Below are 72,089 nucleotides of genomic sequence, written 5' to 3'. Positions count from 1 at the left end.
GATAAAGAATATTTGAAAAGAAGAGATCATGAGATGATCTAGTGAAAGGTTGAGTTGAGATGTGTTAAGTATCATAGAAATACAATGGGCACTTGATAAGTTATTCCTTGACAAGATAATATGTTGTTCAATCAATATATGAAGTAAAGAAGATAGTTGGATGAAGCTAAGAGTTAAAACAAGTCATAAGGATAAGCTTGCCTGAGTATCAACATTGGCCGGTCAATGAAGGAGATAAAGCAAAAGATTAATAAAATTAAGTAGAAGCCAAGAAAAATAGTTCAAGATGAGGGTTAGTCATTTCCAAGAAAATTTATGAAGAAAAATAGTTGTGACCAAGCGTAGTAATGGTCAAGCGAGCATGTTGATGTCGAGTGAGAAAGTATAGTGTGTGCCAAGCTATACAATAATGACCGACCTAAAGAACATAGTGATTGATGAGTGATAAAAAAAGTTACAATTTAAGAAATATTTAGTTTTGAGGATGACATAATTGGAATTTTGAATTAGTCAATGAACATGGAAGATAAGGATTGAAAAGCTAGCATATTTAATGAACAAGTAGAGTTTGTTAAGATATCAAAGGAAAGGATTTGATTAGAAATTTCTAGAAGAAGAAGGAGAACAAAAATATGGAAGGATTTAATGAATTTGACCTAACCCTAAGATCAACAGTGGTGTTTAAGCATTAAAGATCAAAATGAAATTTTTAAGGAGGCATAAGATATTTTTTATAGGGTTTGTTCGTTATTAATTGGAGATCTTAAGGAGAAGTTTGGAAGGGAATGAACAACAGAGGTGAATTGTGTAGATTTTTGTGAAGAGTGATTACTTGAGAAGATGCCAAGCGTATCAATGATGGAGATGTCAATGGGGACCATTTAATGAACCAACATATGAGCTTATAGAGATCTCAATTTTTAAAGTGATTTGTACTTTATAGATCAAACCTAGTGTTACATTCTAACCATTGTAGTAGTTAAAATCATTTAGTCAAGGATGACCTAACAATAATGTTGTAAATCCTTTAATCAAGATGACATTCTAATGGAATGTTCTAAAGTCCTCTACCCATGCCACTCCTAACAAGGTGATTAAATCCTTTAATATGGTCACATTTAACAATGTGTTGTATAATATTTAACATTGTTGGCTCTTAACCGAGCTCACTTCAGAAGAGTTCAAAAAATTGGTAGCATGTTACTTGGTAGTTTTTCCCAAATTATGTTTCCACATTAAATCCTAGTGTTGAAGTGTTATTTTCATTTGTGGATTTTATTTTTTGCATGCTATATTTTACAATATTTTATATATTGGTTTTTGACACACATAGAGATAGAGAGTTAAGATACTACATAAAATGTTAAATTCTTGATGATATGTTATAAATACCAAGTAGGTATTTTAGATTCATTAATCTATTTGAAGTTGTTAAAAGTTGAGATGGTACATCTAGACATAAGGATAATTGATTCACCCTCCCTCTTAATTCTAACTCATTATAACAATTACATGGTTTACAATGAGTAGCTGGTCTATTATATCAAAGTTATTTTGTGACAATCTTGAGATCTCTTTATCTTTTGCATCTAATCTTGTAGTAATTTGTCTCTTTTCTTCTTCCATAGTTTGTTTGTTATCCTCAACTTTTCTCTTTTGTTCCATCACTTCACACTTAGTGTAAATTTCACTTCTTGTTCCCTTTTCAATAACTTGACCTACTCATTAACGTGTGATTTTTCTCCACTAGATCAACTATAGCAACATTATATTTATGAGACATGTTTCCTTTAGAAAATTCTTCAATAAATTTTTCTTGATAGGTTATGTCATTGGTTTGTTGAGAGATTTCTTTTCTCTTATTCAAGGACTACTTTAGATTATTCTTTAGCTCATTGATTTGATTTATGGTCACCCTCAACTCCATTATCTAATTTTTAATAGTCCTATCTAGCCTATACTTCTCCATGATTTGATAATCTTTTACTTTCGGGTAGTAAAACCTTTAATCAAGAGAACTAGGCTTTGATACCAATTGTTGGAATAGTAAGGATAGTTAGGATGCTAAGATCATCCACCTTTCCTTCCTTTACATATTTATTTTCATTTTTCATTCTACATTGTAATCATCAACAATCAATTCACATTCTTTAATTAAATCTTTTCAACTCTTTACCTCAATTTTTTTATACCATTCTCCTTGCTTGGTAGAATCATGTTGCATTACAATATGTGTCAATTCAAACCCTCATGTCATCTCTATGTCACTCAATAAACACACTAGTCTTCCTTATTGATACTTGATAAACATTTTTTTGGTGTCCACTATGTAGCTTGGTAAACCCTGTGCTTGGTGTACAATGACTTCTCGTTAGCATGGTAAATGTAGAATTACTCAATGAATACTTGATCTCAGGTATACTAAATAATATTCTCATATCTCCTCCTTCATATCTTAGGTTATATGATCCATTAAAATGTTTAATTTTGTTGATCCATTAAATGTTTGATCCCTTCTTATAGATATTTTAATTCACCTCGTGTAATGCAAATATAGTTTTGTTGATGTTCAACTCTAACAAGGCTTTGATGCCATGTCAAAATACTACAAATAGTTCCCATATTTATAGTTTTCATGTTCAATGTTGTTGATCCATTAAATATTTCTGACCCATTAAATGTACTATCTTCTAGATATTTGAATTTACAATGTGAAATGAAATTATAGTTTTGTTAATTTCAACTCTAATAAGGTCTGAATACCATGTTAGAATACTAAAAATAGTTCCCACATTTATAGTTTTGATGTTTAATGTTGTTGATCCAATAAATGTCCTATATTTTATGTTGTTGATCCATAATAATCTTTAGGTAGAGTGAATGGTGATTTGGTGGAAGATGATATATTGAAGAAAAATATGCCCTTTTCTATGTGAAGGGAACCATGGACTAGTATTTCAATGTTAAATGTTGTTGATTTATTAAATGTTGTTGATCCATTAAATGTTTGATCACTTTATAAGACAAAAAACCAAATATTGGTGAATTGAAAATGAAAGTGAGTTGGTGTGTAATGGAGAATGGTAGAGAAGTGATGTTAGATGAAAATCAAACTCCAAAAAAAATCAAAAATTGTTCCAAGAGCTCAAAAGAGTGAATTGAATTATAAAAAGAGTAACCAAGAAAGGAAAAAATAAAGCTAAAAATTAACACAAGGATTCCCAATATTGATGGACTATCTAGGGAAGTGTTACTTCACTAGAAATAGTAGGTCTAATATCCCAATATTTGCCTCTAGTATTCATATTTACATGACTAATGTGTTCCATATAGATATCTTTGAAGTTTGTACATGTCTTGGACCAAATAGGTTTTTTGGTCAGGAAATTGGACAATAGAGATGTCTTGAACCAAAAAGGTTATTTATGATCCTTATAAAGGTATGATATATGCTAATCTTAGGCATCCACTAATCAACATATACTTGAAATAGACTAAATTTAGTATTTCTAGAATTTCTAATAGTTTATCCCATTTTCATCTATTTACTCACTTTGCATGTACACATGTAGCCTCTCTCCAACGTTTATGTACAATTATTCCTAAAAGACCAAGTGATATTGTATATTCAATGTCTAAATTCTACTACTTGTTTCAATGTTGAACATTTTTTTTACTTTTAATTTATTTACACACTACCATAGAAGATTATATGCTACTATCCTCACTCAAATTATATATTATCAATTTCAATCAACTCCTTACATTCATTGGTCATCCATATAATATAATTTGGTAACATAGGGAACATATATCCTTATAAGATATATATTGTTAAATTAGGAGGATTGACAAAGTCTTACAACTCATGTCCATCACAAAAGTTGACTTAGTGAATCACATGCAAACAACTCTAGAACATGTAAGAAATCCATAGATTAAAACCATTCATGTAGCACTAGACACAAATTTCAACAAAGAATTTATCCGACATAAAGGTACTAAACTTTGTAAACTATTGATAACTATTGATCTCTAAACGTACAAACATTCCCATAGGTCTAACACAATATGTATTGTGAAATTTATTAATTTTCCAAAATATTGCATCCTAGAATTGATAATAATCAAATATTAGCATCTAATCAACTAATCCAAGAACAAAAACATCCAATCCAATGTGATAACAAAAACTCAAAGTTGTTGCTACAAGGTAAAAGCTTAACATGAATGAGAACAACATCCAAGGCACGTGCCAATACATCCAACCATTTGTATCTTTAAGGTCTATAATATCAATAAATGCATACCAACAATATCCAAAAATGTCTAATAGTGTCACATTGATATTCTAAAACATCAGCTATATATCTAATAATGTCATGTACATGAAGTATATGTCAAATATGCCATACATCAAATATAATATACAAAAAATAAATCAAATATACATCAAGTTATGTATATCCAATATATGTCAAAAATGACATACATCAAAAATAATATACAAAATGTATGTCTAGTAACATCATATAGGTTTAAAATGTGCATCCCTATATATCTAATCCTTCCTACTAGGGAAATAAAACAAATCCCTAGCTTCCTTATATTTTGGTGTAAAGGGAGATGTTATAGATGAGGGGGTCTTTTTAATATAGTTGCTAGTCTAGTAGTCTAGACTCTTCTATAACTCAACTTGTTACAATCAAAAGTATATGTGAATCAATACCTATTATACATAAAAAATGAAACATAAGTACACATAAAATAAAATATTTTCTTACCGCTAGCTAATAATCCCTCTCTACATCCACCTTAGGGGCATGTGTATGATTGGGAGTAATAAGACCCTATAACAATGATCAAATTTATCACTTGGTCATACTTATGAATATCATATATAATTTCAATACTAACTAAATTAGAAATAAGAAATAAAATTATGCAAACTCTTTCATACCTCAATCAGTGGCTCAAAATTAGTAATTGCACCAACTCCCTAATCAATAAACTAACAAAGATGTGGTATAGTCTCTGATATCAATGGATAAAAATGATATAGTATGAAAATTAGATGTATTTTTGAAGAATACATATTTTCTCAAAACCACATCATTAATTTAAAAATATTGGGTACCTCTATGAACATAGCACATCATCCTTCATTGTATAGTGTCAATGCTAAAGGTGGAACATTTACCTACTACACATGTATGTAAATCAATTAGACATCACATTAATTACATTCATGTAAAAATAAATGTGCTATAGACATAGAAATTAAAATGCATTAGTACATACATATATACCTCTAGGGAAAATGAAGTCATCTAAAAGCCAGGTGACCCCAAATCAACATCACCATGCCCACTCTAACTTTACATATGATCATGTAACTACTCAAATAGTCAATTATTCATTTATTTCTTAAATAAACATATTCAATTGAATCAAATTAACATGCAAAAAAATAAACCTCTATATGAGTGGTATTATGCATGCATTGAGAGTCCAATTTGAAAGTTGATGGTCCACCATAGAACTAATGCCCATGGATAGAATTTTTGAGTCAACCTTTCATATGATTACATTATAAATAAATGTATTAATTCAAATGAATACATTGATACATATTTGTGGAGTCATTAACATGGCATAAAATGAGGTTGGGGGATTAGTACTAGTTGTTAGAGAAAAAGGTTAATTTCATTTCATTTATTAAATTAACTTTTCTCCCTTCTTATGATTTCACTTTATGGGTTTCTTAGCTTTCTCTATTTAATAATTAATTAGTAATAATTAAATAGCTTTTACCTTTAGGTTACCCTTGTAACTTATTAGGTTACCCTTTTCAAGTTTTGATCTCCTTTTATAAGGATTGATCTCTTTTTAATTATTAATCTCTTCTTCATCTGAATATACAATTTATGTGTTTTCAGACAAAACCCTTGCCTCTTCTTATCTTTTTCTTCTCTATGATAAGTTTTTTACATGCAAGTATTTGAGGGCTTCATGGATTTGATTTGCATATTTTCTCAAATCCTACATGGAATCAGAGCTAGATCTACTATAGCTTGTTTGGTATTTGGAGAAAAAAAAAGAACAAGGGTTTGACAGATTAGATCTAGAATTTTTTAGATATTTCCTAAGAAAATAGGGGGTTATTAATTTTCAAAGCTGCATGAGGCCAAACAGACCTCACAGATGGATTCAAAAGGTGTCAAAACCCTCCTTTCCATATAAAGTTTATTCATTTTGGAAAACATTGATCCAAGAGGCAAAAAAAATTTCCTAGTAGGGCCATACAGCCTTTGCATGCACTTCGATGTGATTTTTTTTTTTAAAAATCACAAAGAAATTGTTTTGTGGATTTTTAACCCACCGATGGTTAACTAGCCACTGCAGTTACTGCTATGGTTATCGCTAGCAGTTACTACTTAGTGGCTCGCCCAATGGCTCCATAGCAGTGTTGTAGCAACTCCGTCACAGCTCCACTCTGCGATTGCCCAAACACTGCTCACCCACCACCCAATTGCCGCTCCACTAGTAGTGTGGAAGTCCTGTTTTATTTTTTTTTAATATTAAAATAAAAAAAAAATAATGCATTTCCATGGGCCTTGTTGGTTTTTTCATTGTAACTTGAGCATACGAACATATTTTTTCGAACCAAAAAATTGTGCCAGAAAGTTGGTTCCAAGACAGAGACATTGGTGCAAGTGTTTTTTGGTTTTGATGAAGTTTGGTTGCCTATTTTGGTAGTCAATGCTAAATGTTCAGTTTTTCACTCTAGAGGTCATATCTTGAGTGTCTCATCTCCATTTTTTGAAAGTGTTATATTTTTGGAAAGATGGTTCTATCTACTTTTCAGAAATACTATAATTTCTTCTAGATTTTGCTCCATGCTCTTTCTATCATGTTTTTTTCTTTTTTGCACTATAGTGGATATCTTGGATATTTCAGCTCTAGGGATCATTTTCATGGAATGCAGTCTCTTCTTTTGGGTTGTACTTTCTATTGTATCAGCTCTTTGCCCTTATTGATAATTTTTGATAGCATTTGTAAGCATTTTTAATGAAAACACACTAAGATAAAGTGCCATTCCTTGATTTTTGGGATTTTTTCATGATTGTGATTTATTATACTCGCATTACATTATAAAGTGCCATGGGGGATAGTTGTTTTCCTTTTAGTGCCCTCTTCCTTATCAAGTGAGTGTCCCTTCCACAACATTAGCCCCATGATGTGTTGATGACACATGCCTTTATAGGTATCTGTACCTCTTCCTCACTCTCAATGTTCTTAGTTCTTTCTATTTTGCAAGAGATTTTGGCCCACTTTCTTAGTTGACTTTCACCTACCCTTGTTTGCATTGGGGGTGGGGGTGGGGTGTTCTCCTGATGTTTCTAATGCTTCCTTGGTTTGTTGGAGTGAGCTATGTATTCAATATTTGATCCTATGTACTAGGCGATTGTAGTGGCTAGATACCTATGCATTTCAGTGAGATGGATCATCTACCACATAGGCACTCTTCATTCCTACTTTTTGGTTGCAGTCTTCCTTGGTTTGATTGATTAGCTCTTAAGGCTTTGGTGTTTCATGCCATCTGTATTTTCAAGTTCAGTTATTTTCCTCTGTTTGCCTCCTGATTCGATGGAGATTACAATCTTCTCTACCTAATCAGGTTCTATTTAAGAGGAGGTTCTATAGATTAGCAATTTCTTTTGTATAGAGTTTGCGTCTTCTTCATGCTTCAGTGCTGTTCTTCATGATTTCTCTTTGTTCCTTTTTCTAGAACATTCCTCTAGTTGGAGGCTTCTTCAGTCCTTCATTACGTTTTCAGCTATCTCTTTTTGGAGTAGAGATTTTCCCACTGGGTTTTCTCTATTTCTCCATTTCACAAAGATTTTTTTGTGATTGGGTACATCATTAGGCCTTGTTGTCGGGACCCAAGTTTGCTTTCAGCATTGCATTGTAGTTTTTTCTCTTTTTGCTTGCTTGTAATTGCATTGTCACTCATCTTAAGGGGGGTGTTAGAGAAAAAGGTTAATTTAATTTAATTTATTAAATTACCTTTTCTCCCTTATGATTTTTCTTGATGTTTTTTTAGCTTTCTCTATTTAATAATTAATTAGTAGTTATTAAATAGCTTTCACCATTAGGTTACCCTTTGTAACTTATTAGGTTACCCTTTTTGAGTTTCAATCTCCTTTTATAATGATTGATCTCTTTGTAATTATTATTCTCTTCTTCACCTGAATATACAATTTGTGTATTTTAAAGAAAACCCTTTCCTCTTCTTATGTTTTTCTTCTCCATGATAGGTTTTCTACATGTGGGTATTCAAGGGCTTCATGGATTTGATTTGCATATTTTCTCAAATCCTACACTAGTGTCAACAACACTCTAGCCATAAATTTTGAGCAACATGAAGACATATTAATTTATTAGTCATTCATATACATATGAGATGTGATCAAAATAATTTGAAATATAATTATTAATATTTACCTATGTATCAATGCTAAACATGCTATCGAGGAAGTCATTTGTCACCATCCAATTATCATCATCCTCTCTATTAGAAGTGCCAAATATGGATAGACGTCAATATGACATGCATATGTGACCTCTATTAGACTGATGAGGCTCATCTACAATCAAAGGAGTGACACAATGAATGAGACTCCAAATCAAACCTTTGATAATGCCTAGGTAAAAGTACAAAGTTGTGTCACCTTTCAGGCTGACTTATCAAAATGACTAAATTTGAGTATTTTTATCTAAAAATTAATTTTGTTAAAACATATGATCTAGATAAATTTATTCTAGCTAAGTTATATATGGTCTCACACTTTTTCAATTGGAAATGGCTATTAAATGCATGTTTTATACTAGTTTGTATCCAATTACTAAAGAAATAAAATTATTTCAAAAAAGTGGCATTTCAATAACTCTTACTATTTTTTATGATACCTTTTTAATAACATATAAACAACATGTTATAGAGCTTAGAGTCAAGAATATTCTCATATAGATTTTATAGTGTTCTAATTAGATATAGTATATTGTTATTAAAATATTCTACAAGCACATATTTTAACACTCGAAAAGATGTCAGTTTTGAGAAAGAAAAAAATATTAAATCATATCACAAAAATCTAAAAATTATATGATGTTCTAGAGGAGAGAGTCCTCTTCTAGAATGTATAATTTTTCTCTTGGTTAGAATAGATTTGTTTTGAAAAATGTGGTGGGAGATGAAAACTATCGGTTTCAAGTGAGTTGAAATTTGAATCATTATAAAAGAGGAAATATAGGTCTAAAGCTGAATTTTATTTTTAATTGTTCTAACTATATATGTTATCTATAACATAGTCTGATATCAAAAGGAAATAAATGTATTTCCCTATAGTTTTGTGCTAGGAACTAGACCCCCAATTTTTAGCATTTTTCAGCAGCTGAAAATTTGTCTTTAAAAATTAGGAAAATATATCAATTCTTATTCCAAATGATTATTAAAAATAATAATCCTAAACTTCATCCATTTCTATACATTTCATTAGTTTACTTCATTTTCAAATTCAAAATAATAATACCAATTTTGTGTCATTGAATGTGAACAATTATACTTTTGTTAGCCTTTTCCTTTACAAAAGTGTGACATAGGTTTGTGCTTTCACTCGCCTAGTGTATTGGACTCTACAGGTTCCTTACAACAAAAGGAACAATAACATGCTCCACCTACGGCTTGCCAATAGATGCCCTAACAAAATTAGGGTCACAAAGTACCCTTGTCCTATCAAAGAATGATCCCCCACCTCTACCTTGAGAAGGAAGAATATCAAAATAATTGGGGATCTTCCCAAGGAAAAAACCACAATACGTTTTCATCAATAAATAATTTGGAAACTCAAATGGCATCAAATATTATCTATAGTCTATCCCAAAATTTATTTTTAATATCTTCATTAATGCACTAATGGATGAGGAACCTCTTAGCTATAGTTCTCAAGGTGCATTGTTCTCCTAGCTTTCTAAACGAAGCACATATGTCATTTTGTGTAGTCTTCTTATTTTTAACATTTTCATGGAACATTTTATTGGCATACTATCTTTTTTATTCTTCTCTTTTATTATACCATAGATTCAACTAACCACTAATAAATGCTACCTACTCACAATGGTCTTAAGGCATTGTGCTGATTGTGCCCTACCAAGATTATTTTCAGCTCAATCCTTTAGCCTCATAATAATTGTTTCTAACATGGTTATCCCGATCTCAATTTCATTCAACAATTTTTTTGGGTTCCTGGAGGATCTCTTTCAATTGGTGGAGGTTGTGGAAGTGATTGTTCTTCACTTTGAGGGGTTTTAGGTTGATTCTGTGGAGGGTTTGGTGGTGGATTTTGAGGTGGATTATTCACAACAAGATTATGTGGTGCATTTTATACATTATCTAATAGTTAAACAATAGTATATCTAAAACCTAAAAAAACCCAAATCAAAATTAATAAAAAATATTTAAAATCACAATAGAAAACACAGAAGGTAAGATTCATACCACTTCCACCAATTCGTGATTTTTGATAACATGGAGCCATTTTTTATGCAATTTGGTGTTGAAAGTCACTTGCAATAGTGTGTTCACAGTCTTTAGATAATAAGGAAGATGCCAAAACCACAACAAATGAAACCAAAATAAATGAGAGGAAACCCTCAAGTTTTTATTATTTATAAGTTTTTCCAACAACACAATTGTGTTACCTTTTTAATTTCACAAGACTATGGTGTGTCCCACCCAAACCATAGCTCGATCACACTATGCAGTAGATAAGAAAAAAAATGTGGCATCTCTTTGGTACCACAATTTTGAGCACTTACCCATTTATGATATTCATATATTTTGTTTTATGTGGAGTGAAAAAATGTAAAAGTCCTTTCTTAATTAAGGCTATTCATCACACTTATTAATTTATGAGTTCTATATTATTCATTTGGTTTTTAAATATGATGTATTTTGATCTTGGAGAGCTCTACAAAAAAATTGTAAGAGATAAAAAATAATACTATCCCATTATGTATGATGAGTGGAAGAGTTCTTAGGATGTTTAGAAGGAGCCCTTCGTAGGAGGTCTTGCTTCTTTTATTGAGAAATTTTATGAGAATGATCTTCAAGTTATAAAGGCCTTTATCAATGACCAAAAGAAAGATGTTTAGCATTGAATTGGACATTTCAAAGGATTTAGAAGTTAAATTCTCACAAACCTTGCTTGAAGGAAGGAATTTTCCAAGGATTAAAAAAGAATCAATATAGCCCTTTTGATTTTCTTTATGGGCAAGGAAGGGGAAAATCTAAAGAGAAACCCTCATAATGGTTGTAATAGATTATCAATGCCTCCTCTCTAAACCAAGATAGGTGAAACAATTATGTGGTATGTTACTTTGCATGGATGGTTTACCAATCTTTTCATCTTCCACTTCATCATTATAAACCATATCTTCAATTGTCACTTCATCATTCTACAACATTTTAAACAGGAGAAGTACATTTATGTTCCTTTCTCCTTGTTCTCTTCATTGAGTATAGCACTAAATCCCATAGAAAAATTCCATTGTAGTTTGTTTTTCATGAGGGCTTCATTCTTCTTATAATTTTTTTTTTTTTAAGTCTATTGGAGTGGATAGAAACCCTCATATGGTGAGGGTGAAAAAGAATGAAAATTTAATTTTCAAGGAGTATTTGATGGGTTCTAAGTTCCTTGGAGGACAAGGGTGGAATATATTGAGAAAGATAATAAACCCAAAAGGTAAATCTAAGGCCCACTTTAATTTTATAATTATTGATGATGATAAATCTAATAATTCCCCATATTTTGAGTGTGTCACTGACTCTTTCAACCCTAGTAGAGATATCAATGGAAACAAAAAAGTTAAGGATTCTTGTTTTGTCATGGCTAAAGAAAAAGGAAAGGGCCAATTAACTTTATGTTGAGCTAAGAATTTCAAATGAGAGAATTCTTTGAACAAATAATCTCCAATACCTCCCTTTCCTATGAATTAGGATTATATATATATATATATATGGGAAAGTATCTTCCTTCAGAAAAGGGGTCATCTATGTATGAAATTGCAAATATAGGAGGGAATATTAAAGAAATTATGGGTGTTAATTTCTCTCTCATAATTTGGATTGAGTTTGAGATTAATGCAATCACAAAATAAGGGGTCTTTACCCCCCAACAATGAAAAAATTGATAAGCTCTACTTGTTATGACTCCAAAAAAACTCAAAGGGGGTTAAAGATCTTTAAAATGATTATGAGTGGAGAATTAAGGTACTAGATGAGGAAAATGTTAATATTTATGATAAAATGAGATTTATTGTTGCATTTAACTAAATGACTATGTAAACAAGTTTGTATGGTCTAATGAGGTTGAATGATCAAGGAGAGATTGAACAAGGGTTATCTTAAGGTTTTGTTATTTTTCCTATTAGAAGTTTCAAGTTGAAGAAACAAGTTGTGGAACATTTCCTTGTTTCATATGTGATTCCTCGCCCTACCACAAGACTTAAATGAAAACAAAATGGTCCTACACTAGTAGACATTGTGATTAACAAGGTGTGGAACATTATTGAAGATGTGATCATGACAAATAATAGCTAGTTAAAGATTTTGTTAGGTTTCTACATTTTTCCTAATCTTTTGTTCTAATACTTCTTTGTATAAGCTTCGTTCTGGGATGCTTCTCCTATTTTTGGTTTGTTGGTTAATTGCAAGCTCATGTCTAGTTCTTTTTTGCTTTATTTTATAGACTATTTTTTCTTTAGGATTTAGGCCCCTTCAAAAAAAAATTGTGATGATAGAAACATGTTCCTAGTTTGATTATCAAGAAAATAATAATTAAGAACTTGAAGAAGAAAATCACATTGATCATTAAAATAAATAAGATTATCATGAAAAACTTTATACTATCTTTGAATGTGATATATCTAGATGTTTCTCATTTGTTTTAGCAAAAGTTAGGTAAGTATACTTAGTGTATTTTGCACTGTGTCATTTAGACCATTATTCTATGGTGCAATCTATATTTTAGTGGTAAGAAGAGCTAGTTTAGAAGTTTGAAGAAGTTTTCTTAATAGGTTTTTAAAAGTGTCATTTATATCCCTAATTTATCAATCAAAGGCTCGTAGCTAGTTTCTTGTAATTTTTGATTTGCATTAACATGTATAAGTTACATGACACAATTCTATTAAAGGCCTAATTCTTTTCCTTGGCGATTCATTATCTAACATTAGATTTTCATTAGGACATTTTCAATTTCAATACAAGACGTGAACACATCTTTCTATACATTGGATTTGTTGGAAGTTTTAACATATCCTTTTGTAAGGGAAAAAAAAAAAAGACAATGATTCTTTGTCCAAGATAATCAATTATGTGTTCTTTCTCATTATTCATTATTTTTTTACATTGATTAATTTTATGTCTAATGTGATCAACCAAGAATTTTTTTAATCCTCACAATTGATTTAACTAAGACCATTTACACATCAATTTTCAACGTACTGCATGTGATTTGTTTCTTATCTATAAATTAATATGAAATCAAGTGTATCATCCTAAAATGATGATGTGATTGGTTGATGGATAGAATTAGTTTATATTTCTTGTTCTTGAGCCTTAATAATAAAGTTGATGGAATTATTTCATATATACATTAAACTAAAGCTAGCTTAAAATGGAGGATAAAAAGCAACTAGATTTGTGATGTTCATCAAAGGAAACACTAATCATTAAATTACTATTCATTACATTTGAGGAAAAAATCACTAATTCAAAATCTTTCTACATATTACAGGAAACAAATGAACTAGCAATCTTAAATAAGTATTATACACTAATTAATACGTAAAAATAAATGTAAAACAATAAAAAAATTCCTTAAAAACTTATACACATGCCACTACTATGATAGTATTAAACAACATTACCCTTTTATTTTAAAAAAATATTCATGTTATATAACATTAAACCATTCTATTTATATTTTAAATATAAATTAAAAGATCTACTTTCACAAATCAAATAAGAAACCACCAATCATAATTTTATTAAACAAATTTTAAGAAAGGAACAAACCAATAGTATTTTTTTACCAAAAAAAAAAAAGCTAGTTTACAAGGACTAATACTTAATTACGAATTAACTTGCTATCTAATATAAGCTTGTAGCTTACTTCTCATAAATTTTGGATTTTAAGATTCCTTTTTCTTTGGAAGAATATAAGCAACTACCTAATCATACTTTACTTTTAATATGAACTTGTAATTTAGGCAACAAGCTTTCTTGGTTTTTAATATAGGCCTGCAGCATAGACAACTACCTAATTAAATGCATTTGCTTTTTAGCATGGGCTTGTAGCTTACTCCTCATAAAAGTTACGTTTTAAGATTGAGTCTTCTATGAGATGATCAGATGTCACTATCACTTTCGTACCATTGGATTGAAGAGGAAACACCATCTTTCATATGGTGTCAAAGAAAGTATTCGCTTCAATATCATTCTAAATATAGATAAAATATAGAGAAAGAGAGAGAGAATCACATCTCATTAGTCATGAACGTAGCCTCAGCTGAAGAAAGGTTCCAAATAAATCAGTCCCGGACTTTCAAAATTAATGATGTCCATTGCTATTTTACACGTACGAAAGTTGTCATTATTTCCAACAAATGTCTCTTATTAGTGTTCACGAAATAAAAATGCAGAAATTCCATTGTCTCATGATGTCGGCACATAGTTTTTCTATTCCTCTTTTGATTTTAAAACAGACCATGTTGCTTTCGTACCGCTCGTTCAGCCACATATTCATTTAACACTTATCTGCAGATTCTGATTTCACATCAATATTTAAAGCTCACAGCTGATAAGAAAGCAAAAGCAATTGATTCCATCTGCTTCCGGCAAAAGATAATGCCCACTAAAGAGAATATTGTACAACCATGACGTATACACATATTCTAATCTACAAGATAACATATGTCCATAATCACATAATTGTATGTTGGGCATTACTCTTACCACTTTTGGCTACAATTATTCTTTTGCAAAAGGATAGTTTTCTCAATTGGGTTTTCAGATAACTCATTGACAATCAATTACAGCTAGCACTCACTTAGAATTATAGCTTCATCAGTAGGGCTCTTATTGTTGTTTACTAGAGAACTCAGAAAACACATCTTTTCTGTTTAGGGTTAGGGTTATGGAGGAGAGCGGACATGTGAAGGTTCTATCATCTTGGGCAAGTCCGTTCTGCATGAGAGTTATTCTTGCATTGGAGTACAAAGGAATTGAGTATGATATCTTGGAGGAAGATAAGGTTAATCAGAATGAGTTTCTGCAGCAGTGTAATCCTGCAGTGAATAAGGCGCCTGTGCTAATTCACAATGGAAGAGCCATCCCTGAATCCTTAATTATTCTAGAGTACATAGATGAGACGTGGCCCTCTCATGATGGATTGGATTTTCTGCCTAAGGACTCTTATGATCGTGCTCTGGCTCGATTCTGGGCTGATTTCATTGACAAAAAAGTAATTTTCTCTCCCTTTCATCTTCACGTTTCATTTATTTGGAATTGGGTATCTCTGTTATTTATTTGTGTATCTATATGTATCTGTTATTTATGCATGTTATAGTTGAGGTTTTAACTTGTTTAAGGACTCGATATACAATATGTTACTCAGTGGTGGAACACATCTAATAGTGCATGGTTACATATGATTCAGTTAAATTAAATTTACCTTGATGTTTAAGGTGAAATAATCATTGTCATGAATTTTCTATAGTTGTGTATTATAACATTCTAAGATTTATCATATAATTTTACGTACAGCTCTACAACCTTACCCCAAGTTCAATTTTATTGGTTTCTTCAAAGAAATATCAACAAATATAGTTTCATTTGCTTCTGTTAGCCGATAGTAATTGACATTTTTTAGACTGTCTTGGAAAGGTTATTCCCTTTGATAATGTGATAGATACTTTCAGGCGAATGATTAGTTTTTAGATGCAATATTCTATACACCAATTTTCTTCCGTGATCTCACCTAAAACAGATAAATAATATTACTTTATTTCTATATAGTTACAGTTTAATGGTAAAGAGATTTTTAATATCTTTCAAGATAGCCGTAATTTACAGATTCATTGAACGATAGTCATGTAGATGGTAATTCATTTTAGTTCCTGCGCCTCGTTGACTGTTGTAGACGATACTTAGCCAAGTCAAAAGGTAATCAATTCTTGTATAGAACAGTTTTACTTTGACAAAAGATCCACGAACGTTTTCAACAATTGGCCTGTGCATCAAGGTACTTTAGATACATATCTTTCATTATTAATATATTTAGTTTTGTTGTGTTCTTAATTTAATATAAATATCTTAAGATTGATATTTCTTGGTATGTTTGGATAGTTGTATGTAAGATGTTATTCCATAGAATATATAGAGAGAGAGAGGGGTTTGTGAGGATATGGGTGTGGACTAATATTTGAGTCTAAATATATTATTTTATTTTAACTAGTTTTAAAGTTTTAAAGTTAAGGAGCTAGTGTCATAAGTTTCTATGTTGAATCTATGTAATGATTATGATGGGTACTAGTTTTGTGGAAAAGTCATAGAGAGTTAAAGTTCGACAATTTATATTTATGGTGGAGTTCACTAATGATAAGTGGTGTGAGGTAGGTGTTGCATATGAAATGGTGATCATTATGATTGAGTTATGTTGGAAGTTCCTATGTGCAACATGTCATGGGTTTTGCAAGTTGATACCACATACATTTTTTTAAAATATTTGAAATAGTTTTGGAAACCATGGGCTCTTTCCACTTCTATTGAACTCTATAAATATGAAACTATTTAGTGTGTTTGTTGTGGTGAATTTGGATATCTCTGAAGGAGCTATGTGCTAGATATTCTCAAGAATTCTCTATTGTTATAATATCTCTTGATGAGCATTGGCTAAAGGATTATATTATAAGTTGTTGTTGTTGCAACTTATACAGTTGATTCTAGCTTTTGGAGGGTGGATTTTTTTATCTTGAAGGATCTCCTACACATATTTGGTGTTGTCAATTTATTTTCTTAAATTTGATTAGATATGTGTTTATCTAGTTTGTAATAGCTTAAGGGTTGTAAAAATTTTCAACATCATATCGTGTGTTAGGCATAGCATTTTGAAGTGCTTCCACACTTTAGCTTCCTTTAAGTTGGTATCAAAATCTAGCAATCTTTGTTATTATTGCAGGGTAGATGTGTTTTTTTGTGTCGGTCTAGTTTTAGTGGAAGTTTTGGATAGGAATTTGCATAATCTTATTGTAGGTTTGATATCACAACACATCCTATAGAGTAGACATGGATGAATTTAATGGCAGCAATTTTGTGTTATGGAAATCAAAATAAAAGACATGCTTGTAGATAGATATCTATGGGTTGCACTGGTTTCAATGATATGTCAAGCTACATCTTAAGATGATTGGGTTAAGATGGATAAAAAATCTAAGGGTTTGACAAGACTCTATTTAGTTGATTCACTGCTCCTAAATGTCCTTGAAGAAAATATTGCAATTGATCTTTGGAAGAAGTTTTGGGATATGTATCACGGTAAATCCTTAGTAAATAACTTATGAATAAGTAAAGAGGGATAGAGAATGAACTCTTAAAGAAAACTTATCATTGAGCCTTAAATACATAAAGATATGGTCAAGAACAGTAATGCCTAGAAACCAAAAGTAAACATCAAAAAATTGCTTAAACTAGGAGACAAAAATAAGGAAGAATAAAATGGGTTGGGAGACCAATTTTCTTTTTCTAGAAAATGCCTAGAATGCTAAAAAATGGACCAAGCAACAACCAAAAAGGCTAGCAATACCAAACTAGCCAAACCAATGATGACCAACTAGAAACACCCATGCCAATTGCACTAAACAAGAGAAAATCACCAACACCAAAAATTGAAAATGATCAGACACCAACCACTAAGCACCCAACACACATCACCCTGAGGAAAAATATCAAAAGACCAATGATGCAGGAGCATCTTGCAAGAGAAAATTTATTATTATTATTATTTAAAGTGTGGAGGAGAGAGAAAGTGACGAAAATTAGAGGAGAAATAATTTTTTTTAAAAAGAAAGGAAAAGAGAAATTTCTATTTTTGAGGTGCATAGGTGGCATAATAGAAAAATAAAATACAAATGGTTGTCATTCCATTTATCGAGGTGTGTGGGTAGAATTCTAGAAAGTTATGGATATTGTAGAAAGTTGTGGATATTGTAGAAGGTTGTGGATGTTGTAGAAGGTAGTGGATATTGTGTAGGTGGAATTCTAGAAGGTTGTGGATAAGTCATGCATTGGGTGGTAAGTGCCTATTTAAGCAAGGCATATGAGCATTTCTAATAAAGCTCGGGAGGAGAAGCTCGAGAAGAAGGAGAAGCTCGAGAAGAAGGTGAAAGCTCGAGAAGGAGAAGCTTGGAAAGGTGAAAGCTTTGGAAGGAAAGCTTGGGAAGGAGAAATTTGAGAAGTAGAAGCTGGAAGGTATGAAAGAGAAGGAGGTAGTGAAGAGTGAGTTTTCCTGAGTCTGTAGACACAGTGCCGAATGTGAGGCAGTTTATAGTAGGATTGTGATGGAGTTGTGAGTGTAGACAGTGCACTGAATGTGAGGCAGTTTACACTTGGATCTTGGATAAGGTTGGAGAAGAGCTAGTGGCTGGGATTTAGAAATAAGGAGGTTGCTTGATGGCTTGCGAGAAAAGTTGAGATCTTGAGGTTTCTACCAGAGTGTGGATTTGGACTAGCTTAGGTTTGGATTGGATCTTGAGAGATCTTGCAAAAATGTTAATGTAATTGCTATTAGATTTTCAAGTATAATAAAAATGTTCTTTGGGAAGCATTTTATCTCTCTTTGTCTTCATATTGTTGCTTTCTTGGTTGTGAGTTGGTAAGGGTGGTGTGGCCCTTTGTTAGTGGTATCAAAGCGGTCCTTCATCAAGTGGTATCAAAGTAGGAGTTCTTGAGTGTACAAGCATATCGTCGAAGTGTGAGGCAGTTTGTACCAGGACCTTGGTTGGGTGAAGTTTATTAGAGCAAGAGTTCTTGAGTGTACAAGTAGATTGCCGAAGTGTAAGGTAGTTTGTACCAGGACTTTGGTTGGGTGAATTTTATTAGAGTGGGAGTTCCTGAGCATGTAAATAGATCGCCAAAGCTAAAGCAGTTTGCACCAGGACCTTGGGAAGACATGCAGATTGATCAATGGATACAGAGATGGAAGATTGAACTTGTTGAGGCATGACCGTAGAGAGCTTGTGCATTGTAGATCCATTGTCCTAGACTTGTGATGTGGTTCCTAATTGTTCGTGCAAGGTGGCAGGTTGCAATCTGACTTCCAAATAATTCAAGGTTTTCACAAGGAGTGTGGGAAGGATTTTTTGTAGAGGGTTTACGAAGATCTTGGGAGATTGCCCTGAGAGGATTGGACCCTAAGATGATTGCAAAAATCCATGATATAGTAGAGAGGAATTTTTCTAAGATGTTTGCTCGGTTTGATGCTAGATTGGCTGATCAAGCTAAGAAGGTCAAGGTGGAAGAGGTTGGTTTTGCTTATCAATTTGTGGAGCCTGATATAGAACCTACAAAGAAAATAGAGGTTGTTGTTGAAGATATTCCTAACCTTGTTGATGTTAGTGGTGACTTGTATGTTGCAGAGCACTTGGTCATGGATGATCTACTTGTTGTTGGAGGTGAGTTATGTATTGCAGAGCATCTTGTTGTGAGCAATGAGGCTACTAGTGTTGAGAGTTTGGCATGTGTTGATGGAGATATACATGTGGTTGCTAATGTCGAGTTTGTTATTGTTGGTATGGACTCACTAGTTGTTGATGTGAATGGGAGTTTGGTAATGAAGCATTATGTTTAGTTTGTTTGTGGGAGTGAGCATGCTAATTGGATGGTTGATATTTTGGCATTTGATAGAGTGATGCATATGTGGAGGATTTGCATGGTGGTTTTCTTGTCCCCGTTGAGGTGGAAACCTTTTGTGAAGATGAAGATGGTTGTAGATCTTTCCTTTTGGCGTCAAAGTGTGGGACACACTTTTCTATCTACCGGGGGAGTCTGATGCAGGAGCATCTTGCAAGAGAAATTTTTTTTTTCTTTTTAAAGTGTGGAGGAGAGAGAAAGTGACAAAAATTAGAGGAGAAATAATAAAAAAAAAAAAATTAAAAAGAGAAAAGAAAGGAAAAGAGAAATTTCTATTTTCGAGGTGCATAGGTGGCATAATAGAAAAATAAAATAAAAATGGTTGTCATTCCATTTATCAATGTGTGTGGGTAGAATTCTAGAAAGTTATGGATATTGTAGAAAGTTGTGGATATTGTAGAAGGTTGTGGATGTTGTAGAAGGTAGTGGATATTGTGTAGGTGGAATTCTAGAAGGTTGTGGCTAAGTCATGCATTGGGTGGTAAGTGCCTATTTAAGCAAGGAATATGAGCATTTCTAATAAAGCTCAAGAGGAGAAGCTTGAGAAGAAGGAGAAACTCGAGAAGAAGGTGAAAGCTCGAGAAGGAGAAGCTTGGAAAGGTGAAAGCTTTGGAAGGAAAGCTTGGGAAGGAGAAATTTGAGAAGTAGAAGCTAGAAGGTGTGAAAGAGAAGGAGGTAGTGAAGAGTGAGTTTTCCTGAGTTTGTGGACAGAGCGCCGAATGTGAGGCAGTTTACAACAGGATTGTGATGGAGTTGTGAGTGTAGACAAAGCACCGAATGTGAGGCAGTTTACACTTGGATCTTGGATAAGGTTGGAGAAGAGCTAGTGGCTGTGGTTTAGAAACAAGGAGGTTTCTCGGTGGCTTGTGAGCACAAGTTGAGATCTTGGAGGTTTCTACCAGAGTGTGGATTTGGACTAGCTTAGGTTTGGATTGGATCTTGAGAGATCTTGTAGAAATGTTAATGTAATTGCTATTGGATTTTTAAGTATAATAATAGTGTTCTTTGGGAAACATTTTATCTCTCTTTGTCTTCATATTGTTTCTTTCTTGGTTGTGAGTTGGTAAGGGTGGTGTGGCCCTTCATTAGTGGTATCAGAGCGGTCCTTCATCAAGTGGTATTAGAGCATACTTTATCAGTGGTATCAAAGCAAGAGTTCCTGAGTGTACAGGTAGATTGCCGAAGTGTGAGGCAGTTTGTACCAGGACCTTGGTTGGGTGAAGTTTATCAGAGTAGGAGTTCCTGAGTGTACAAGCAGATCACTAAAGTGTGAGGCATTTTGTACCAAGACCTTGGTTGGGTGAATTTTATTAGAGTGGGAGTTCCTGAGCATGTAAACAGATCACCGAAGCTAAAGCAGTTTGCACCAGGACCTTGGGAGGACATGTAGATTGATCAATGGATGCAGAGATGGAAGATTGAACTTGTTGAGGCATGACCGTAGAGAGCTTGTGGATTGCAGATCCGTTGTCCTAGACTTGTGATGTGGTTCCTGATTGTTTGTGCAATGTGGCAGGTTGCAATCTGACTTGCAAACAATTCAAGGTTGTCACAAGGAGCATGGGAAGGATTTGTTGCAGAGGGTTTACAAAGATCTTGGGAGATGGCCCTAAGAGGATTGGACCCTAAGATGATTGCGAAAATCCATGATATAGTAGAGAGGAATTTTTCTAAGATGTTTACTCAGTTTGATGCTAGATTGGCTGATCAAGCTAAGAAGGTTAAGGTGGAAGAGGTTGGTTTTGCTTATTAGTTTGTGCAGCCTAATATAGAACCTGCAGAGCAACTAGAGGTTGTTGTTGAAGATATTCCTAACCTTGTTGATGTTGGTGGTGACTTGTATGTTACAGAGCACTTAGTCATGGATGATCCAGTTGTTGTTGGAGGTGAGTTATGTATTGCAGAGCATCTTGTTGTGAGCAATGAGGCTGCTAGTGTTGAGAGTTTGGAATGTGTTGATGGAGATCTACATGTGGTTGCTGATGTGGAGTTTGTTATTGCTGGTATGGACTCACTAGTTGTTGATGTGAATGGGAGTTTGGTAATGAAGCATTATGTTCAGTTTGTTCATGGGAGTGAGCATGCTAATTGGATGGTTGAGATTCTAGCATTTGATAGAGTGATGCATATGTGGAGGATTTGCATGGTGGTTTTCTTGTCCCCGTTGAGGTGGAAACCTTTGGTGAAGATGAAGATGGTTGTAGATCTTTCTTTTTGGCGTCAAAGTGTGGGACACACTTTTCTATCTACCGGGGAAGTTTGATGCAGGAGCATCTTGCAAGAGAAAATTTATTTATTTTTTTAAAAAAAAAGTGTGGAGGAGAGAGAAAGTGATGAAAATTAGAGGAGAAATGATAAAAAAAATTTAAAAAGGAGAAAAGAAAGGAAAAGAGAAATTTCTATTTTCGAGGTGCATAGGTGGCATAATAGAAAAAAAATAAAAAAATGGTTGTCATTCCATTTATTGAGGTGTGTGGGTAGAATTCTAGAAAGTTATGGATATTGTAGAAAGTTGTGGATATTGTAGAAGGTTGTGGATGTTGTAGAAGGTAGTGGATATTGTGTAGGTCGAATTCTAGAAGGTTGTGGATAAGTCATGCATTGGGTGGTAAGTGCCTATTTAAGCAAGTCATATGAGAATTTCTAATAAAGCTCGAGAGGAGAAGCTCCAGAAGAAGAAGAAGCTCGAGAAGAAGGTGAAAGCTCGAGAAGGAGAAGCTTGGAAAGGTGAAAGCTTTGGAAGGAAATCTTGGGAAGGAGAAATTTGAGAAGTAGAAGCTGGAAGGTGTGAAAGAGAAGGAGGTAGTGAAGAGTGAGTTTTCCTAAGTCTGTGGACAGAGCGCCAAATGTGAGGCAGTTTACAATAGGATTGTGATGGAGTTGTGAGTGTAGACAGAGCGCTAAATGTGAGGCAGTTTACACTTGGATCTTGGATAAGGTTGGAGAAGAGCTAGTGGATGTGGTTTAGAAACAAGGAGGTTGCTTGGTGGCTTGCAAGCACAATTTGAGATCTCGGAGGTTTCTACCATAGTGTGGATCTGGACTAGCTTAGGTTTTGATTGGATCTTGAGAGATCTTGCAGAAATGTTAATGTAATTGCTATTGGATTTTCAAGTATAATAAAAGTGTTCTTTGGGAAGCATTTTATCTCTCTTTGTCTTCATATTGTTGCTTTCTTGGTTGTGAGTTGGTAAGGGTGGTGTGGCCCTTCGTTAGTGGTATCAGAGCGGTCCTTCATCAAATGGTATCAAAGCGTACTTCATCAACCAAGCCACTACTTTTGTAGCTCCATGAGTTAGTCCAAGAAGTAGTGCTTCCACGAATAGAAAGACATAGCCTCACTCATGCCTTTGGAGGTCAACAAATTTCTCTCCCCCTTACTATGTGTCTCCTCCCTACAATTTCTCTTAGATGACCTCTCTTCCAACTAGACTAGCAAATTTGGCCTCTATCTTAACCTGCATGCATAATTATGGTGGAAAACCAAATTATTGATTCGATCCCCTAGTTGGTCTTGATTTTTTTTCATAGCCATCAAGGTTTTTAGCATTTCATCTTTTTCTTCTTCTAAAAGTGAAATCTATCACACAACACCTTTCTAACTTCCCACTAAGCATCATCCTTGGTAAATAAGTCATTCATAAGAAAGAATTTGTATTCTTTGAGGATGGAGGAAGGAGGTTATATTTCTAATTACTTGAATGCATTCAATATGTTAGTTTCTCAATTGAATTTTGTTGGTGATAAAATTGATGACCAAGATAAATGCATTCTTATGTCACGTCCTTTGTCTTACTCATGTGATCACCTTTTTATGGCTATTGGAAGCACAATAACCACTTTTAAATTTGAGGATGTGGTTGATTCACTATTATCTAAAGAGATGGAAAAAAATTCTAAGATGGCTAAGGAGGGCCTAGTTGCTTATGGTAAAACAATGAAGAAATTCAAGTAGGAGGATAAGAAGGGTAAATCCAAGTCTCGTCAAAGATATAAATATCATGGTAAAAAATATGAGGCAAAATATTGGAATTGTAGTGAACCGGTTGTCTATGAAAAAAGTTCAAGGAGGAGAAGAAAATAAAATCTTAAAAGGAAAATTTTGACTTAAAAAAATCCTCTCAAGATGATCTAGATTCTTTATCATAATCTTGGAAGCACATACATTAGAATACGTATGGTTGATAGATCTAGGTTCTTCTTTCCACATGACATCTCATAGAGATTGGTTTTCAAAGTATGAAGAGCTTGAGGGTGGGAATGTGTATCTGCGTAATAACTCTAACCAACATATTTTTGGTCATTGTAGAGTTAAGATCATATTCCCTAATGGTAGAGTGAAGGGAATTGATGGTGTGTTGCATATCCTTGGGTTGGAATGAAACTTACTTTCAGTCATCAAGCTTGGTGATGTGGGTATGCGCATTATTTTCTTGAGTTGTGGATATAAGATGACAAGAGTCTCTATTGTTTTTGTTAAGGGTGTTAGCATTGGTGCCTTATATAGGCTAGATCCATGCAAGACTCATTGCAATAGTGTTGAACTATGAAGTCCATGTGAAAAGAAGAAGATTGTTATTTATATATATTATGGTAGTGCTTTCTGGTACATAAGAGTGAAAATTATTTGGAGTTGAAGCTCCCTCCTGAGAAGACAATGTTATACCACCAAATACTTGGTCACACTGATAAGAAGGGTCTTAGAGCCCTAAAAAATAAGAGCCATGCTGAAGGGTTTGATAATTGCAATCTAGAGTTTATCTTTTGTGAACATTATATTTTTGGTAAACAAAAATATTTTTATATTTATTCAATTTTCATAATTATTTTATGGTTATAGGTTATATTCATTTAGATGTGTTTCATCCAGTTAATATCCCTTCGATATTTAGACCTATGTACTTTGTTTAAGTCATAGATGATAATAGGATAATGATATTTTTGTATTTTCTCACAAATAAATACAAAGTTTTACTCAATTTAAGCTGGAATTCAAGTTCTTGGTTAAATACCTAACTTTTAGAAAGATTAAATGTTTGAGGACTAATAATGGTACATTGAAGTTTGTTCAACATAATTTGATAGATTCTACAAGGATCATGGAATTGAGAGATATAAGACCACTCCATACACTTATAAAAAAATGGATTTTTAGAGAGGATGAGAAAAAAATTGATGGAGTTGGTTGGGAATGTGTTGATTGGTATTTGGCTTGAAGTAAAAAAATTTGGGTGAAGTTGTAGCTGTTGCATGTTATTTAATTAGCAAGTCTCCTACTTTAGCACTTGCTTTGAAGACGAACATGGAAGTGAGGTCAACAAAGAATTTGTCATTGAGACATTTCAAATTCTTTAGTTGTGAAGAATATGTTCATATGCCAAGTGACAAAAGATTAAAATTGGGAACAAGCTAGTTAAGTGTATCTTTATTGGCTATGGTGTTTGTGTGAAAGGCTATAATCTTTTGGATCTAGTTGCAAAGAAGGTTCTCTATAGTAAAGGTGTGATATTTCATGTGCTAAAACCTTAAATAATTGATTTGAAACTAGAAAAGAAAGAGGAAGTGTTTCATATGCCTTATACCCCTAAGGAGGAAGAACTACAAGCTCTTGATGAACTTGATAATGAGAATAACTCAAGTAGCTCAAAAAATTATGAAGAAGAGGAAGAACCTTGACCTCAATCTTGGAAGATGTATCCTCATGATAAGAAGTAGCCTAATAGATATGTTTATTAACCTAAAAGAATTGGATATTTATTTTTGGATTCCAGTTGTATATTTGATTTGATTTGTAACACTAATCGTTCTAGGATTATTTGAGAGGCTATGGGTATGAATAATGAAAATTCTTAGATGAAAGGAATGAATAAAAATATGGAAGCATTGGAGAAGAGTTCTATATGGGGTATGGTACCTTTTTTTGAAGGTCATAAACTTGTTGGATGTAAATGGGTGTTCAAGACAAAATTGGGTCTAGATGGAAGTATTGAGAAGTATGAGGAATAGTTGGTCACAAAGGGGTATTCTTAGGTGGAGGGAATTAATCAAGGTGAAATATTCTCTCCTATCATGAAGTTGACATCCATTTAATTATTTTTATCACTTGCAATATCTTATAATTTTGAAGTTGAGAAAATACAAGTGAAGACAACATCCCTTCATAGTTATTTGGAGGAAATTTATATGTCAAAACTAGAGCATTTGGTTTAAAAAGGTAAACAAAGCCTTTTAAGTAAGTTAAATAAGTCTCTATATAGTTTGAGATAGTATCCAAGAATGCAATATAGAAATTTGACACCTATGTCTCTTTGTTAGGATTTCTCAAATGTAAGTTTGACTATTATGTATATTATAAATATGAAAAGTGGTCACATTCTCATCATAGTCCTATATTAGGATGATATGTTGTTTTTTGGGAATGGTAAAAGAATGATTTAAGATTGAAGTTTTAGTTAGCACTAAAAATTTAAATGAAAGATCTAGGTGTCTAGGTATATTCAAGGGATTGAGATCATTAGAGGTAAAGCTAGTAGAAAGATTTGGATGACCCAGTGGAAGTATGCTAACTCTATGATTAAGAAATTTGGCTTGAAAATTTGTAGGAGCTATTCAAATACTACAAGGAATGAATCTTTATAAGAAGGATTGACCAAAATATTCTACTAGAATGGAAGAAATGTTTAGAGTATTTTTATTCCCTTTATAACTGTCCCTACTTTTTGTGAGAAAAAAGTTGAGTCCCCTCTTTTCACTTTTGGGTTACCTCTTTTAAGGTCTCTGTTGGTTGTTTCTAGTTCTTGGGTTCTCACTTTTCTTTCCAAGAAGTGGGTCCCTTTTTGTGTTGTTGGTATCAAAGAGATTCCCACTACCCACTAGTGTGAAGATAGGTTTAAAAGAATAAATTAAAGAATGTTGGATTTTGAGATCTATGAGTTTCTCTCTCGCCATGTTTTTCAACATGACAGGAGGGAATTCTAGGGATCCTTAGGAGGGAACATGGTGAAATCTCACCTAAAATATAAAGAAAAATCAATACCCCCTGAATAAAATAATTATTGGGTTTTATAAGATGGTAAAATAGTTCATTTTATATTTACCATATGATTAATTGTGTTATGTTAATGAATCTTGATGGATTTTGTGTTCTGAGGACATTATGATACCCTTAATTCTATTGGAGTGGTTGTTTTCACATAGTGTAAGCATTTTAGATAGTGTAAGCATTTTACACTATGACTTGGCATTGGTATTTCCCTCTTTTAGGTTGGTGGTCTTTTCCTCACTTTGTTGTGTCTTTTCATCTTTAGTGCACTCCCTTCATTTGGTGTGGTCATTTTTGTATTTTCATCTTTCTATAGGTTTCATCTAGTCTATCTTCCTATTGAAGCTTCACTCTCTTTTTTCCTTGCCTTAATTTTGCAAGAAGGTGTTTAACATTGTCCTCTCCCAAGAATTAACTAGGGTGTTGCTTTGTAGATATTTATAGTCAAATACATGCTCATGGTTGTATATTTCTAGAGGATAATTTTTCTCACCTATTGCCTTTATGTTTGTCCTCACAAAGTACCCTTTGAAATCGAAGAGCTTGTTTCATGTTGGTGTTCTTTTGTATTTTTTCTTTCATTGTAGATTGTGTTTTTGTACACTCTTGTTGGTCTTTCTTTGGTCGTTCGCCTCTACCCTAGGGTGTAATTTGGGAAATTAAGTTTTATACCCCTATTATAATGTTTGAAATCATAGCCCTAATTTCTAGTGATTTTGTGGGTAAAATTTTGTCATATTAAGGGTCAAATTCTATTAGGTTTAGGGATAACTATTCAAAATTCCCTCTAGGAGGACCTCACATTTGGCAAAGAAGTGGTGATCTAATGGTGTTGTGTTGGTGGTGCATCAAAATGGCATTTTGGTGGTGGAAAGGGATGGGTTTATTTTTCACTCCACTAGTTCAAGCAACCACTCCACCTTTAGAGGAGCATCTCATGGCACCACTTTGAATATGCTTCTTGGTTGAATTTAAATAATTTTCATGTCATGTCCTTTAGAGCATCCCACATACACATCATTTTTTGGTCTTTTATATCACGCATGTGAGAATTAAATTATTATCTTTCTATGGTAATTGTACAAGATGGCATTGTGAGTTGCACCATCAGGTTTTCTTTATAGGTGTTGCAATGTTGGATTTTTAGAGAAAAAAAAAAGGTGGGGTTTATATTTTTAATGAGACCTGTAGACTTAATATTCTCCTAATAATTGTTAAAAATTATATGTTCTCATATTTGTGTAACTTCCATTTTCCTCTCCATTTGGCAAAGGTAATTCTCCTACAAAGTACGACCTTTTGGATCCTATATTACCCTAAGACTCAAAGGAATGAAAATCACATGCTTGATTGGATTTATTTTTTATTTTCATTGGATTATTTAAGGATGAGGTTATTGATTCATGTCTAGTGCTCACAAGAAAACATTGTTCCATCATCAAGTGATTCAATGGGTATTCAAGACTTGCATTTTTCCTCCAAAGGACCAAAGAGGACAAAGAATTTGAGAAGCTATCGTTGGTTCTCAAGTAATAGGATGATACAAGTTTGTGACCTACTAAGGTGGATACCTCTCTTGAATACATCATAGATACAGATGGTGGGGAATGGAAGGAGTTGTAGGCACTCTATGACAACCTATTGAAGATAAAGATAGGAAATGAGACTTGATGCCCATGATGATTGTTGCTAGTTGTATTGTATTGGTTAGGTTCTTTTCTTATGTTTTCCAGTGTCTAGAGGTGATGATAGAATATGCACAATGGTATGATTGAGATAGGTACATGGCTACCTAGGTTTCAAGTGATTGTTTTTTGGACCTTGATAATGTGACATTAACTCTTTGCTTCCAATATATAGACCTGCTTGATGCCCAAGCCCCAAAGGATGAGGAACTAATGAACGAATTCACAACTATAAGAGAAAGGTCCAATAGTTGATAAATGGGAGTTGGCTAAAGAAGTATAGGAAGGAAAGTAGGAAGATGTCCCTTTCTCTCCATTGGACTAATTTTATTAAACCAATACAATTCTGCATGTGCTCCTTGTGTAGTACTTTCAAGGAACCTCATGCTAGTGAATTTTCCCCATGGATGTATTATTTCATTATAGGTGTTACCACTGGCACCAACTATTTGATTGGATACAAGAAAAAGACAATAAAGCCCCAGTTAACTGCATCATGATCTAAGAATGCAAAACTATAGAACCAATAGGAGGGCTATTCAGAATTTTCAAGGATAATTATAATTTTTGACCTATGGGATGAGAGGGGATATGACCTTATGGAATGTTTGCTTGATAGATTTGATGAGCATGCAGAAGAAATAATTGCTAGGTCCAAGAGTTTCAATATTTAGTTAATGAATTCCCTAACCAAAATCACACTTGGCTTCCATGATGATTAGGAAGAAGTGGGACATCTATAAAGTGCCATTGAGGATGTGAGGTTCTAGATAGATGATTATGGAATCTAGCTCAACTATGTAAAATAAATCAATCAAGGTGTGGTCTCTAAATTCATTGAGGCATTATAGAGGCTCCAAGATATGGACAAGTAATAGGATTCCTCTTCCCATCATCCAAATCATGACAAAAGGACATCGAAAGCTTGTAAATCCATTCCTCTAGTCCTTAGGAAAAAGTAATCTTTCTATTTTTTTTTCTTATAAGGGATGCATTGGGGAGCCTTTTTGTAGCCACTCATTTTATCACCATGTAGAACTATTAGAAATACATAGAGATCTTCACCTTAGTGAAGATACCAATAGGGGGTTCCCACTCTTTCATCTTTATCAAAGAAGTTGCATAAAGGTCAATGATTCTAGTTCATAGGGTATAGAATGTGATAGAGGTAGTGGCCAAGTGGGATAGAAGCATATTTAAAAGAGCTTGATAGGAAAACACATGGATGCCACCTCTAGATAAAAGGATATATCTAATCTTATTCATCTTTTTCCTCCCCATACTATCTTTCTTTTCTCTATATATTGTAGGTAGTAACTTCTCTTAGAAGTATTAAATAAGGTACATAGATAAGGGTGTTTGTTTCCAGAAATAATTGTTGATATTTAGTATTACAAATTATTGTATATATTTTATAAAATTTGTAAATATTCATGTATAAATATGTAGTTTGAAGGCTCTTAGAAGGGTCAATCGAATCACTAAAATTCCCTTCTAGTATCTGTTGCTACATCCTTTTGTAAGTCACACACATGTTGTAGTATCATTTTGAGGGAATTAATATAATAAGGCTTCCTAGAAGAATTCTCTTTATTTTACCTAGTTCTTGGTCATGTTTATAAGGTGTGTTTTGAGTAAAAGGATCTTGGAGTGCTTACTATGTGATTCATTTATCTTTTAAAATAGTTCAAGAGCTTTCTATTTTGTAACTATTATCTTCCTTAGCTTGGATAAAAGTAAATGACATTTTTTTACTTTGGTACCATTTTCATTTGCAACACTTATATGCGTTAGATTGATTGATCGATCATATGTTTAAGTAATTCTACTATTAAAGCATGATTTGGGGATAATATTAGTGCAAAATTAGACTATAAGAAGACTACATTTCTAATTCTTTAGGCTCTTTAATTTTTTTTAGTTACTTTTCTTTCTTTCCCTAGTTCTATCAAGAGATATTTTCCCAACCTTGTTCATGTGATCTGTTGCCTAACCAAGTATAGAGAAAAATAATGAATCTTTAGCCTACCTCATTATAAATCAGTTACCTCCTCTTCTAACTTGACCTATTCTTGTATGATCGAGACCATGTCTATAGGGAGCTTAAGATTTTAAATCTTTTTCTTCCCATTCTTTGAGGTGATGTTGGTCAAACATTCTAGTCTAGTAATAATGGTTACTCTATTGGTTGGAAATGAATCAAATTATTTTCAACAAGTACCTTATTTAAGTTTTTCTAGCAGCTTGTACAAGGCCATACATTCCCCAAGAAGTAGAAGCCTTAGTTAGTATATGGATAATTCTAGAAAGGTGCATTGAGATGGAGTTAAGAGAGTGTTCAAGTATCTAAGGGGAACATTTTAGTATTTGTTATAATTTCATGGTAAAACTTATAGAAGTCTTTGTTCAATTTTTATTCGTGGATATGTGAATGGATAAGGTAGGTGACATTGATAGAAGAAGATCCACTAGTATATATATTTTCACAATATTTAGTGGTACAATTTGTTGCATGATTAAATGGTAGGATATATCTCCTTTGTTCATTACAAAATTAGGGTATATGGAATTTATTCATAGTTATAAAGAGGTCATTTGAATTAAGATATTGTGTTTTGGTTTTGATTTTGGTTTTGATGCAAGGCATATAACTATATATTGTGAGAGCCATGGTGCTATTTTTTTAGCAATAAATACTACTTTCTATGCTATAACAAAGAATATTAATGTACAGTATCATTTTTTCATGATGTGGTGGAGGATGGAAAGTTGAAATTGGAAAAAAAAAAACTTATACTTTGGAAAATGTTGCATTGACTAAGCTAGTGAGAAATAAGAAGATAGATGGTGTCTTCATTGTATGGGTCTTGAGGCCTTGAGCTAGTGATAAAGATTTGAATCATGAATTGAAAAGTGGGATAATGTTATGATAAGAGTGGCTCAACCTTGAGTCAAACATGCTTTTTTTTTATATATTTCTTTTAACCCACTTTAAAAGTATTAGAGTTAAGGATTTGGTGTCATAAGTTGATATGTTGAATCTATGTAATGGTTATGGAGGTACTATTTTGGTAGAAGAGATATGGGGAGTTAATATTTGGAAATTTAAATATTTATGGTGGATTTCACTATTGAAAAGTGGTGTAAGGTAGGTATTGCATATGGAATGGTAATCTTTATGATTGTGCAATGCTAGAAGTTTATATGTGCAACCTGTCTTTGGTTTAGAAAGTTGATGTTATATACCTTTTGGTATTAGAGATGGTTTCAGAAACCATGGGCTTTTTCCACTTGTGTTCAGCTCTATAAATATATAGCTACTTAGTAAGTTTTGTGTGGTTTGTTTGGATATCTTCTAAGGAAAATTTATGTTCCAGATATTCTCTAGAGTTCCCTTCTTCTATGGTATCACTTGATGAGAATTAGCCAAAGGATTGTATTGTAACTTTTGTTACTGCTAATAACACAATTGAGTCTAGCTTTTGGAGGGTAGGTATTTTTCGAAAAGGTTTTTCCCAAATATATCTGGTATTTTTTATTTTATTTCCTTAAATCTAATTTTATATGGGTTTTGTTGGAATACAAGGCCCACTGAGAGATGGGGGGGTGGTGTGAATTAGTGGTTTAAAATACTTTTTCAAAACTTGTAACAATTACAAGTTATAAAATTTAACACATGAGCAAGATAGTTAATGAATAAAAAAGTGACACAATATTTTAATGTGGAAAACCCCTTAGGGTAAAAAACCACTTTGAATCTAAAACTTTATTGGTCTCTTGGGCAAATCTTTTAGAGCTACAACTTTGGGAAGCACCAACACCCTGTTTTAGAAACATCAATTTCAAGGAACACCAGTCCCCTACACCTGAAGCACCAACTTCCAAAGTGAGAAAATGAGATATAAAATTAGAGGATAATCTCTATTATGACACTAGTCATGAATCACTAATTTCAACTTCTTGTTGAAAACATAATATATGATATACTTCTATTATCCTCAAAACATCTAGTATCCAAATATATTTTCCCTTTCCATTAAAAGATCTACTCAAATATTGATATGAATGAATGAAGATGAAATATATAGCCCTTCTTCTACCTTTGATACACTTTTTTAATGAAAATAAAATAGCAAATATGAAAATAGAAACATAAAGCATTACCCTCTTCCTTGCTGTTAAAAATCTGCCTACAAATTGTTTGGTCTACAAGGAATTCCACACAAAATCTTGCAACTTCTATCAAAAACACCTATTGGATGTTTTAGAGGAAAGTATTATCTACTTATAAACCAATAAATTAGAAATTTTTGAGGTAGGTACATACCCCAAACTTTGATTAGACCAAAACCACTCAAAACTACTAAAATTGTGCTAACAATTTGGTAATTGTTTCTAATAAACAACCTTTTTCTCTTTCCATACATGTGCTATGGAAAAACTAACAAAGACCTATTTTATCTAACTGAAAGGAATTTCCAAAAAGACATGATAGTTGGGGTCTATCTAACAAAAACCCCTATCACCTTTCTCATAGACAAAAACTATTTTTTATAACCATTTTCTTAATCAATGTGAACATTAAATGTTAATTGTATAAAACTTAAGTGTTTTTCTTGAATATATTTTGAACAATATTTAAGGATATAAAATAAGATAATTACATGATGTTAACATATCATATTCTCATTATAATTTCATTATTGACATCAATGAAAACAATCAAAGAGCAAATACCAAGGATTCAACATACTCGCCCTTTGGCATTGATGTCAATACCAACTTCCACCTGTATATCCATATGTGCCTATATATTATGTATTTGTGCCTATATATCCATGTGTACTTGTATATCCTATATCTATACCTATACATGTATAATCATCATGTAGACATCTTCATATTCAGTTTTCTCCCCCTTTGACATCAATGGCAAAGGAGATATACCAAGGTTTTAGTGTAACAAAAAGATAATAATATATGTTGCGCCTCAAATGTATCACTCATTTATGAATTTATGCAAGAGAAGAGAGGGATAAAACCTCCAATATTTTTCTTAACCCTTCAACTATGCCTATTGAGAGAGGTTTTATAAATATGTTAGCTAGCTAATCTAAAGAAGGAATAAATTCTAATTCAACATTACCATTCAAGACATGTTCCCTTATGAAATGATAAAAAACATCAACATGTTTGGTGCATGAATTCATAACTAGATTCTTAGAAATATTGATTACACTCTAATTATCACAATAGATAGGAACTAGTTTAGACATTATTACTGTCATATCTGATTAAGTTTGAACCATCCAAAGAACCTGTTGACAACAAGAACATGTGGCTATATATTCAGCCTCTATAGTAGAAAGTATAGTAGATTCTTACTTCTTACTATGCCAACACACTAGCCTATTACCTAAGAAAAAAATTTCTCTTGAAGTACCTTTTCTTTCATCTAGACAACATGCCCAATCTGAGTAGCATAAGCAACAAATCTCAAATCATCATGTTTAGGATACCAAATCCCATAATCCAAAGTACCCTAAATATATCTAAAAATTCTTTTAACTACCATAACATGAGATTATTTAGGTGAAGATTGAAATGTTGCAACCAAACATACAAAATGCATGATATCAGGCCTTGAAGCTGTGAGATATAGTAAAGTACCAATAATGGATCTATATGTAGTTTGATCAACATCAGGAGAATCATCATTTTTAGTAATTTTACATCCTATTATCATTGGTATTCCCATAGGCTTACAATCTTCCATATGAATTTTTTTTAACATTTCTTTTGCATACTTAGTTTGGGATAAGAATATACCATTTTTCAACTGAGAAATTTGCAACCCAAGAAAATAGAATAGTTCCCTAGGGATGAACATTTCAAATTTAGATTGCATAAACACTGAAAAACCTTGACTTAAAGCATCATCATTAGATCCAAATACTATATCATCAACATAAACAAGAACAATGAGAACATCATCACATGTATCATTTATGTACAAGTTTCTATCGACACCAACTCTTTTGAGACCATTTTTTATAAGCTATTGATCCAACCTAGAATACCAAGCCCTCAGAGCTTGCTTCAAACCATAAAAAACCTTTTTTAGCCTATAGACATGATTAGGAAAATATTTATTTTCAAATCCTTCAAGTTGATCCATATAATCTTCTTCATCAAGAGAACCATTAAGAAATTATGTTTTAACATCCATTTGGTACATTTTAAAGCCCTTGAATTCTTAATATGCAAGAAAGATTATAATTTCTTCAATTCTAGCCACCCCTGCAAAAGTTTCATCAAATTCCACACCTTCTATTTGAGTATAACCCTTACAAACCATTCTAGCCTTATTCCTTGATATCTTTCTATTTTCATCAAGCTTATTTCTAAAGACTCATTTAGCACCTATTACATTTTTATCTTTAGGTCTAGGCATTAATTCCTAAGTTTTATTTTTTTCAATTTAACTTGGTTCCTCTTTCATAGCATTAACCAAAAACTCATCCATACTAGCTTCTATATATGATTTAGGTTCAATTTAAGATAACAAACAAATATTAGCACATTCACTAGATGTAGTTCTTGTTCTTGTCTAAATACTTGCATGTTTATCCCCTATAATCTGTTCTTGAGGATGATACTTCTTCAATTTTGTTCCTATAGCCTTTGTACCTGTGGGTTCTAGCATTTCCATTTGATATTTTATCTCTTCTTCACCTTCATTAACTTTATTATCTACTTCTTTCAATTTTTTATCATTGTCTTTTAGGAAAGTATTATCCATTCTTATTTCCTTTTTATCTTGCACATCTTCATCCACTTTCACATGTACACTTTCAATAAGTTTATTCAACCTTTTATTAAAACACTTGTAAGCTTTACTTTGAGAAGAATATCTTAAAAAGATTCCTTCATCAAATCTGAATCAAAGCTTCCTATTTTAGCATCATAATTCTTAATGAAGCATCTACTTCGGAAAATTCTAAAATGTTTAATAGATGCAGGATGTCCATACCATAACTCATAAGGAGTATACTTAGTTTTTACCCTTAGTCGTGCCCTATTTAAAATATATTCTATTGCATGAACTGCTTCTTTCTAATACCTATTTGGTACTCTAGATTCACCTAACATAGTCCTTTCCATTTCTTTCACTGTTTGGTTCTTTCTCTCAACAACTCTATTTTGTTTAGTTGTCCTAGATGCTACATATTATCTTTTGATGCCATGTTTTTCACAATAATCAACAAATTCATCTGAAGTAAACTCACCACCTTTATTTGGTCGTAAGCATTTAATCTTCATGTTTGACTCATTTTTAACCATTTTCTTGAGAATCTTAAGCTTTTTAAATGCCTCTGATTTATGCTTTAAGAATGTTACCCATGTCATTCTTTTATATTCATCTATAAAAAGCATTCATAAATACTATTCACCATTTAACAACATTTTCCTTGTAGGACTACATAAATTAGTATGTACTAATTGCGATGGTCTAGAAGCAAAATATTGTTTTGAAGGAAAAGATGCCTTTGTTTGTTTACCATGTTGACACCCTTCACAAATAACTTTCTTTGGCTTACTTATACATGGCATACCTCTTACTTTCTAATGCTTACTAACTTTTACCAAGTTGTCAAAGTTCAAGTGCCCAAGCCTTTTGTGCGATAACCAACTTTCATTCACCTATCCCATAAGACAAACATATTCATGATTGTTAGTATTTGTGATATCTTTTAAATTGTATAGATTCCCTTTATATCTTTTACTTGATGCAACCCACTACCCAGATTTCAATTTGATTTGACAACAATGATCATCAAAAATAACTTCATATCCATGATCACAAATTTGACTAACACTTAGAAGATTGTACTTTAATCCATCAACATAATACTCATCATGAATGGACATTTTGAAGCCTTTAATTTTCCTTGAAGAATTATCACCAAAATTAACATTGACACCTTTGTAGTTAATCAAATTGTCAAACTTCATTTTTATCTCTTGTCATGTTTCTAGAAAAACCACTATCAATTATCTACAAGTCCTTTTATTCAAAATGTAGAGCCATTTGAAAAAATAGACTTATTAATTTTAGGCCTCCATATCTTGGTCACTTTAGTATCAAATTCTTTATCAACTTGTAGACTAGCATAAGATTGATCATTCTAAATTGACTTAATTTTGCAATTACTCATAACATGACCAAAGAGATTGCATTTGTAACATCTTAGACCATTCATCTTAGGAAAGGAATAACCAAAATAAAACTTTGAATACCTCTTTGACATGTATTTGTAATTACTTATTCTATGCCCATATTGATGATGCATGAAGCAATACCCATCAAAGAAAGAAGTGAACCTATTTGGGTATCTTTTACCCATGAATGAATTGCTTGATATAATCTGATTTTTATCATTACAAATCTGATTAAAATATGCATTTTTACCTACATTTGAAGTGGTAGTATTCTGATCTGTATCCTTACTTTCAGATTTAAATATCTCAAATAAAGATTTATCTTTCTTATAACTAGAAAATTGTCCAAGTTCAAAACCAATTCCTATTAGATCATCAGTTCTTCTTTGTTTTCTTAAAATATCATCCAAAGTAGTGTTCTCGTATTTTTATAAATTTCTTCTATATGATACTACTTCATTCATTAACCTTGTACATTTCTGATCTTTAGAACTTAACTCATCATCTACTCCATCATGACTTAATTATAATGACATTTAGATGCATAGTGTCCTATTTTACCATAATTAAAGAATTTGAAAGGAAGTTTACCTTTGTATTTACATGTTCTTTTCTTTAATTTCCTTGATAAATGTGCTTTAAGAAATCAAGATCTTCTAATTTTGAAGAGACTTTCTTAACTTTATTTTCCACCTTGAATGTTGCATCTTTGCTTGTGGATTCCTAATTGTCAAACTTTCTCATTTCATAACCTACAAGTGCTCCATGAATATCTTCCATTGTATACTTGTTAATATCTATATTTTCTTCTATAGAACATATCTCAAAATCAAATTTATCAAGAAGAGATCTCAAAACTTTCTTTACAACATCAATATAATCATTTTTTTAACCATGTCCTCTTATGCCATTTACAGTTTCATTTATCTAAAGAGATAGTCTTCTACCTTTTCATCATTATTCATCTTAAGCTCTTCAAATCTTGATTTAAAATATTTTATCTTGGCTTCTTTAACTCTACTATTACCATGATATGTGTTTTTCAATTTGTCCCATACTTCTTTAGAAGCACTATAATGCATTACCTTAAAAAAAAACATCTTTAGATAAACTGTTAAGTATAGAAAATTTACTTTTCATATCAATTGCATACTTCCTCTTTTCATCATGATCTATAGGTAAAGTATTAGGAACTTTATAACCATTAACAATGGAACCCCATACATAAACATTAATAGATAACAAATATATTTGCATCATTACTTCCCAAAAAGCACAATTTGATCCATCAAAAATAGGAACCTTTGAAGAACTATCCTAAGCCATAAAAGATAAGTATTCCACTCAACCAAAATCTACCCAAAGTTATTAAAATTAATATAAGGAACCTTTTTTTAATACCACTTGCTGGAATACAACCATCACTAAGAAGGGGGGTGTGAATTAGTGGTTTAAAATACTTTTTTAAAACTTGAAATAATTACAAGTTATAAAATTTAACACATGATAAAGATAGTTAATGAATACCAAAGTGACACAATATTTTTATGTGAAAGCCCCTTAGGGAAAAAAACCACTCTGAATCTGAAACTTTATTGGCCTCTTGGGAAAATCTTTTAGAAACATCAATTTCAAGGAACACCAATCCCTTACACGTAAAGCACAAAATTCATGAATACAAGAAGCACTAACTTCCAAAATTAACAAATGAGGTATTAAATTAGAGGATCATCTCTGTTACTACACAAATCATGAATCACTAGTTTCAACTTCTTGTTGAAAACACAATACAGGATATAACTCTATTATCCTTAAAACATCTAGTATCCAAATATATTTTCCTTAAATTCCATTAAAAGATATGATCAAATATTGATATGAATGAATGAAGATGAAATATATAACCCTTCTTCTACCTCTAATAAACTTTTTCAATGAAAATAATATCACAAATATGAAAATAGAAACATAAAGCATTACCCTCTTCCTTGCCATAAAAAATCTGCCTACAAACTATTTGGTCTACAAGGAATTCCACACAAATCCTACAACATCTGTCAAAAAAACCTATTGGATGTTTAAGAGGATTGTATTCTCTACTTATAACCCAATAAAGTTGAAATTTTGGAGGGAAGTACATACCCCAAACTTCCATTAGACCAAAACTGCTCAAAACTATCAAAACTGCCATAACAATTTGGTAATTATTTCTAATAAATAGACTTTTTCTTTTTCGATACATGTGTTATGCAAAAAGTAACAAAGAATCATTTTAGCTAACTCAAAGACCTTTCCAAAAAGGTATAATAGTTTGGTTTTATTTGATAAATAATCTTATTGACTTTCTCATAGACCAAAACTATTTTTTATAACCATTTTCTTAATCAATGTGAACATTAGTGTTAATTGTATAACACTTAAGAATTTGTCTTGAATATATTTTGAATAATATTGAATGACATCAAATAAGATAATCACATGATGTTATGCATATCATATTCTCATTACAATTTCATTATTGACATCAATGACAACAATTAAAGACCAAATACCAAGGATTCAACAATTTTATGTAGTTTGCAATAGCTTAAGGGTTTGTAAGATTTATTCACCATCATCTCTCATGTTTAATTTATCATTTAGAAGTGTTTTCATACTTCAGCTTCCTTTTAATTGGTATTAGAGCCTGACCAACTTTGTTTTTATAATATTAACAAAAAGCTAGTTTTGAGGGTACCCAAAACCCCATATAGATTTAATAAAACATTAACATTAAGCCCCAAGGTAAGTATATCTTCAACAATATAATAGCACCATGACTACCACAAAAACTAGAGGAAAAAAAACAAACAAACACAACTAGTAGGAGATACAACCAGGACCAAAGAAAAAAAACTAGTAGGATAAGGAACAAAGAGGATCAAACTACCTCTTTCACAAAACTTTTCATCTCATCATTGAAGTTAATCATCCTCCATACCATAATATTGACATCGAGGAGATCTCGAGGAGGATAAATAACCATCTTTTTCATAGCACTAAACATGTACACTTGCTATGAACTATTAATTTTCCCAAAAGAATCACCATCATCCATGAGAATAAAATGTCCTCTATACTAAGCCATAAGACTTTGTACTTATATCACCATCATCCCCTATATTCATACTTCCAACACCCTCTTTTGTGTTGGCAACCTATAATAGGTTCTCAAAACTAACACCCTTAGACTATGTATCTAAATCATCCACTTTGGTATAAATTTCCATTTTCTAAACAAATAGGGGTGAGTCATCTTCCCCTTTAGCTAAAATTTATTTCCCCTTACCCTTATAACTACCAAAGCTCCTTAGGGGGGGCCTTCTTCTTAGTGATAGAGGAATGAACAAGGTTAGGAACACTTTTGGTAATATAATATGTGATAAGGAGGTTGACACCCTCATGCAAATTGATACTTTGACCAAGAAAACATAGAAGCTAAAATGACAAATACACTCTCCACTTACAATTTAAAATGGTTAACAAGAAAAAAATTATAACACTTAGTCCTATTATAGCAACTATCCAAGGTGACATACTTCATAATTGCAACTTAAAACCCATTTCAAATTAATTTCAAGGATTCCATGATATAAAAATCCCAAAATATTAAAAAAATTACCCCTTTCACCCTCACCCTTGGGAAAATTTTAATATCAATTTTAGAAACTTTTCTATTATAGAAAAAAATGCATGCCTCTAGGGCTAAGACATGTCACTTCAACAATGGCATCAACATAAAGCTGAAAGAATCTCCTAGAAATAATCACAACACCATCACTCCAACCATTGGAAAAGTACTTAATGATCTTAGGGTTTAATCCTCTTAGTTTCTCCATGAAAGTAATGAGACCCCCTTCAAGTGCTTCTCCTAGACTTCAGACTCCATCTTCTTCTTTTTGCAATTGTTTGTCTCCCTACTTTAAAAATCACCTTTCATGGTAGCAATAAGAATATTACTATTGCAAGACTCTTGAGTGAAATTCATAGACATTTAGATGAAAACGGTAGAAATAACGCTTAGAAAAGGAAGGTTAACACATGAAGTGTGTTGAGATTTCTAGAACTTAAGACCAATGCCACCTTCCATGAAATCATAATAATGAGTATTTGTTTCCCAATTCATTTTCATTATTAAAAATAATATTTGAGAAATTTAAACATCCTTTATATATCTTGTCATAATAAATAAGAGCCTTTAAATCTATGTTTATATCTTCCCTACCACTCCAAGAAATGATGACATCAAATTGTACAACCACATTTGTTAGGGAATTAGCAAAACCATTCACTTCTCTATCATGATTAGTCACAATATTTTTAACTTCATTAATAATATTTTCAGCAAATTTAGATGGACTACTCTTACTCTTGAGATAGTTGGGAATAATCTTATAATCCCCCTCAATCCAAATTTTCCGATAGTAACACTTATCATCCAACCTAATATAGTGAAGGAGGCTCATAACTTTAACCAAATGATTCAAATAAATCTCAAGAAGATAAGTAGTATCCATAATGGTGTCTCCTTTATCATCCCTTATAATTCCTCCACAACCATCAACACCAAGGTTACCTATGGAAACCTGATCAATCTTTAACTTTATTTAGCCTGGGGGAAGGGTTGTGCATTTGGAATTAGCCTTTTTGTCTTTATTATGATCTTTTTTGTAATTCCAAGAACCAACACCACCTCCAACTACAAAATCAATATCTAGATGAATATTATTTTGATAGATTTCAATGATAGAGTTTTTAGTTTTATCAACAGGGATAGAAGGAGAAAGGGAACTATCCCTAATAATCTCATTGTTTATTCCTTTCCAAATATTCCACATTACTTGAGAATAATCTAAGTCCCATATCTTCTTATCAATATGGACCTATTATTAAAGTTCCATTGAATAAAAATATCTTGAAGAATTCCTACCAAAGTTTGGCACAAACTCTAACTCTACAATAATAAAGCTCAAACTTCCCAAAAGAAAGGAAATTGGCCATGATGTGAACAATAGATCAAGAATCTTATTTACAAATAAAACATCTATTAGGAATAGCCATATCAATCTTTCATAGATTATCAATGGAAATTTTTTTATTTTGGAAAGGCATCTACATATTTAAGATATTAATTTTTGGAATTAAGGCTTTATTATAAGCTTTAGTTGAAAAAGGTGGATGGGAATTGTAATCAAACATGAAGGAAGCATTAAAGAGGAGACATGGTACATTCTATAGGAATTCACTTTCTAGATTAAAGAGTATTTTTGGTATGATCCCAAATAAACAAATCATTTAAAGACTTCATGAAGAATGAAAAGGAAATATAAAAGTCTACAAGGTTAATTCATGATCCATTTGATCAATCCTCACAAACATTTCTTCTATAAGATTGAATACATACATCCTTTAATGGACCTAGCACAATATCTAAGCTAATATATTTATGACTAATCCAATGATCCTCCCAAAAGTTAATTCTCCTACTATTCCTGAGTTTCCATTTATCTTTCAAAGAAGCAATTTCTTTGACCTATTGGAAATAGTTCCAAATAAAAGATCTAGAAATATGCAATTAAAAGAAGAGAAACATGGGTAGACTAGGGAAGGAAAAGAGTAGTTTTATTTTAAGAATGATAATCCAATCTTTTCCTTCATAAGATAGTCACTAGGTTTATTTATATAGGAGAGTAGAATTCATAATTGGAATAGGTCTAATCCCAAGAACTCCCCACTTGTTAGGCTTTTTCACATACTCCTAGGACACAAGAGATGGTCTTTAACTATTCTCTAGTCTCACCCAAAGAAATTTCTTTTGGATTCTCTCAATAGCCTTTGCATACTTTTAAGGAATTCTAAAATGGGTCAAGGCATAGATAGATAATTTTTTCAAAGTTACCTTGAGAATTTGGAGGTTACCTACCTAGCTAAGAAGAGTCCCTTTTCAACCAAAACATTTCCTATTAAATATATCTGGAAGGGATGACCAAAAAGAATTAGGAGGTTTTAGCCTAGAGAAGAAGACCAAGGTAAGAAGTAGGGAACGTACTAATAAAAAAACCCAAGATCCTATAAGTTATCAATTGTCTATCCACTAGAGTGTTAATGAAATACAAAGAGAATTTCTACCAATTAATAAGTTTACTAGTCATAGATGTCTAGACCTAAAGAGTCTACTTGTAGAGCTTAGCTTCCTGAATTGAAGATAGACCCATAACTGCCATGTCATACACAAATTATTCATGAAAGAAGGAAATATCTACAAAGGAAGGCCTTAAACCATTCAAAATACCATCTTACACTTTATAGAAGAGGAATATGCCAAGGGTTTCAATGATCATGGAAAATAGAATAGGATAAATGGGATCACCTTGATGTAAGGCCCCTATAGGTTTGAAAAATCTAGAGGAAGATCCATAAAAATACAGAAAAAAGAGAGGTGTCGATAAGCTAGCTAACCAATTGAAAGAATTTATCTCTGAACCTAAAATCCCAAATGACACAAAATAAGAAACACAAATTGACTCAATCAAAATCTTTGTATAGGTTGAGAAGGAACCCTTAGTTATTACAGTTTTGCACAAGATGAATATCTTCATGCACTTGAATAATATAATCTAAAATCTATCTCTAAGGAACAAAACCATTTTTTTGAGGAGAAATAACTAAAGGAAGAATAGATTGAAATCACAACATAAGCTCCCTAGAGAAAATTTTATAAATAGAATGACATAAAATTATCAGTCTAAAAACATCCACTACATCTACCCCTGGGTTTTTGGGATTAAGAACCAAAAAGGTAGCATTAAGATCTTTGAGAAAGTTATTGGAGCCAAAGATTTCCTTGGTGACATTATAAACATTGAGATCCACCAACCTCTCTCCAAAATACCTATACGAAAAATATAGGAAATTCTTCAAGGGAAAGGGATTTCTCTCCTTCAAAAGAGAAGACCACTCTTTTTTATTTCCTTAGAGATTGGACATCCACCAAAAAATTATTAGAATCTTCATCAAGGAGAGAAGGGATAGAAAAAAGACTTGCATATCTTGATTATCAACATTGAGGATACCATTGAAAGATAGAAATGAGGAAAAATAGTCCATCATTATATAAGATATATCCTTGTCTTTCTCCATCCTTCTATCCCTTCATTTGGCACAAGATTTTTACTAGTAGTCTGATGCTTCTAGCCAAATAAATGAAAAATTCTAGTATTTATATCTCCACACTTTAGCCATAAGGATCTTGATCTCTATTTCCAATACAATGCCTCCTTAGATACAATTACATGATATTTCATTATAATATCCTTCTCTTTCCCTCTACAATCCAAGATATCACCGTCCTTTTGATTAGCTAGTTGAATATCATGAAGCTTAGATTTTAGAGTAAACTTTATTTGAAATATATCCCCAAAAATATATTTATTCTAGATCTTAACCGCATCAAGTAAAGTGAATATAAAAGGTCCACATCTAGAAAGGCCTACTAGTTAATATATAAATTAAATATTACAATAAGTATATTTTTAATATTATCAATATAAATATATATTTTCAATATTATTATTAATTTTTATTGAGGGATGGAGTTTCAAATGTAATAAAGGAGGGGCTTGAGTAAATTCTAACTTGTGGATGTATCCCAATAGAGGGTGTGGGTCAACATTGTGTAAATTTTAATGAAATATACTTGAAACTGTAATCTTTGAGGGAACACCTATTGAGGATTGGTATCTAAGAAACACGATTACACCTGAATTCTCCTTCTTCAACTTAAGAGTAATCTCCAATATTATCATTATTTGACTTATGGAGAAGGATGTATAGTTTTACTAAGGAGGTGTTTTTGTAAATCCAATCTAATAATATTTTATCCCAATAGAGTGGTGGGGTTAACATTCTATAAATATTCATTCAATGGATTTGGACTTGTAAACTTTGAGGGAGTCCATAGACGGTGTCTAGGAAACTTGAATAAAATTTATATCCTTCATCTCAAATTCAAAAAAGAAAAATCATTTGATAATTGAAATTATTATTCTTTCCATTATGATTTATTAAATAAGTATTAATCCTAATTGACCTATAAAGAGGACATCACATACCAACTCCCAATTTAAATTTGAGCCCTAATTTCCTTGTAAAAGGTGTCTCAGTCTATATCAAATGGGTTTATCAATCCCCTACATTTGAAGGAACCCTTTATAAAGAATATTATCCCTAAATTTGGATTACAAATGAGTCTTTTTATTTTGAGAAGGATTTAAAATCCTTCTTATCCTCCTTCAATTTTTTCCTCAAAATGGACTAGAGAGTTACGAAATCATTATTGTCTCTCTCATTTTGGTAAATAATGTCTATTAATCAGTAATCCGTTTATATAATCTTATCAATTTCATTTATTCAAGGATTACTCGAGCATAGTAATGAATTCAATTAATTCATCTCAACATGGTTAAAAGACTAGGAATCATTATAAAAGCATATATTTGGTGATTTCCTTTTAGGTCCTTCTGGATTTATAAAATTGCATCAACACTTTCATTCTCATTTCAAAAGTACTTGAATTGTCACTTTATAAGATATTTACCAAAAAAATTCTAACGACAACATACTTCCTTTTCTTTTATGCAATTTTAGATTAATTTCAAGGTTAAATTTCCTAAAGAATAGTTTGACTAATGAAAACCCATTTCTCTCAATATGTTTCCCATTTTTTATGCACAATTAATAAGTTGTGGATATTTTTATTAAGTTTTAAAATTATAATATTCTATGTTAGGTCCATAGCATCTCACATCCTTTAATCTAATCAAGGGTGCCTCCTAGCATAAACAGAAATTCTAGTGACCCCCTACACTTTACTATTCCTCTAATAATAATTTTATTCAAAAAGGTTTTGTGTAGTTAAACTTATTTGTGTTTTATTCTCATATTTGGTTTCAAAAACTAATTCTATAGTATGGTGTTTCCACTAGATGGTCAAAAAACCCTTCTTTCTTTCTATCTTGCATTTCCTTACCCCTCTTATACCATCAATAATATACACAATGAAGGAAAAACCTTATAATTATTTAGCTCTTGAGTCTCCCTTAAGCCTCGTTGGTTATTTTTCTTCTTAGCATATTGAATGAAATTGGAGTATTAACTTACTAGTCTGACTATCCACTCTATTGACCTCCTTTCTATCATATCCATATTAATTAAATTATAAGAAACATGATATATGGTGGGAAATATGTTTCCTTAAGAGTGCAAAAAACTTAGATAATAAATATTCATATCAAATTTCTACTTGATAATTAAAGTTTTGTAGGTGCAAAAATAAGAAAATTTGGTAGAGCAAGATGGGCAATATCTTTACGGTTGCTTCTACAGAACCCATGTTATAGGTACTAATAGAACTTGAATTAATTTGAAAAGATAGATATTGAAGACTTTTTTAGGTTCTTCTATGTAATTTTTTTCTATTATGCCAAATCCACACTTAGAGTTAATGTTCTTGAGTTAATATTGGTTGATTTAGAATGACAAAAAAATCATCTTCGGGTTTTAATCTGTGGTTCTCTTTATTTTCAAAATGATATCAATGATTTATATAAATGGTAAGTGGAGGAAAATAGAGGATAAAAAATATATCAATAATAGTGGAAGAAGAAACAAATTGACTAGAGAAGGGGATGTGATCAATTATTTAATAGATCTCTAGAGTAGAAAATATCAAATTGTGACTTGTGGGTCTTGTTTTTATGAATTTTGGAGTTGAAAAAATATGTGTGAGGTCCAACTATGCGAGTGTTAGAGAGGATTTCTCAAAACCATTATTGTATCTAATTCAAATGGTGGGGAAGTGTAATATAGTTCATACAACCTATTGTTTAGTTATTGTATATATTCTCTTGATGATACTAAGGACCTACCTTCTTCGTGATGGCATTGAAAGTATTAGAAACCAAGTAGAAACACTATTTTTTATTATAATTTTAATTATATACACATGAGATCATGAAGACCACAACTAGTAGTAAATAAAATAGCATAGAAACTTACCATAACCCTGACTCTCTACAAAAAATTGGATATAATTCCTTCTTATTGTCATCCAATCAGGTTGTGTAGCACTGTAGTCAAACTCCGTCCTCTTAGGAAAGGAATAAATTTTATAAGTACAAATATAAATGTGATGTTGTGTACAAGCATGCAATATTCCCTTCTTCTCCTTTATGTTGGCATTAGAGTAAAATTCTCAAATGTAATCTAATAGTCAAGAAGATAGGATGCCTTTGATACAAAAGATTATTTAAATTTTTCCTTAATAATATAATCATGTAGAGTACATAACTTATTTGTAAGGATATTGAAAGGTTAAAATAGGGTTAATTTGTTTTTCCAAAAATGTCATCTAAATCATCTAAATAGGATATTAGGGATTATGTAGAGAACACATCTATTAGTGAAGGAGATACAAAATGGACTAATTAAAATTTTCTTAATGAAAGGTAGCCTTATTTTCATGCTAGTTGCAACATCAACTTGGAAAGTTTATTCATCAGAACCTCACTTGCACAAAGCGAATGAATATCACAAAAAAATTATAGCTATGCCCATGAGGGTGTCAAGGCCGATATGTGATATATCCATCCACTCTCTACCTTGTTATTTAACATAAAGGACTCTATATATTGTTGTACATAGTAATTTTTTCAAGTTTCTAAAAAAATTTAAAATTCTATTATTTTAAATTCTTAGTGGGCATCTAAAAGCTGGAGAAACATTAAACTATTTCTATTTTTAAATTATTTTATATGTATACAATTGCATCTCTACACATAGAGAGAGATATATACATATATGTATATGTATATCTGCATATACATATGTATATATGTGTATATATATGTATATATGTGCACGCACACACATACATAGCTTATTCTATAGTTATTTGATTCTTATTTTACTTAGTAGGCATGTATTTTCTCATTAGTGTAATTATACATACATACATACATATATACATCATATACATACATAGATATGTATGCATATACATGTGTGTATATATATATATGTATGTATGTATGTATGTATGTATGTATGTACATGCATACATATGTATATGCATATATATGTATATGTATATGCATATATATATGCATACATATATACATATGTATATGTGTGTGTATATGTGTATATATGTATATACATATATATGTATATGTGTATATATACATATACATATACATACATACACAGATATATATATGTATATATATATATGTATATATGTATATATGTATATATATATATATATATACATATATACATACATATATACATATATACATACATATATACATATATACATATATATATATACATATATACATATATATATATATATATATACATAGATATATATATGTATACATATATACATATACATATATACACATATATATACATATATATATATATACATACATATATATATATATATATATATATATATATATATATATATATATATATATGTATATATATATATATATATATATATATGCACACACACACATAGCTTATCCTACAATTATCTGATTTTTATTTTACTTAGCAGGCGTGTATTTTCTCACTAGTGTGATTAAAGATATATGAGAAAAAAATTAGGATTTGTAATCTCTTGAAAAACAAAATTGAATATGTTAAAGAGAGTTTTAACTATTTTCTCAAATGCCCTTTAGAAAGGTAATTAGAATTCACAATTCTTTTATAATTTAATAGAATATTTATGCTTATATATTTGATCTAGTGAACTATTGGTTACCAAATTGTCCTATCATATACCATATGTTGTGGCTTAGATGTCTAAGATATATACATAAAAAAATAATTATTAAGAAATTGTATTAAAGTTGGTATAACAATATTTTATATAACTTAAGTATTTATTTATATTTAAATTGAAAACAATTTTTTGTACTAAACACGCATAAATACATTCATTTTATCATTTGTTCAAAAGATTAATTAATTTTTAATTTTAATTTACCTTTTTAAAAAAAAATTTAAAGAATTTGTTTTAGTGATATTTTTTTTTACAAAAAATTAATATATATCCTATACAATGTATAAATATTTACAAAAAATTAATACATAATTAAAAAATTTATATTCAAAAATGAGTTTAGACTTCTTATTGTTTTTGAGTCCATGCCATTTTACTACACTTCTTATTGCTTGTGTGTGTGTGTGTGTGTGTGTATGTATATATATGTATGTATACGTGTATATATGTATGTATATATATACATATGTATAGACATACATATGTATTTATGTATATGCACATATATGTGTGTATATATATGTATGCATATGTGTGTGTGTGTGTGTGTGTGTGTGTGTATGTGTACGCATATGTATATGTATATTTATATGTGTGTTTACCTATATAGATAAGTATATGTATATATATACCTATATAAATGCATGCATGCACACACACACATATATATGAAATACCTCTAAAGAAATAGAATTTCTGGTTAATCAATAAAATTTAATTAAAAATAAATATGAAGTTAAAAAACCAAAAAAATAATGGACTCATCTTGTTACTGCCCATGTTGTAGTTATCGTAGTGAAATCTTATAATGGAGAGCTCACTAGAAATTGAGTAGTTGAAAATAATTTAGACCAATTGCATAACTTTATTGGTATAAAAAATGCATGGTTGTTCAAATATATGTGCAATTACTCACATTTTGTATTGATTGAAATGAAGAGTTAATAGTATATAGACAAAATATCTTTAACATTAACTTAGAATGACTACTTTTTGATCCTTGCATGGAAAATGAATCTTGTAGCATTCACTATAGTATTTTCTATAAGCACTTATTTTGCATGCAAATACAATAAAAAATAAATTGTTGAAATTTGATGTACTATTTATGAGTCTAGGGTGTCTGAAGCTAGCTATGATGACTATTGTTTCCCTTCCCCTAACTAATATAACTATTGATTTTTTTAAAATGATGAAATGCAATGTAACTTTTTGCTTTTCTTCACAAAGTGTGGTCACAAATGGAGGACCTCATCCTCGAAGTGAATGCATAATGAAATGATTCAAACCCTCAAGAATGACAACCCAATAGGGACCTAAGCACACCAACCTAGTGAGAGCATGTGGCTTGTGAGCTCACAAGCCCAATGGAAGTCTAACATAGCCATACCAACCTAGCGAAGATCTTACACAAGCATGAACCCACATGGAAATACCAACATTAAGACCATCATAGTTCAAAATCTATGACCATGCTAGAATAATGAAGACACAACTACACAATCATATAATCTGTCAAGAGTTTGAGCCTTAGTGACAATACCAAAAAATCACCGTTTAACTATGATACCATAAAACAAACCCTAAATACAAAAATAAAATTCTAAATTATATTTTTAATAATTTTAAAAAATTAACCCGTGCTTTTAATAAAACACTACCAAATCCTTCACCCTAGCTTTAATCTTATTCTTTTTCAGTATGGTGTCGATATTGCATTCCTAGCCTCGATAGTGAAACGAGAAGAGTAAATTATTGGCGACATGTAACCATAAGTATAACACTAAACACATAGAAACTGGCCTTTTGTTAATTTCATTTGATATTTGCTAACTTCCGGCTTACAACCAAATAAATTACTAAAACTATGTTTAACTGGTTATAGGCTCCTTAGCTCTCAAATTTTCTATTTTAACATATATAAAACAACATGCTTCTCCAAAACTAATCTCCTTTAATTGTTGAGCTTGTTCAGATTCTTTCAGTTGTGGGTGGCATTGTGAAAACAAAAGGGCGGGATCAGGAGAAAGCAAAAGTTGAGTTGGTGGAAGAATTCATAAGGCTTGACAACTCATTGGAAACAATATCATCAGGGAAACCCTTCTTCTCAGGAGATCATATGGGCTTCATAGACATAGTTGTTGCATCCTATATCCCATGGCTACGAGCAGCGGAGCAACTGGTGAATTTGAAGCTCCCTGACTCTTCTCAATGTCCTCATATTAACCACTGGATGGACAAGATATATGAACACCCTTGCGTCCATAAAGCCCTCGCTCAGCCTGACAAACTGTTGGATTATGCCAAGTCTCTCAGGAAAAGAAACTTCGGGTCTGATTGAAAAGAAAAATATAACATACATATTCTAGTCATAGAATAAACTGGGGTATTTAACTTAACATGAGTTTCAGGTGAGACAATTACTCTCTCTTGTCTTTGTACAGCTAGGAAGATATTTTTAGGGCAAAGGTTTTAGATGGGTTTTGTTAGTCTTCTATTTGTATGATAATTACCATGAATACAATGAGGTTGTGGCTTCATTTGAACCAACATTTTTTTAGAATGGTCAATTTGTAAGAAGTAGTAAGGTGAGATATAATGAGAAACGTAGAATATTTTTTTTGTTATCATTAATCCTCTAATCAAATTTTATCTAAGATGTATGGTTACATAGCTCTTTCCATGGCTGTGCAATTATGCTGCATGCACGTAAAACATGTAGTCCCAGAAAATAGGAAGCATTTCCTCTTTGAGTTACTCTTTCTTTGAGAAATGCTGTGGATTCCAATTCTTTTCCCTTGCCATTATAAAAGCAAAATGTTGCACTTAGCACTTCAAGAATTCCAATTCCCACAGCCATTGAAAGGCTTCAAATCATAAAGATATACCATAGTTTTTGTATTGAATTAAACTGATTTTCGTAGGATGTACTCAGATCATTTGAACATATAACATGTGTTGTTATTTTAGATGTATTGATGCGACAATAAACTATATAGGTTTAATGACATAAACTTAAATTTATTAAAGATTTCTAGTCACTTTCTAACAGCTCCAAACTTCAAGCTTGTGACTTTTATATTCGAGTCTTTTTTTTTAAAAACTTAGTGAAATTATTATAGGTTTTTCTTACGAATTAATTTTCAAATTGATCTTTGAGTAGAATATTGTAGACATCAGATTTAAATGTTTTATTTTGATATTAATGATAATTGTTTTTAATTTTTTTGATTATTAATGTTTTATTTATTATAAAACAAATTTATTTGTGGAACCAATGATAAGTCAAAATAGATAATGATTAATAAAAATAATTTAATATAAAGTCATTTTTTTTGCTTATGTTATTGTAAGACATTTTAGCTTGTCATAAGGCATCTTATATTAATGGTGATATTCTTGTAAAAGAATCATTTAAGTCAAATTTTGTGAAGCCTATGATTCATATTAAGCTTGTTAGATGCAAGGACTTCTAATGCTGGTAAGTGTAAATGCATTTCTCATAAACAAGTAATTGTTGAAAGAAGGAAAAATTTAAGATGGAAATTAAAAATGAAGACCATTCCATGATGATGTATAAGATATTATATAAAGCAAAAATGTGAATTTTAATGTAAATATTCAAAGAAGTTGCTATATAATGAATAGAAAGGTATTAATCTAATTATTCTATCTATGAATGACTCTATCCAATAACACATTTGCAACTCCAATCTAGCTTATAAAGCTTAATCAAAATTACAGCTGAGGTAAATTACATATCTAGAGTGTTGTGCCTTACTAAGAATATATGCACAATCAAATATAAAAAAAGAAAACATGTAGACAATGCTCTAATGCATTAAGTAAATGTAGGGAATCAACTATTGGAAACATAAGAAATATTTGGTAACAATGAGATCTTTTTAATCACTCTAAGAGATATTCCATGATTTTACAATAATTTTATGGCATCTTTAAAAATGTAAAATCAAGACAGTTTGGAAGACCATGAAGAGGCATCCATGTCCTTAAACCAAAAATCTTATGAAAAGATAATTATTTAAATAGTAGTCTTGAATTCGCAACCATGAATGGTTTTTACAAAAGGCTATAGATCACAATTACAAATTTGATTTCGACAAGCTCAATTTTTTTATTATGAAGGTAGGGGAAGGGCCTTGATCCCAGATAACAACAATAAATTACAAACTAATAACAATTCCCTTACATGAAGTGAATGACATTTCTCCATCTATGAAAAATAAATGTTAGCAAACATGCATGCTCTAATCAAATTCAAGTAGTGCCTAGTCTGTGAAAAGATTAACATTAAGAAAAATCATAATAGTCTGTGGTTTTTTATGAAACAAAAGGATCTCAATGAAAACCAACAAAAATGGGTAAGCAAGAACCCAACTTACAACTTCAACATTGAATAAGTTGAAAGTGTCAATAATGTGGGGGATGGCTTAAACATCACATACTAAGCTTCATTCCAACGCTAAAAGTATTAAATAGTCAAAGTTGACATAATTTTTCCAAGTTTGATTTTCTCTTTAGTGTGTGGTGTTTAAGGGTGGCCATAATGTGGTAGTAGATGCCTTGTCTTACAAAGTGCACCACTCTAACATGTATCACAAAGGATTGTAAAGAAGATATCATTATCAATGCCAAAGAACCCCTTGCGAGTGAAATAATAGAAGGAAAAGCATCGAATGGTGAGTATAAAGAATAGGTGGCCATCTTGAATAAAGGAATGATTTTCCCATATTCGACTCCAAAATCAAGGAGATTATTATGAAATAATACCATGACAAACCCTTTTCAAGACAGCCAAGATTGTACAAAACCTATAAATGGCTATCTAGGAGGAATTCATGGAAAGGGATCAAGAAGGATATTAGGAAATATGTCCAAGAAATTATCGCCTACCATAAAAACAAGACTAAATACAATCACCTCATCATTCTATTATAACCATTACTCATATTAGGAAAAAAATGAGATATCATATCAATGGATTTCATCATAGGACTACCAAAGGTATGAGAAAAAAATTGCATCTTTGTGGTACTAAATAAAATAAATATGCACACTTCTTTGCAATATCTATCCATAGTAAGGCATCATATATAGAAGAGATATTTTTTAGATTACACAGGCTACCCAAGAATATCATCAGTAATAGAGATAGAAAGTCTTTTAGTTTTTTTTTGTAAGAGACTTTTCACCTAACTTGAATTGATCTAACTCTAAGAACTAGTTGTCACCACTAGATAGATAAGAAGACTAAAAATTTTAACAAATGGACCAAAGAATATCTTAAAAATATATATAACTAGACAATAGAATGCATGACTTGAATGGCTACATTTGGGCAAATATTGTTTTAACACCACCCATCATATGTCTATAAAGATGAGCCCTTTTAGACCATTATATGGTTATGAAGCCACCACTCATAGCGATTCAGTCACACAAGGAAGTGAGGTACTAGGAGAAAAAAAAATCATACAAGAAAATGTTGATATAATAAGCACTTTAATAAATAATCTCCACTAGGCTTATAACTGACAAAAAAAATATTGATACGAAAAGTATGGAAAGATCATTTGACATGGGTGATCTAGTATTTCTAAGTCTACACCCATACAAGTAATCAATGCTTACAATAAGTGGGTCAAAAATACTAAAACCATGATTCTATAGGATAGAATAGGTGAAGTAGCCTACAAAATAGAACCACCCACAAAAAGAAAAATCCACAATGTATTTCATGTATCTAGACTCAAAGAGGTCTTTGGCCAACAAATCACTCCTTGTAACAAATTAATGCCTATAGATGATGAAGGGAAACTAATCTTTGAACTTGAAGTAATTCATGATAAGAGGGAGAAGAAGCTAAGGAATACTTGGTAAAATGGAAAATTCTACCAAATGAAGACACTTCGTGGGTAGGAGAAGAAACCATACATGTCAGCCACAATTTCTTGAGGACAAGAGAATTTAAGAAGGGTAGACTGTCATGAGACAATAATTGAGATATTTATACAAGTATGCTTATTTAAATTACTACTATGAATATCATGTAATTTGTATAAAAACATATTATAAGAAGAAATTACTCAAAAGATACATTTTTTAAACATGTACATCAATAGCATACAAAATATAATTAATTAGCCTAAGATTGATAATATAAATAACTAATTAAGAAATAATTTATAATCAATTACATTGAGAGAATAAATTAAAATAATTATTAAATTATCAATAATAATAAATGATAAACAATTACTTATAATTACCCATAAAATTATAAGCAATCGTTAAATACATAATAAACACAAATAATTACCTATATGTAATCATGTAATAATGACCTAATTTTATTTACTAACAAATAGAATACTATTAATGGGGTAAAGGGTCATTATTCAAGAAAGAAATGAGTGGCAGGGGAGGAAATGGGGCTCAGGTTTTTGTTTCTTCTAAATGTAGCAATGGGGAAGATAGTGGTGACCTACATGGGGTTTTTTGGCTACAATTATTCCTTGGATTAGATGGTCATTTGCAAGTTAGAGGCGGGTTTACAGAAGTGTGGTTGATTCCTACACATTGAATATTGTGTTGAAGGTGTTTGGTTGGACTCATCCTTTTATATCTTATATTAACATAGTTGTTACCCTTTTCCAAGGGTTTGTTGTAGAGGTAGGTTGTGTGTTGTTAATTGTGGGGGTCAGTTGGTCTTCTATTATAGTAGCTTATGTCGTCTTCATACCTCTTAATGACCCTCTGTTCCATTGGGGTTAGAAGGGATTTGGTCTCCCCTATCTTTTCTGGTTGGGAGAATTATGATTTTTTGTTGGGGTTTCAACCTACATTTTTAAAGGGGTTTCTTCTTTCTCTAGATTTAGTAATGAGCATCTATTCTTGGGCTATTTTTTCTTTAATTGTGTTCCTCTTTGTGATTTATCTCTAGATGTTGATCTAGGAAAGTTTATAACACACTTAGGAAAGAATCATTACGCTCCAAATGTGAGCACCAATAGCATATATTATTGCATCAAAATAATAGCGGCCTAAAATACATATTACATTCTTGAATTTATAAGAAATTTTCTATAACGCCCTGCCAAGGGATCCAAAAGAATTAACCAAAAGTTTTGATTAAGTTTTCCAAACATATTTTTTCAAGAAAGAATAACATACATGTCAAAACATAAAGTAGCAAAAGCAATAACATAAAATCATACATAAGAAAACATAATAGATTACATTCCTCAAGGATCCCAAGATGTTGAGTCATATTTAATTTTTAATTAATAATAAGTCTAATAAATAACACATCTACATGAAAGAATAATTAAAAGTCCAAAGTGCATTTAAATAATATACATTTGTTCTGAATGCCACTTGGCAATAAAATTTGGAATGCTCAATCATCCACTGTACATGTCATAGGGTATGAAAGGCTAAAAGAATATACATTTATAAAACTAGATTACATCATCCTTTTGGATCCATAATACAAAGTACAATACAATAAATGAAACCATCCATCATAAATATATAACTATTCATCATAAAGATACAACCATCCATCATAGTACACAAGGATAGAATGAAAGGAAATGCAAGCAAGGAACTTTAACAACGGAAACAATGGACAGATCTCAATGGTAAGAGTAAAAAGCACTACCACCCGATTGCATGGAACCTAAATAGCCCACTCCCACCATGCTGAGGAGATAGTCTCAAGTCCCAAATAGGATATCAAACCAAATATCAAAAGTAATATCTAAGTTTAAGAAACCTTGAAAGTAATCTAACTCAAAGTTCCAATAATAAAACGACATCTAGACCCAGAGGCAAACATAAACACATAGGAAGTCTATACTGCTAGTGGGAAAGTGTCATCATATGAATCAACTCTAGGGTTACCCAGCTAGTCTTTTAATCCTTCAACCTCCTAGTGGCTCTATGTGGCACTAGTATCCTTTTGTACTAACAAGGCATACTAATGAGTCAACTCTAAGGATACTTAGCTAGTCTTTTAATCCTCCAGCCCCTTAGTGACATTTTGTGGCACCAATATCTTATTAATTCATTTTAAACCTATTTAATGAAATGTTATCACTTATTAAACTACTTACAATAGGTTACCCTGGCAGCCACTTTGAGCCCCAGCCTCCATTACAAGCCACTTCCCAACTTAACATACAAATTACCTACCTTGGGCTCATAAAAGTACAAATCAAAGAATCATAGTATATCACCTCAATCCTAAACAAGTGACTAGAAAGCATCAAATGATAATTCACAATAACACATCAATTCTCTATAAGCAACTGGATAGCATCCCAAAAATATTGACCGAAGACTCAAAATGGTTAAATCAAACATGTCATAACATGACATCACCAAGAACAAATCATGCAAACACCTCAATCCTATAAAAGCGACTAGAAAGCAATCCAAATACAACTGATTGAAGACTCAAAGGTTATATCAGATAAGTCACACCATTCAGCTGAGTTTCACACAAGAACACTAGAAAGCAATAACAATTGATAGATCAAAAAACCTCATAGAGAACACAAGAAACATTATCATGGTTGAGTATAAAATATTGTATACAACACATCATCATGACATCATAGACAAAACTCCCAAGCCTCTCATAATACAACCTAACTAGTCAAAGCTAAGTCAAACCCTGACACCCAACAATAAAATCACACGTCATAGAAAGAGTACATACAAAAGTAACATCCATAATTTTTTTTGTTTTGAAAACACACAAGTTTGAACTTCACTATAGGTTTCCAAATTTTCATTTACATTTCCAAATATTACAGTTAATATTTTTGATCTCTATTAGGGTTTCAATTTACAATTTCTCTAGTTACTAGATTCACTAAGGTTTTCTCGAGTTCACTAGAATCCTAGACGATTCAACTAATTCATATAAAGTTATTTAAACATAGTTTCATAGTTCAATTTATTATCAAACAAACACAAGATTCAATGTTCAAAACGAGGGTTTCAATTTTTATTTTCCCAAAGTATTATAATTACTAAGGTTTTCAAATACTAAAATTTCCCTAGTATTACATATCATTTTCATATATTTGAACCATATAAACACATCCAAAATTATAAAAGAAAACATTAATTCTCCCAATTAATTTCTTTGATTTTCAATTTACTTTAGAATTATATTTGAATAATAAAGTAATAAATCAAATTTTCAAATAATTAAATTTCAAATTTTAACAATACTTATTAAAATTATTTATAATAATAATTATCAATTATTACCATAATAATTTTGAATTAATTTAACTTTGGAAAAACTTTCCCAAAAAGGAAACCTACTAAAAATGTAAACTTCCAAAAATAGAAACTTGCTAAAAATAGAAATTTTTCGAAATGGAAACCTACTAAAAACATAAACTTTCCAAAAAAGAAACCTACAAAAATATAAACTTTCCTGAAATAGAAACTTGCTAAAAATAGAGACTTTCTAAAAATAGAAACTTGCTAGAAATAGAATTTCTAAAAATAGAAACCTACTAAAAATAGAGACTTTCTAAAATAGAAACCTACTAAAAATAGAGACTTTTTAAAAATAGAAACCTACTAAAATAGAAACTTTCCAAAAATAAAAACTTTCCCAAAATAACCCTAATATAGAAATTCGAGCCAACCAATCAAATTCTATAAAACAAAATTTGTTTTCTTTTCAAAACCAAAAACCCAATTTAACAATTCCATATAGAAAACATCAATTTAACAATAACAGTTTCAATTTAACTCTTTCACAAATGTATTCAAGAATAGAGAACAATAAATCTTAACACGAGGGTTTTCTAGTTTCCAATTTGTATACAGATATTTCTTGAGAATGATGAACAACCAAATCCACACACAAGGTTTTCAATCTTTAAATTGCTTACAGAAGTTCCTGAAAATGAAGAACAATAAATATACAAAACAAGGGTCTCAACCCAAAAGAATTCTGAAAACAAAAATAGAATAGACACAGAGAAGACATGAATTCAAAGGACATAAAACCACTATACAAATAAACCACAAGATCCTACCTCGATTTGATGCTAAAACAACAATCACACGAAGCACACAAAAATAATCCCCTTTCTTTGAAAACTTCCTTCTTTGAAATTCCTCCTCCAAAACTTGTGTAATTGCATGATGAGCACTAGATTGTTGATAAAGAGTTCTCCCTTATGCAATCATGTAATCTTTGATAAAGAGTTCTTCCTTAATTTGGGGCTCTAATTATGCAATCATGCAAGGGAACTCCCTGATCAATTACTGTTTATTACTTGTTATCTTTTACCTTTTCATGGACAAACTTTTAGATATTTAATTAAAATATCTTTATTAAATTAATTAGCTTTCTCTCTTTAATTTAATTTATTATATTTTAATTTCATGCATATGATTTATGCAATTTAATTAAAATAAACTTTATTAAAAAAATTCTTACTCTCTCTTTAATTAATTTATTATATTTTAATTTCATGTATAAGGTTTATGCAATTTAATTAAAATAAACTTTATTAAATAATTGCTTACTCTCTCTTATTAATTTTTTATATTTTAATTTCATGCATATGCTTTATGCAATTTAATTAAAATAATTGTATTAAATTTATGTTTTCTCTCTCTAGTTAATTATGAGATGTTTTAATAATATATTTATTAATTCAACTAATAATATTATTTAGAGTTTATTATTTAAAATAAAACTCTTAAATAATTATTATTAATTTAAATAAATCTAATTATGCCTAAATTAGAACCAAAACTTTATCTTTAAGTTGAATTCTTTTATTTAATTAATTCACAAATTTTTTTTTAATAATCGCAACCTAGTAGGCCATCTATCAGCAACATGCACCTTGTCCTTCAAAACTTCAAACATCCCAATTGTTGAGCCTAATCATATCCTTCCACTTTTCATAGTAATCATGGTTTCTAACTTTGTTGTCAAATGGGTAATGATAGATAATGGATCGACCTTGAATCTACATACTTTAAAATTCATCAAACAAGAAAGATACACTAAAGTGAATATCCTAAATGAAGTCATCACTATCAAGGCATATGATAATTTGGAGTGAACCAATGAAGGAACTATCTTGCTACCTATCAAAGTTGGCCCTACCACTCATGAAATAATATTTCATGTAGTTGATCTTAACTTACCATATAACATCCCCCTCGGTTGACCATGGATTCACACCATGAAGGTCGTTCTCTCCACATATCATTGATGCTTTAAATTTCCACATAATGGCCCTAAGATAACCATCCATGTTGTTCTTGAACCCTTTTCTTATTGCAATTCAATAGATGCCTCATAATAATAATCATTGCCTCATAATCGAGATTGGCATAACCATGGCTAGCTCCTCTAGTGCTTACCATGATCTAAATACCATACTAACCTCCACTCTTTCCATAGTTAAGATCAACTACCAAGGTTGAGGAGAATACATTCTTTCGGATGCCTTTTTTGTTGGTGCTCTACCACTTGATCCACATACTCATGGGTGCCCAACTTATCAAGGCCCAAAGCTAGACATGACTCCTCAAACCAAATAGCTCAGACCCACCACACTTGTTGCAAATGGGATCCTCAATAGAGAGGAAACCACCCCTGATATTAGTACATGGCTATACAGAGAACCGCCTCCAAAAGGTAAAGAGCTCCTTGACTACTTTAAACAAAAATAACCACACTCACATTGCCTTGCTATCGAATAGTGGGATTATCAAGGAGGCAGCCCAGGCCATTAAGAGTCAGGCATTAGACAACCTATAGAGGCATACAAGGAAAAGAAAAAGAAAGGCCTTGGCTATGGACTCTCCACAACTAGGCGAACCACAAAATATGGTTATGCCTTGTTAAACATTCAAAACAATCTTGTCGAGGTTGAAGACATCCCTGAGGAAGTTGAAAAGAAAACCTACGATAATATTTTACTTGACAAACTTATCTTAGGAGCCTCTATGCTCTATGAACTTTCCATTAATATCATAGACTTACCTCTCACTCATCCCAAACTCATTGATTGGGACCAACCAAATGTTATTAATGTCGATGAATTCTCCATAGAGCATGCACTTCTAAGATTCATGGGAGCTGAAACAGCACATATGAAATAACCTCCATAGTCATCTTATGTCTACAAGTTGGATCCAAAAGGTTACTTTAGGGAGAAGGAAATCTCTAGTCACAAAAATGATCAAAAGAAAGACAACAAAAAGATAAAAAGAAAGGAAAATGCATCCCTTGGTGAAAAATCCTCTAGAGCACCATCAAATCACTTAAAAAATAAAACAAAAATAAAGGTCATATTTGATGGTGAAAACCTTTCTGAGGCACTTGAGGATGGAGATCTCATCCTTCCCCCACAAGATCATAGGCTAGTAGTGTCATCAATCCTAACAGTGGAAACTAGAACAATCAATATTAGTCTAACAGAGACACCAAAAATCACATACATTGCAGCATCTCTACCACCAAAGCAAGCAGGCCTTCTCATTTAGGTTCTTTGGGAAAATATAGGATGGTTTTCATAGTCATATCAAGACATGTTGGGGTTGCACCCTAAGTTAGTAGTACACCACTTGGCCATCTATCCAAAGGCTAAGCTATTCAATCAAAAACTCTATAAGATGCATCCCAAAGTTGCCCTACTAGTCAAGAAAAAGTTAGAAAATTTGCTAGATGCAAAGATCATTTTCCCAAATGACTACTTATATTGGATCTCTAACATGGTACCTATCATAAATCCTTCTAGTGATATCAAGATTTGCAAAAACTTCAAAGACCTCAATAAGGCTTGTCGAAAAGGTGATTTCTCATTGCCAAATATAGATATGATTGTCGACCTCACCACAAGCCATGAACTCTTATTAATCATGGATGGTTTCTTAGGATACAATCAGATTCAAATAGAAAAAGTAGATCAGCATAAGACAACATTTACTACCCCTTGGGGAACATTTTTTTATAACATGATGCCTGTTAGGTTGAAATACATCAAAGCAACCTATCAGCAAGCCATGACAATCATCTTCCATGACATCATACATAAATCCCTTGAGGATTATGTGGATGATATTTTAATCAAATCTCTTAATGCCCTTGATCACTTAACCATCTCACACTCAAACCCAAAAAATTTGTCTTCAATGTCACATCTAGAAAACTCTTAGGGTTCATTGTATTAAGGCATGGTATTGAGATCAACCCTTAAAAGGTTAGTGCCATCATGGATATGTTCCTCCGAAGACACTTAGATAGCTTTGCTCTCTCTAGGGGAAGCTGCAATCAATTAGAAGATTCATCTTGCAACTAGCATATAAGTGTCAACCATTTGCACACTTGCTTAAAAAGGACCAAAACTTTAGGCGGGATCATATTTTCCAGCCCAACTTTAAACTAATCAAGCAATACTTGGCTAATCCACCTATCCTAGTTCTTCCAATTGTCAAATGACCATTAAAATTATACATCACAACTACCCCAATAGCATTAGGTGTGCTTCTACCATAGCTTTATTACAATGGAAAAGAGAGTGCTATTTACTACATCATCTGCACTCTAGTTGGGTATGAGCTTAATTACACACCAATGGGAGAAAGTTATAGTGTTTTCCATTTAGAAGCTCCATCACTACATACTAAGTCACATTATGCAACTAATATCCAAGATTGATCCTTTGAAATATATTTTTTCATGCACAATACTCATAGGCCACCTAGCCAAATGGGTCATGCTTCTTATTGAATTTGACATCCAATAATATGTCAACAAAAAATCCATTAATGGTCGAGCTATAGCAGATCATTTGGCCAATGCACCATTGGTTGTTGACCAATCTCTCATTATGGAGTTCATAGATGAACATCTCTTCTTGATAAAGGAACAACCATCCTGGAAACTATAATTTGATGGATCTTACACATCCCATGGTTTTGGAGTCAGTACATTGTTGGTCACTCCTCAAGATGACTATATTCCTAAGTCTTTCTAACTCTAGTTCCAATGCACCAACAACATCTTAGAGTATGAAGCTCTTATTATAGGAATCAAAATAGTAGTTGAGCAAAACATCACAGAGCTATAGGTCTTCAAAGATTCATAGCTGATTATCAAGCAAGTCCTTGATATGTATCAAACCAAGGATGATAAACTTTATCCTTACAAAGAATTGGTAGATCAATTGAAGCAACACTTTACTCAAATCTAATTCACACAAGTGCCCATATTGCAAAACAAGGTTGCAAATGCCATGGCTACTATTGGTTCACTCTTGGAGATCCCTTGGCCCCCTTGAGAAGCTACACAATATGAATTCTTAGTCAAGAAGCTACATGAGCCCACTTACGAGAATGATGAAACAACATGGGTATGCATCTTGGTTTGTCACCAATCCCCATGGTACAAAAAAATTCATGATTACCTACTAAATGGTATCATATCTCTCCATCTTACATGAACCCAATGCTAGAACCTCATTCATAGAGCATCTCACTACACTATTGTAGCTAATACCCTATATCGTCGTGGTTATCATGAAACTCTCTCTCAATGTTTAGACCAAATTAAGGTTGCAATGGCTCTCAAAGAGGTACACACCAAACTTTTTGGTGCTCACACGAGTGGTATAATCCTAGCTAAAAAAATACTCAAATTTGGATATTGTTGGCCTACCATAGAACATGATGCTTGTGACTTTGTCAAAAAGTGTCTACCTTGTCAGCATCATGCAAATTTAATACGAGCTCCAGCTCAAGATCTTCAACCCATTGCATTACCATGACCATTTGCATGATGGGGGTTCAACCTTGTTGGTGTTATTGCACCTCTATCTTTAGAAGGACACAAGTGGATAATCATTGTGACTGATTATTTCACTACATAGGTAGAAGCAATCCCACTTATCACTGCCATGAGAGTTCAAGTTTCAAAATTCATCTTGTATAATATCATATATCACTTTAGCATCAAGACTACCATTTTCAATGACCATGGAGGTAACTTTGAAAACCTCAATATGGAATAGTTGTGCACCTCCCTTCACATCCATCACCATTTTTCCAACTCCTACTTCCCACAAGGTAACAATCAGGCTAAGGTAACTAACAAAACCTTACTCAAAATCCTAAAGAAAGTTGTCAATTATTATGGTTGTGATTAGGATTTTCATATCAACCCTGCCCTATGGTCTTATCACACTTCATTTAATACATTCACAAGCATGACCCCATACTCCCTAGTCAATGGTGCTGAAGAAATACTTCTTGTTGAAGTTGAGATCCCATCCTTGTGCATTTATTTGTGAAGACAAATATTAGATGAGGATTACAGAGTAGCCAAACTCACCTAGCTAGATCTACTTGATGAGAAAAGACAATAGGCCTATGACCATCTCACAATCTATCAAAATTGCATCAAGAAAAACTTCAACAAAAAGGTTCATCCATAGAAGTTTCAAGAAGATGGCCTAGTCCTCAAAGAAAATATGAAAGTCTAGGTAGACTGAGAAAATAAGGGAAAATTTGAGCCCACATGGCTTGGTCCATATATTTTCATGACATATTTTGACTCTGGAGCCTACCAACTATCAACCCTAGAAAGTGAAGTACTAAATGATCCCACCAACATCATTCACCTCAAGAAGTTCTATGCCTAAGATCCTCAATGTTCCTACTAATCCTATAGAAAAAACCAAAAAAGTGAAAAAAAAAAATCAAAAAATTCAAAAAAAGTGAATAGTAAAAAGAAATAAGCATCCAATGGTGAAAACTTGGCAATTCAAGCACCTTGGATAGATACCTTGGTGAAAACCTAGAAAATAGGCACCATGCATACTTGGCCTTCCCATTATCTATCAATGATCTACATCCATTCACTATCTCCCTTCGTATCTCATCACCCATCTTTCTATTTTTCCAAGGTGTTCCAATGATCCCATTCCCATACTATCACTACCTCCATCTATATCCTCGAGCTTGGAAATTGAAATAGAGTAGTGTGTTTTACCATGATTCTTTCCACATCTATTATATCCATGTATCCTATCACATTAATATTAACTCACATTTCATGTTCCACATGCATCATATCCATATATCCTATCTCATGTATTGATGCAAGAGTATCCTGAGTTTCTCTACTATCCTATATGTTTTCATTTTTTCTTAGTTTTGTTGAGCTACAAAGTCTTGCATTGCTGAGTTCTTAGTGGGTACCAAGCATTAGAGGATGCCAAGCTTTCTAGTTGATGTCGAGTTCATAGTTGTTGCCAAGTGATCTTTGGTTGCCAAATTTGTATTATTATCAAGTGATCTTTTGTTTGTTAATTTTGGGTGGTTGTCGAGTGATATTTGGTTGCCAAGTTCATATGGTTGTCGAGTGTTCATTTTGATGCCAAGTGTCAATATTTTGTGAAGCCTTCATTTGCCGAGTTGTCTATGTCTAGTTCTAGTTTGGGTCAACCTTGCATGTATTTAAATTCGATATTGGTAGTTAATATTTTATGTGATCCAACTTGTGGCTATGCATGTATTTAATGTAAGGTTAAAATTTTTGACAAGCTAACCTATGGCCACACAAGTATTTAAGGAGGTCAAGGATTGAGTTTTAGAGGTAGAACTTAAAGGATGTAAAATGTTGGAAGCATATGCATCTAGAAATCTAAATTTGAAGTGGATTGTGGATTTGAATGTATTTTTTATCTGGAAGTAACCGAAAAGGCCTTAGAGTTGGGCATGTATCCTAACTATTTAATGAATCAATAAGTGTTTTCTCTTCCTCCTCTAGCTCTTGAGTTGTTTATTTTGTTTTTTATTTCTACTGTGTTGACTCTATTCAGGTGATAGGATAGCTAGGTGTTCCTTTGGCCCTACTTCTTCATCCCTTCCCATGTCGGGCGGTATCAGAGCTTGAGGTTCTTCCTTGTGGAGATTGGATTGTGTAGAACCCTGAGTGAATTTGGTTGTAGGGTAGCAAATCTAAGGATTTGACCTACAACTTGTACAGGGTTACAATCTTGCAAGAACCTGATTTGTAAAGATGGTTTGAGGTAGAGGAAATGTTGATAATGAAATATTAGATACATTGAGACAAATTATAGCTAGATTAGATGTTGTAGAGATAGCCTAGAGAAGAGGAGCACATCTTGATATTGTCAGTGATGATGAAGTAGTAGGACCAAACCCTAATCTAGAACCTAAAGAAGATAAAGATGAAGCAAGGTTGTTGAGGGTATTATCTAGAGCTAATTCAAAGCTTGATGTAGAATTTGTTCCTTAGGATGGAAAATTGGATACCAATGTTGTGTTAGATTTGATCTTTGAAATGGAGAAGTTCTTTGAGTTTGAAAACACTCCTAATAATAGGAAGGTGAAGATTGCAATTACTAGGTTGAAAGGACATGCCTCACTATGGTGGGAGCATTTGCAAACTAATAAACAAAGGTGAGGAAAATAAAAGATCAAGACTTGGCCAAAGATGGTAAACAAAGTGAAGAAAAAATTCCTTCCTACTGATTACCAAGTTATCTTGTTGAGAAAGATGCAAAATTTGATGCAAAGAGACATTAGTGTGAAGGAGTATACTGAGGGATTCTACAGGTTGGACATAAGATCTAGACATGTGAATGATGATATTGAGAGAATTGCAAGATACATAAATTGATTGAGATCTAGAATTAAAGATGAAATATTTTTTGTGAAATTGGAAAGTGTGAAAGAAGTATACCAATATACCTTGAAAGCTGAGCATATCTTGACAAAGAAGCATAAAGAAAGACAAAGAGCTACAGGTGGTAGATTCTAGAGAGGTAGAGGTGGATCTTGTGGAGAAGGTGGAAGATCTGACAATTCTATGCAAGATAATGGAAAATCTGAATGGAAGAATGATGATAAAGGAAAGACTAAGTAGAATGGTGGTGATTCTTACTAAGGAGGTATTGGTTCTTACCAAGGAAGAGGTAATTCTTATTCTAGAGGTGTATTTCATGGTAATTATTTCAAATGTGGTAAAGAAGGGCATAGATCAAAAGTGGACTTGAGGCTGGAGAAAATCTGATGGTGAGAAGAACCTTATGTAATAAGGGAAGTGTTGAGGAACCTATTTTAAGGAGAAGTCTTTTCAAAACCAGATGTAAGATGATTGGAAAATGTTACAAAGCAATCATTGATAGTGGAAGTTCTACAAATTTGGCATCAGATGAGCTAGTCACAAAGTTGTAATTACAGAGGCTAAATCATCCTAAACCCTACCATGTTTCATGGATCAAAGATGAGCATAAGATATTGGTAAGTGAGAAATGTCTTGTGAAGTTCAAGATTGGATATTACTTTGATGAAGTTTTGTGTGATATTATTCCTATGGATTGTTTTCATATTCTATTTGGTAGACCTTGGCAATATGATAGATATACTATACATGATGGAAGATTAAATCAATATACTCTTTGGGTGAATGGGAGAAACAAATATTGCTACCTTTGATTGAAAGTCCAGATGAGGTTAAGGTACTGCTGTAAAAATTTGCATGGTTAATGGGAAACAATTTGAAAAGGAAATGAAAAAGAAGAAAGTTTGTTTTGCTATAATTCCAAGGAGACTAAGTTGTGTCAATAGTAATCGAGTGCCATAAAATAGTGTTAACCAAGTGCCAATCAGTGGTGACCTAGTGACACCTAGTAGTATTGATCGAGTACTAGAAGAAATTGCATAATTGTTGAATGAGTATAAAGAGATTGTTACAGAGGATATACCTTATGGTTTACCTCCAATGAGAAGTATAAGTCATTGTATGGATCTCATTCCTGGAGCTAGTTTTCTGAACAAAGCACCATATAGATTGACACCTACATAGAATGAAGAAATTAATAGACAAGTGCATGAGTTGTTGCAAAAAGGTTTGATTAGAGAAATATTGAATCTATTTTTGTACTTATTTTATTAGCACCTAAAAAGAATGGAGAGTGGAGGATGTGTAATGATTCCATAGTTATTAACAAGATCATAGTCAAATATAGGTTTCCTATGCAAAGGATGGAAGACATAATGGATTGTTTGAGTGGAGCAAAGTATTTTACAAAGATTGATTTGAAGAGTGGTTATCATCAAATCATAATTAGAGAATTTGATGAATGGAAGACTGATTTCAGAATAAAATATAGTTTGTATGAATGGTTGGTTATGCCATTTGGTCTGACTAATGCACCTAATACTTTCATGAGGTTAATGAATGAAGTTCTCAAAAGATTCTTGGGTAAGTTTTTTATTGTTTATTTGGATAACATTCTAATATTTAGTAGCATCTTGAGCATGTTAGACAAGTATTTTAGTGATTGAAAGAGGAGAAGTTGATGATTAATTTGAAAAAGTATTCTTTTATGCAAGAAGAGATTGTATATTTGGAATTTTTGATTTTAGTTGATGGTTTGAAGATGGATCATGAGAAGGTTAAAGAAATTTTGGAATGGCCTACACCTGAGAATGTTGGTGAGGTAAGATCATTTCATGATTTGGCCAGTTTCTATAGAAAGTTTATAAGGAATTTAAGTTCTATTTGTAATGCTATGACTGAGACAATGAGAGGAGATAAAAAGGAATTTAAGTGGACACATGGAGCTGATAAGAGTTTTGAAACTTTTAAACAAAAGATTGTTGAGTTACCTATATTGGCTTTGCCTAATTTCAATAAGGTATTTCAAGTTGACCATGATGCAAGTGGTAGTGCAATAAGAGTTGTATTAAGTCAAGAAGGTAAACCTATTGCTTTCTTTACTAAAAAGTTGAATGATGCTAAAAGGAATTATTTTGTGTATGATTAAGAGTTTTATGCTATTATTAAAGAATTGAAGAAGTGAAGATATTATTTGATTCCTAAGGAGTTTGTGTTGTACACTGATGATAAAGCTTCACAATACTTAGGAAGTCAACACAAATTGAACCAGAGACATATGAAGTGGGTTGAGTACTTGTAGAGTTTCACATTTGTTACTAAGCATAAGAATGGAGTTACTAATAGAGTTGTTGATGTATTTGGTAGAAGACATTCTTTAGTAATTGAGATGAAGGTTAAAGTTCTTGGTTTTGATGACATGAAAGAGTTGTATGATACTGACCCTAATTTTTATGAGGCGTGGAGAGAGTGTAGAGCACCAAATCTAAAAAAGTACATAAGTAAGTATGATGAGTATTTTATTCAAGAAAGTATTCAATTGTGTATTCCTATAAGTTCTATGAGGTTGAATTTGATTGAAAAAAATCATAGTGGTGGATTGGCTACACAAATTGGAATTGCTAAGACATTGAGTTTGTTGAATGATAAGTGTTATTAGCCACAAATGCATAAGGATGTTCAAAAATTTGTCAAGAGTTGTTTAGTTTGTCAAGTTGCAAAAGGAGTAAGTCAAAATACTAGTTTATATACACCTATTACTATTCCTAAGAAACCTTGGAGTGACATTAGTATGGATTTTGTTCTTGGATTGCCTAAGGTAGTGAAGGGGTATGATTCTATATTTGTTGTTGTGGATAGATTTTTTAAGATGGCTCATGTCGTACCATGTAAGAAGACATCAAATGTTGAGCATGTTGTTGAACTTTTCTTTAAAGAGATTGTGAGATTGTGTGGATTACCAAGAAGCATTATTTCTAACAAAGATAACAAGTTTGTTGGTTATTTTTGGAAGACTTTGTGGAAGAAGATGGGTACTAAGTTGAAGTTTAGTCCAAATTCCATCCACAAATAGATGGATAAACAAGGTTTTGAATAGAAGCTTTGGTAATTTGTTGAGATGTTTAGTTGGAGAGAAGCTAAGTAGTTGGAAGATGGTATTGGGACATGTTGAGTTTGCATATAATAATTCTATGAATAGGAGTACAAGGAAAACACCTTTTGACATTGTTACTAGAATACAGCCTAGGGGTATATTAGATTTGAGAGATGTTGTTGGTGAAGAAAAGAAAAGTGCTACAAGGGAATAATTTTCAAATTATTGGAATCTTTGCATAAGGAAGTGAAGTTGAGGTTGGATAAAAGTAATCAAAAGTATAAAGAGAATTTTGATAAGTCTAGAAGACATCATGATTTTGAAGTTCATGATGAGGTGATAGTTCATTTAAAGAAAGGAAGATTTTCTATTGGAACATATACTAAGATGAAGATGAAGAAATTTGGACCTTGTAAGATCTTGTAGAAGTTTGACAAGGGTAATGCTTATGAAGTTGAGTTACCTGATGACATGGATATATCTCCTATATTCAATATTGCTGATTTATGTAAGTATCATGAGTCAAATGATGAACTTGTTGTATCAGAAGATTATCCTAAGAAGTAGATTGAAGAAGTTGAACAGATACTGGAGTAGAGAGTTGGTAAGAGCATGAGAGGAAAGGACTACTATGAGTATTTGGTGAAATGGAAAAATAGACCCAGTGAAGATGCTACATGGATTTCTCAGTCTAATTTGGATTCAACTCAAGTTGTGATACTTGCATGATTTGGGAGAATCATTTCTTCTACCCTAGTTGTCTGATGTAGGAGCATCTTGAGTTTCTCTACTATCCAGGATGTTTTCAAATTTTCCTATTTCTGTCAAGTTGCAAAGGCTTGCATTGTTGAGTTCTTAGTGGGTATCAAGCATTACTGGATGTCAAGCTTTCTAGCTGATGTCAAGTTCATAGTTGTTGTTGAGCGATCTTTGGCAACTAATATTTTGGTTGCCAAGTTTGGGTGGTTTCCGAGTGATACTTGGTTGCTGAGTTTATATGGTTGTCAAGTGTTCATTTGGATGTCGAGTGTCAATATTTCATGGAGTCTTCATTTGTTTAGATTTCTATGTCTGGTTCTAGTTTGGGATGACCTTGCACATATTTAATTTCAATATTGGTAGTTAATATTTGATGTGAGCTAACTTGTGTTTGTGCATGCATTTATTGTAAGGTTTAAATTTTTGATAGGTTGACCCATGGCTATGAAAGTATTTAAGGAGATCGAGATTGAGTTTTAGGGGCAAAACTTAGAGGATGTAAAAAGTTGGAAGCATATGTGTTTGGAAATCTAAATTTGAAGGTGGATAGTGAATTTGAATGTATTTTGTATCTAGTCATAACCCAGAAGGCCTTATAGCTAGGCATGTATGCTGGCTATTTGATGAATCAATAAGTGTTTTCTCTTCCTCCTCTATCTCTCAAGTTGTTTTTTTTTGTTATTTCTTCTGTGTTGACTCTGTATAGGTGGTAGGATAGCTAGGTGTGTCTTTGGCCCTAGTTATTCATCCCTCCCTGCATCATGTATCATATCGCACATAAATTCTCTCTTGTACCATATTTTTGTATCATACCCTTGTAAAAGGGTGTATAATATTAGATCACATCATGCTAATTCCTCATCCTAAGCTTTTTCCATTGTATACAAAATCACTCATGTGTTGTACCAAACGCCCAAAATGCCTTGAAGATTTATATAGCAGTCCTTGTACATTCTCAATCCTTCTTAGTATTGTCTCTTTAAACATACCTCATGTCCCATTTTAGTTCATAGGTCATGTTTATCCTAAAGGAAAGTCATTTTTCAAACCCTATAGAAAGATCTCAAGTCATCAAAGAGTTGTCTTAAGAAAGTTATGATTTCAAATTTCATCATAGTCCCAAATACTACCAATAGGTTCTTGTAGGATGCATCCTTCCTCATGTCTAACCTTGGCCCATCAGTATCTAGTCCTATAGATCTCTTTGGAAAAAGGTTAATTTTTCATAGCTTTATTTTCTCTTGATTTTGGATTTCACTTTTTTGAGGTATCTTTTCCAAGCAATTTGGTTGTTCCCTCCTCAAGGTCATCACGATCTTTTTTACCATGGTGTTTTGCAAATGGGGAAATTATAGAGAAAGTTCTTGATCAAATCTTTTATGCTTGTGAGTCATTTAGATGTGACCCTTTCATATTCCAAACATGTGATCATTTTAGATCACATGGTGCAATTGGGAAATATCATTTTCTTGTGGATACCCAGCATCATTTCCACTTTGATTCCTCTAGGACTCATATGTGATGTTGAAGTAATCCTTGCATGCTTGTTTGAGTCAATCCTATGTAATATTGGGGTAAAGGCCTTGATGTTCTTAGTAACCTTGGAATATACCCAATATTCCTATATGAA

General features: G+C 32.0%; 1 protein-coding gene across 1 annotated transcript; it reads left to right on the top strand.

Moving 5' to 3' along the window:
* The first annotated feature begins 15,080 nt into the window (after positions 1-15,080).
* Positions 15,081-51,505, top strand: LOC149549248 (glutathione S-transferase U17-like). Its single transcript, XM_089794880.1, has 2 exons — positions 15,081-15,587; positions 50,851-51,505. The coding sequence occupies exons 1-2, from the start codon at positions 15,261-15,263 to the stop codon at positions 51,214-51,216; spliced, it is 693 nt and encodes a 230-aa protein (XP_089651006.1). The 5' UTR covers positions 15,081-15,260; the 3' UTR covers positions 51,217-51,505.
* Positions 51,506-72,089: the final 20,584 nt, after the last annotated feature.

This window comes from Cupressus sempervirens, chromosome 7, assembly GCF_028749045.1.
Source record: "Cupressus sempervirens isolate cs-2001-9-10 chromosome 7, ASM2874904v1, whole genome shotgun sequence".
Taxonomy (NCBI): Eukaryota; Viridiplantae; Streptophyta; class Pinopsida; order Cupressales; family Cupressaceae; genus Cupressus; species Cupressus sempervirens.
The sequence above is the reverse complement of the archived record's forward strand: the minus strand, read 5'-3'. Positions and strand labels throughout refer to the sequence as shown.

What these genes read in the sequence shown, in the direction of transcription:
- LOC149549248 (XM_089794880.1), top strand. Translation starts at nt 15,261, where the DNA reads ATGGAGGAGAGCGGACATGTGAAGGTTCTATCATCTTGGGCAAGTCCG. An exon ending in CTGATTTCATTGACAAAAAA is followed by an intron (nt 15,588 to 50,850) that starts GTAATTTTCTCT and finishes GAGCTTGTTCAG; the next exon opens with ATTCTTTCAGTTGTGGGTGG.